At 49.9% G+C, this 72089-nt stretch overlaps 1 long non-coding RNA gene across 2 annotated transcripts; it reads left to right on the forward strand.

Annotated features, from left to right (window-relative positions):
* The first annotated feature begins 17181 nt into the window (after positions 1-17181).
* On the forward strand, positions 17182-36123 carry LOC119966843. Of its 2 annotated transcripts, none has more exons than XR_005460855.1 (3): positions 17182-17344; positions 34919-34995; positions 35942-36123. It is a non-coding gene; the product is annotated as an uncharacterized LOC119966843 (long non-coding RNA). The 2 variants fall into 2 exon arrangements; XR_005460856.1 differs by having other exon boundaries at positions 35945-36123.
* Positions 36124-72089: the final 35966 nt, after the last annotated feature.

The raw sequence follows: 72089 nt of genomic DNA on the forward strand, positions 1-72089 counted from the left end.
AGTACCTCTAAGGTCAAGAACAACCAAGTCCCTGAAGTGCGCAGGCAATCAGTATGGAATAGACGCCCATATTGAAGACAGATCGTCTTTTCTCATAACTGCGTTGCTACTGTGTAATAATTTAATGCCTACCCTTTTATATATATGCTTTCATGACTATGCAAAAATACTACAGTTATTTGTGTTGAACGTCAATAGTAAAGGAGGATGAATGTTATATATCTGGGTTGGTGTGTTCCTTTATGGTCACTTTAAAAGTCCAGTCACGTTATAGTCCGTGACGTCAAGAGCTTTGGCTCAGTCTAGATCAAGTCTTTGTTCAGTTCACAGCTATAGAATAAAGCTCTTGTTGATTATTGCGTTCAACCCCACGTTATTCAATATTACATTCTTTTATCCTGCAAGTACAATGAACTTGAGTGGCTATGAAGGATACATGGGGGACATGGAGGGGGCATGGGAAATATGATGGGGCATTGGAGGTGGAATAAGAGGGGGAATTCAGGATTTAAGTTGCCATTGAGTGGGGATGGGTATATAAGGGATCATGGAGGGGATATTGGTGATGTAAGTGGTCATACAAACAGAAAATAGAAGCAGGAGTAGGCCATTCAGCCCTTTGAGCCTGTTCCACTATATATTATGATCATGGCTGATCACCCAACTCAGTTAAATGTTCCCGCTTTCCTCCATGTCCTTTGATCCCTTTAGCGCCAAGAGCAATATCTAGCTCCTTCTTGAAAAGGTACAGGGCGCGATTCTCCGCTGCCCACGACGTGTCGGAGAATAGCGGGAGGGCGTCCCCAACATTTTTCACAACCTCCCGCTATTCTCCCCCCCCCCCACGGCTGCCCCACGACACGAATCGCTGTTCGCCGTTTTTTACAGCGAACAGCGATTCTCCCCAGACCGATGGGCTGAGTTCCCAGGCCTTTACGGCCGTTTTTACGGCAGCAAACACACCTGCTTGCTGCCGTCGTAAAAACGGCCGCAACATGCCCGTTCTGGGCATCCAGGGCCCCGATTGACACGGCAGTACCACGGCCGTGCCAAGGGGGGCATGGGCCCGCGATCGGTGGGCACCGATCGCGGGCAGTGCATCCGTAACGGATGCAATCTTTCTCCCTCCGCCGCCCCGCAGGATCAGTCCGCGGGGCGGCCGAGTGAGATGATGGCCCCGCGCATGCGCGGGTTGGTGCTGTCCAACCCGTGCATGCGCGGCTGACATCATCGTGCGCGTCAGCCGGCGTGACGCTTGGCGCGCGGACTTAGCGACGGTCGCTAAGGCCACGATGCCGTGCTTCACGGGGTCCCGCTGTTAGCCCCGCCCGGGGGGGGAGAATCGGGTCCTGGGAGGCGGCGTGGAGGCTGCCGTGAAACACGGCCAGTTTCACGGCAGCCTTTACGATTCGCTGCATTTGCAGAGAATCACGCCCACAATGTTTTGGCCTCAACTTATTTCTGTGTCAGAGAATTCCACAGGCTTTCCACCCTCCGAGTGAAGAAATATTTCCTAATGTTGCTCCTAAATAGTTTACCTTGTATTCTTAAAATATGACCCCTGGTTTGGGAGCCCCCAACATCCTTCTGGAGGGGGCATGAGGGCGCGATTCTCCGCTGCCCACGACGGGTCGGAGAATAGCGGGAGGGCCTTCCCGACAATTTTCACGGCCTCCCGCTATTCTCCCCCCCCTCCGGCCGCCCCCCGACACGAATCGCTGCTCGCCGTTTTGTACGGCGAACAGCGATTCTTCGCAGGTCGATGGGCCGAATACCGCGGAGTTTACGGCCGTTTTCACGGCCGCGATCACACCTGCTTTCAGCGTTCGTGAAAACGGCCGCAAAGTGCCGTCCCGGACAACCATTTATTCCCGAACCTTTATGCCCCAGGTTATTTTGGCTCATGAATTTTAATTTCACCAGGACTAGGCTGAGATGGGAAACCTTAGTTGTGAGTACAAAGTTGGGATACTGGGACTATTTCCATTGGAACAGAAAGGCTAACAGAAGATTAAATTGAGATTTTTAAAGCTATGAAATCTTCCCATACAGTGGATGTGGGATGTATGAATGTGGCGTTGTGGTTTTCGGACGAATAACAAAGATACCAAGCGGCAGGTTTAGCATAGTAGGCTGAACAGCTGGCTTTAATGCAGAACAAGGCCAGCTGCGTGGGTTCAATTCCTGTACCGGCCTCCCCGAACAGGCGCTGGAATGTGGCGACTTGGGGCTTTTCACAGTAACTTCATTGAAGCCTACTTGTGACAATATTATTATATCTTTGGCAAGCCACACTTCCAATGAAAAGGTGTTTGTCAAATCTCAGACCAAAAGGACTCTGCTGACCAAAATCAGGAAGTGACCATTGGAATTTTCTGAGCACATGATAAGAAATAATTATTTTGGAAATCTGATACTGGTGGGGAAGATCGATGGTTGGCAAAGAACGATTTTTCCAAAGAGCCTCAAAAACTGGATGATTGTCCCACCAACAAAGATGATCTGCATCTCTTGAGAAAGATTGAAGTGGAGATCCAGGGTCACCAATGTCCTTTTTGGACATGGCACCTAAAGAGAGAGAGAGAATTTGGAAAGACTATTTTGCGTTGGAGTTGCTGACAAGATGCTATAAATTGAAAAGAATATGTAAAGGGAAGTAAGGGGACATCTTTTTATGCGCTGGGTCATTGGAGTATGGAAGACTTTGTCACATGAAATAGCGGATGTTGCGATCACAGCATCTTTTAAGAAAAAATTGGATCAATATTTTGAGCAGAGGGAAATGGCGGACAATGGGGAGAGAGAGCACTGTAACAAACCTTACTTTCAATGACACTGGCTAGGTGCTGGCACATGTATGATGGTGAATGATCGGTGATATAAATTTTAATGGCTCTATGCTTCTCAGGGGTGTTCCCCGTCTCCTAATGCTTTGAGAGTTTTCATCTTTATCTTGAGTAGTTGGTAAGCTTTTGGTAGCATGCCCAAGGAAGCAAACAATGAGCTCTTTCTGTTAACTTGCGGTTGGCACCAAGTGCTGTCTCAGTGATGCTTACATCCCATGAAAGAATTGAAAAAAAATGTTCTTAATGTCTGGACAATTACATTTCTGAGATCTCAGTTCACTTCTCGAAAGCAGTAGAGCATCACATAGGAGGAGGATTTACTGTGCAAACCTCCATGAAATGGGGGGGTGGCTCGCCACTGGCTGGTGGTGGAATCTTCGACTCCCGCCATTGTCAAAGGGGTTTCCCGTTGAGTGCACCCCTTGCCACCGTGAAACCCATGACAGGGACGTGCCATCAGTGAGACAGGAAGATCCCGTCGGCGGCAACAGCCGGAAAGTTCCGGCCTAAGTCTTTTCAGTTCTGATGAAAGACCATCGACGTGAAATGTTATCACTGTTTTCTCTTCACTGAGGCTAGCTGATGCATCCAGGACCAATCTCAAACTTTCAAGATGGAAATCAACAGAGGAATCCAAAGATGAGACAGCTTTATTACCACGGCTTAAATTCAGTATATCATGTGATTTTTACTTACAAAGAAAAGCAAGTACATAAGTAACAGGTGTAGAATATTGGTATTACTTTATAGTTAACAGCCAAGCACCCAACTTGGGGCAGCACGGTAGCACAGAGGGCAACATGGTAGCACAGTGGTTAGCACAGTTGCTTCCCAGCTCTAGGGTCGCAGGTTCGATTCCCGGCTTGGGTCACTGTCTGAGTGGCGTCTGCACGTTCGCCCCGTGTCTACGTGGGTTTCCTCCGGGTGCTCCGGTTTCCTCCCACAGTCCAAAGAGGTGCAGTTTAGGTGGATTGGCCATGCTAAATTGCCTTTAGTGTCCAAAAAGGTTGGGTGGGGTTACGGAAATAGGGTGGAGGTGTGAGCATGAGTTGGGTGCTCTTTCCAAAGGCCGGCGCAGACTCGATGGGCCGAATGGCCTTCTTCTACACTGTAAATTCTATGATCTATGAACTCCTCAAGTTAACTGAATAAAAGGGCAGCACGGTGGCCTAGTGGTTAGCACAACCGCCTCACGGCGCTGAGGTCCCAGGTTCGATCCCGGCTCTGGGTCACTGTCCGTGTGGAGTTTGCACATTCTCCCCGTGTCTGCGTGGGTTTCACCCCCACAACCCAAAAATGTGCAGAGTAGGTGGATTGGCCACGCTAAATTGCCCCTTAATTGGAAAAAATAATTGGGTACTCTAAATTTATAAAAAAAAAAGTTAACTGAATAAATTAGTGACAGTCAGAAGCGAATTCTTTGCAGGTAGCCTGTCAAACGCGCTTGGTGGGGTTGATGTTTAACTTCACACCCTGAATGCATTATCCATCCTCTATAGAGAATCTTGTTGATTGTCTTTACATCGATTGCAATGTTCTATAATCTGTGCGCAATCTCCCCCATTAGAGTACCATTTGGATGGGGAAAAACATAAATCTGCTCCAGTATTTCTCTTTTCCTTAGGAAGTCTTAAATTAGTCGAACTGACTGTTTGCCTTCCTGAGATTTCAACCTTCCTCCTCTTGGGATTTTCAACTGTCTCCGATATTGGAAAGGGACAGCTTACTTCACTGCTGACAAAAGGAACTGCAGGGGTTTGTCTGGAATTTACATATCTGATCACAAATTCAAAAGGAGCTGATAGCAAAAGTCAAAACTGAATCACAAATACTGTATAAATTTAAATTACACCTCTCTTAAAACCTGTAACCAGTGAAATTTGCAATGGTGTGCCAGTACGTGCTGGGCACTACATTGGCGTTAGTTTGTTGCTAGGCATGCAAGGTGCCGGGATGATGTTGAGAAACCATTGAGCTAAAACCTAGACAAATACAGACATAATTTTTGATGCAGTATGTTTTTTAAAATAAATTTAGAGTACCCAATTATTTTTTTTTCACATTAAGAGGCAATTTAGCGTTGCCAACCCATCTATCCTGCACATCTTTGGGTTGTGGGGGTGAAACCCACACAGACACGGGGAGAATGTACAAACTCCACACGGACAGTGTCCTAGGGCCGTGATTCGAACCCGGGTCCTCAGGGCTGCAGTCCCAGTGCTAACCATGGAGCCGCATGCTGCCCTGATACAGCATATTTTTAATCTTTCCCATCTAAATATCGGCTTTTAGACCGGGTTCAAGATTTCTTCAGGACTTTGCAGACAAGCCAGCAGACATAAAAATAGCTTTTTGAAGTGAGAAGGACAGTCTGCTCACTAGCACGAAAATCTTAGTATCTAGTGACCATTAAAGAGCTGATGGAATTCATCACATAGATTGATCATCTATCTGTTGCTTTAAAACTCTGACAATATTCTATCCATTAGTTATAATTAAGTCAGAGACTCAAAGTGGACATGGTAAAGTCAAGACCTTTACCTTTGTCTTCCAAAGTCCAACTGGCTGTCAAGATGAATAATAATAATCTTTATTATTGGCGCAAGTAGGCTTACATTAACACTGCAATGAAGTTACTGTGAAAAGCCTCTAGTCGCCACACTCCGGCGCCTGAGTAAGCGGAGGGAGAATTCAGAATGTCCAATTCACCCAGGGCAGAGGTATGAGGCAAACACTGGTAAACTGGCATCAAACTGCTGGCTTCTTTAGAGCTGTGACTATTGCTCAACTGCCTGTAGCTTAACTCACAAATGCACCGTGGCGAAGCAGCAAGTGAGAAGGTGGATTGAGGGCTACTGCTTCCAAATATATCCCACAAATAGAGCGAGGAGAGGAGCAGTGAATCCCAGATTGTTGAATGCCAGATCTTTCTATTGCTACTGCAGAAGAAACTACAGGAACCTTATGCTACAACCTTTTATTGACTACAGGAACCTTGGGCGCGATTCTCTGCTCCCCAAGACGGGTGGGAGAATCGTGGGAGGGCCGGGCGACTCACGACACGCCCCCCTGGTGCCCCCCGCGATTCTCCCACCCCCCTGCTCGGAAGCTCGCCGTTTTTCGCGGCGACTGGCGATTCTCCGACCCGCATGGGCGAACGGCCTGCCGTTCGTGACCGGTTCACGACGGCGGCAACCACACCTGGTCGCTGCCGTCGTGTACATGGTGCCAAAAGCTGGTTTGAAACTTGTGGGGGGCGAAGAAGGGAGTGAGCACCACGGCCGTGCTCTGGAGGGGACTGGCCCGCGATCGGTGCCCACTGATCGTCGGGCCGGCGTCTCAAAGGGACGCACTCTTTCCCCTCCGCCGCCCCGCAAGATCAAGCTGGCACGTCTTGCGGGGCAGCGGAGGGGAAGATGGCAAACGCGCATGCACGGGTTTGAGCCGTCAGCCGTCGTGACGTCAGCCGCGCATGCACTTAGGCGCGCCGGCCGCGTCATTCTCGGCACGCCGCTTTGACGCAAGCGTCAAGGCACGGCGGCCGAGAGTTACGGAGGGCCGCTCCTAGCCCCCCGAGTGGGGGTGAATAAGGTGAGAGGAGCGGCCTCCGAGGCCGTCGTGAAACTCGGCTGAGTTCACGATGGCCTTCCCGATTTTTCGCGGGAGCGGAGAATTCCGCCCCTTATGCTACAAAAGCAGCAGATCTCATTATACCCTTGCTGATGGTCCGTATACTAAAACTAGATTTTAGCATTTATCCAGATCACTTATAAGAAATTATACAAATGTAGTTCCTACTGGTCTTTAGATTCCTCAAATCCAATAGTCATGGAAAGGTACCTGCAGATGTCAGGAGATTTGATGGGCTACTAATTTGTTACCCAGGATTAATCGGCACTATATGGGACAAAGTATACTGCCCACATATTCACATATCCATCAATTAGCAGATGTGGTGAATGTAGTTGTTTGGAGAGGTTCTGAAGTAAAAAACATGATTATTGTTATTCTTCCTGGGCCCTAATCAATGCAACAAGGGGCATCAAGCTAATGCTTCACACTATAAGCACCTGCACACTCCAACTGCACCAGCTGAAGAGAATAGCAGGCAAACTAAACAGCACACCGTTAAGCAAATCTACTGGCAATTGCATCATCTCTCTCCCTCAACCAAATTATGGTATATGTTGGGAGGTATACGAGAGCATAATGCTTATGGGAATAGTGCCTGAGCACATTCTAGATAGGAAAAATAATGGTGCCATTTGCTGTTGTTTGCAAATAGAAAATAATTTGGAAACTTCAAACCTACAGGAATTCCCACCAGAAACTTCCTTAGATTCAGTCTGGTTGGCATTCATTGAATAACTCTGCTGATAATAATAATCTTTATTATTGTCACAATAAAGTTACATTAACACTATAATGAAGTTACTGTGAAAATCCCCCAGTCGCCACATTCCGGAGCCTGTTCAGGTACACTGAGGGAGAATTCAGAATGTCCAATTCACCTAACAGCACGTCTTTCGGGACTTGTGGGAAGAAAACGGAGCACCCGGAGGAAACCACACAGATGCAGGGAGAATGAGCAGACTCCGCACAGATAATGACTCAAGCGGGAATCGAACCTGGGACCCTGGTGCTATGAAACAACAGTGCTAACCCTTGTGCTACCATGCCACAATACTATGAGGTCCATAGCAAGCTTTGGGAAGCTGGAGGAGGCTCATTGAGGATGCATATTTTATGGAATGCTCCATAATGCTAGTGAAAATGTCACTTCAGTCTTGTTCATAATCATTGATGTTATCTATGAAAGATTTCTCAATATGATAGTTGGAAGTTAAATTTTTATTAGATTTAATTATAAACTTTATAACAAAGGCAAATACTTATTGCTTCTTTTATTACTTCTATCACTTGGTGATGAGCTGTTTTAAAATTTGACCAACTACAAGAAACGTTGGAACATTTTCGCTGCATGTTGAAAGGGGCACAATTCTCTGGAAAATGTTTTAATTGTAGTAACGACAGGAATTGCCGCAAGCTTCCTGGCGCCCGGCAACGCAATTCACCGTTAATTGGTCCACTTAACAAGGCCTCACGGGCATCTCGCCACAAATGAAGGCTCACCAGCTGATTCGCTGGGACCGCGCGCGCCAGCCCCCCGCTAACAGAACTTCAGCTTCACTTGCTCAGCCAGTTCGCAACAATGGCACCGAGGAGACCGGCCCCAAGATTCGGGGATGCTGACCTAAGGAGGCTCCTGCACGCGGCGGAGGTCAGGAGGGATGTCCTGTTCCCCCGAGGGTCCCAGTGGGTGAGCCACAAGGCTGCCAGTGCTGCCTGGGTTGAGGTGGCAGCAGCTGCCAGCCCAGGGAATGTGACAAGAAGGACTGGCCTTCAGTGCCAGAAAAAGGTCAATGTCCTACACTGGGCAGCATGAGCGAGTAGACACCAACTACTCCCCCCGGCCTCCTTCCCCCAAAAGGTCCATCCACCCCCCAAACCTGGCGGACGCCTCAGAGGTGGGAAGCCACTGGGTTCCACCCACATGACCTGTCAAACGTGAGTACTGATTGCCTTACTCACTGAGCCATATATCCCACTGACCACATGTCCAGTCTCTCGCAGGTCCTCTAGCCGACAGCACCGGCTCATCCCTTGCGGCACCCTCTCCTGACTCTGAGGAAAACACCTCGGAGGAGAGCTCCGAGAATGCAAACATGGTCGCGGCACAGCTGTCGTCCCCACCCTCTACCTGCGCAGATACACGCACCTTGGTAGGAAATACTAGTGGTTAGGCATCTGGAGAACAATCTGATGAGGACCACAGTAATGGGGCGCATCACCAGGAGTGGGGTATCGTACAGCACATTAAACTCCTTTTTGCACAACTGTTATGATGCCCCTGTCACTTTCGTCTGCAATGTGGACTGACCCCCTGGACTCTGCCCATCACTCCAGACACCGTCCCTCCCCCTGGCACTCACCCTCTGACCGTGGGCATGTCCCAGGAGCTGTGTCCCATACTCTGGGTGTTCAGATGTTGGCTGCTGCGTGTGTGGTGTTGCCTCCCGCAATGTTCAAGCACAGTGTCCAGGCATACAGTGTAATTGGGATGCTAGGCAATGACTCCCACATGCTACATGGCCCGCCCATCCACGGGAATCCACTTGGCATCTGTGAAGTGCTCACCTGACCACGATTGCCAATTCCCTATCAGCAATAGCCTTCAGCCGCGCAGCCAGATGCCTTGGCAGTCGGTGGGGTTATGGCTAGTCGGCAAGGCAGAGGGAGAGGGAGAGGTGTTGCTTCAGAAATGGGTAAACACAATTCAGGGTTGGCATGGTGGAGCCGTGAGCGGTTGCCCCCCCCCCCCCCCCCGGCCCGGATGCCCCCCTTGCGCCTCCCCCACACCCCCTACATGGCGGCCCATTCCTGCGGAGGGTACCCCATCCCCAGCTGAGGGTCCTCCACCCCCTGCCGAGCTCTGGGGTGGTAAACCCACAGCCCCCAGGCTCTTTGCCTGTGAGCAAAGGTGACTACTCACCTCCTCAGCTCCCCACAGAAGCCCTTCCGTCAGGTTCACGTTTTTCAAAAGGAAAACTAATCGGCGGCAGCATGAGTACTTGCTGGGGAGGCCACTGAATGATGGGAGGCTGTTGGATAAGGGGTTGTCTCGTTAATTGTATGGAAATGGGGCTTGAGTGGTGATTATTGGTTTCTTGCCACGCTACGTCGAGATCCCGATTTCACCTGTGCATGACGCAGATCTCGTTTTTGGCCTCTCCCGCTATTCACCAGCCTCGTTACGCTTGAGTGAGAGCGTAACAAGGCCGGAGAATCAAGCCCATTATTTCACGCAATGAACTTGGAGAGGCTAACAGCTCTGGAGAAGAAGAACTCATGATCCCATTCATCAAGGGGCACAGTGGTGTTGTGGCATTGTCACTGGACAAATAATCCAGAGACCCCAAGATAATGCCCTGGGTTCAAATCTCATCACAGCAGATGATGAATTTTGAATTCAATAAAAATCAGGAATTTAAAAAGGGTCATGGTAGCACAGTGGTTAGCACTGCTGCCTGACAGCTTCTGGGACCCAGGTTCAATTCCAACCTTGGGTCACTGTCTGTGTGGAGTTTGGACTTTCTCCTGTGTCTGCGTGGGTTTCCTCCAGGTGCTCCGGTTTCCTCCCACAGTCCAAAGAAGTGCAGGTTAGGTGGATTTGCCATGCTAAATTGCCCCTTAGTGTCCAGGGATGTGCAGGTTAGATGGGGTTACAGGGATAGGGTGGCAGAGTGGGCCTAGGTATGCTGCTCTTTCAGAGGGTCAGTGAAGACTCGATAGGCTGAATGGCCTCCTTCTGCACTGTGTGGCTTCTATCAATTGAAGAATAGCGATCTCTCCCCCACTCTCCCATAACGGCATTATCTGTTCCAATACAGTTTAAACTCAGCAGCAAACCAATAAAGCATTTCCTCTGTTCACACCTTCCGACACCAACAGCACTAATCCAAGTAGCTCACGTCATATGCCATCCTCTGCAGCACCAGAAAAATTTGCACAGTCTGGTTTCTACAAGAATATATGCTAGCTGCATTGTACATGCTGATAGTGATTAAAACGTGGTTATTTGAGGAACTGAGAGCTGTTGTCGCTCCAGTTCAGCATTATACCTCTGTCCAAAAAAAGGTCTGAAAGTAAAATCAGCAGCAAATCCTTCACTACATTTTCTGCCTGTGGAGATTCTGCCTGTAGCAGTCCGGCCTGGACAGTGTTGCTCCCTGAACCTTTCGCATTTTACATAATAGTTACACAGTAGATTTGACCATAGTAAAGCTCTGCCTTCTGCAGAATCATAGAACAGTACAGGCCCTTCGGCCCTCAATGTTGTGCCGAGCCATGATCACCCTACTCAAACCCACGTATCCACCCTATACCCGTAACCCAACAACCCCCCCCCTTAACCTTACTTTTATTAGGACACTACGGGCAATTTAGCATGGCCAATCCACCTAACTCGCACATCTTTGGACTGTGTGAGGAAACCGGAGCACCCGGAGGAAACCCACGCACACAGGGGGAGGACGTGCAGACTCCACACAGACAGTGACCCAGCCGGGAATCGAACCTGGGACCCTGGAGCTGTGAAGCATTTATGCTAACCACCATGCTACCGCGCTGCCCAAATCCTTGTTCATGTGTTTGCTTACCTGCGCTAAAGCCTTTGCACACAATGATAACCCATTACATTAGCAAATGCTTGCTAATCAATGTTTACTTTCCCCTCTCTCATTAAAGGTACTTTATTCTAAATAAAATGTATTCTATTTTACTAATTCTATTCTGGATGGAAGTGGCCACGCGTGGTCGGTGATTGATGCTGAGGAGGTGGCAGCCATGACGGAGCAGAGACCTTGGCACGTTTTTAACAGGGTTATGCTGTTGAGGTCCCTGGAAGTGGGTTCCTTCCATCAGTCCTGGCCGTGCACATTTAAACCTCTTTTTAAGCACCATTTTGACAGGGGTGAGAAGCCGTGCCTGGAATGGCTGCAGCTGAAGTGCAGCCCGAACGGAAAGGTTAACTTGGCAATGTCTGAACCTCGCGGTCCTGAGCTGCTACTACAGCTTCGCTCGGTTTTGAGATGATCGGCAATTTATTTGTCCTTCTATGTAAATGCATCAACATCTGATTCAGTAAAACCTGGGAGTGAGAGGAGGGATAATGCACAATATCCAGAGTCAAAGGGAATGTCATTTTTTAAATGAGAATATTTTGCATTGATCTGTTTTTAAGTTTTATGTTTGTCTGCCAGTTTTGAGGTGGGTGATACGTGTTTTTTTTTCTTAAATGAGGAATGTGGGGGACTCCCGGTCTCATTGTACAACCTGTTACTGTATACTTTGGACCCGGTGGGCAGCATCAGGGCCGGCTCAAGGCACCGGCAACTCGGGCAGTCGCCCGGGGCGCCATGTGCTAGGGGGCGCCAGAGACTCAGGTCCCGCGCATGCGCAGTTGGGCCGGTGCCAACCAGCGCATGCGCGGTGGCCGCCCTCCCCCGCGGTCTGCCCCCTCGGTCCGCCCCCCCCCTCGGGTCCGCCCCCTCCTCTCGAATCCGCCCCCCCCTCTCGGGTCCGCCCCCCCCCTCGGGTCCGCCCCCCCCGCCCGGGTCCGCCCCCCCCCGCCTCGGGTCCGCCCCTCCCCGCCTCGGGTCCGCCCCCCGCCTCGGATCCGGCTCCCCCCCCGCCCCCCCCCCTCGGCCCCCCCCCCCTCAGGCCCCCCCCTCAGACCCCCCCCTCAGACCCCCCCCCTCAGACCCCCCCCCTCAGACCCCCCCCCACCTGAGGCCCCCCCCCTCAGGCCCCCCCCCCCAGGCCCCCCCCCCCCTCCAGGCCCCCCTGGGCCGTCGAGGCAGGTTGCGAGGTTTAGGGATGGCGGCAGGCAGGGTTGAGCGCTTGGTGATTTGTTTATAGGGGGCAAGTTCATGGGTCTGGAGGACCTGGAGGAAGTGAATGGGTTGCCCAGGGAGAATGGCATTAGGTACCTGCAGGTTCGGACTTTGTAAGGAGAGAGATATCCTTTCCTGGGCTGCTGCCCCTGGGGTTGCCGGGCAAGATGCTGTCGAAGGATGGAATAGGGGAGAGGAAGGTGTCGGAGATCTATAAGAAACTGATGGCGTGGGAGGGGGCCCTGGTGGGGGGCATTAAGCGTAAATGGGAGGAGGAGTCACGAGGGGAGGTGGGGCCGAGATGTAGGCGGCGGCTTTGCGGGGGGTGAACACGTCCTCATCATGTGCGAGGTTAAGCTTCATCCAGTTTAAAGTGGTCCACAGGGCTCATACGACGGTGGCGAGGATGAGTAGGTTCTTTACGGGGCTAGAGGAAAGGTGTGGGCGGTATGGGGGGGGCATGCAAATTACGTCCACATGTTCTCGGGTGTCCGAGATTGAGAGGGCTCTGGCAGGGGTTCACGGACCCGATGTCCGAGGTGCTGGGTGTGGAGGTGGTTCCCAGTCCAGAGGTGGCAATATTTGGCGTGTTGGAAGATTCAGGAGTCCAGGGGGTGAGATAGGCTAATGTTCTGCCCTTTGCCTCCCTGGTAGCCAGGAGATGGATTTTGCTAGGGTGACGGGACTCAGGGCCGCCGAAAGCGGGATTGTGGGTGAGCGACCTGGTGCTGGAGAAGGTCATGTTCGCTCTTCAAGGGTTGACAGTGTTGGTCATTCTGGGTGAGTGTGCTTAACACTCAATTTGGCTCTGTTTCGTTACTTAGCTCTGGAGTCGCCAGGTGTCGTTAAGACACCGCCACAAGCTTCAAGGTGAAGTTCAAAGCAATAAAACCATACACCAATTAGTAAGTCCAAACAACTGAGTTGCTAAATAAACTAATACTTATCTCGAAGGAACTGCTGGGTCAGGGAACAAGGCCTCTTGCTCTGCTCTGGTCTGCAGACTTCAGGTTGGTATAAGTTAAAAGGGGTCAGGAGTGCCTATCTCTGGTAGCAATCGTTGTGAGGCACTTACTTGTTGGCGGCTGCTGTCCGAACCCTCTCCTCTCTCTCGTTCGAGATCTTCTTGGCAAAAGCTGGTCGAGGTGCTGGTCCACGGAGGAGTGTTGGTCAAAGAGAGAGAAGGGCTGGAGGGCTGGATCAGAAGACTGAACCATGTGTGGGACCTGTCTTTTATAGGTCCCAGGGGATCCGCGCCCCTTTGGGCGGACTCCCTTACCTGCTTGGAATCGATTGGGTCTCTTCCCAATCGATATGTTTGAATCCCCCAATAATGGGGCAGTTCCTCGGTCACTGGAGCGGTTCTTGGGACTTATTGTTTTGGGTTTCTCTGGCGCCGAAAGGTCTGGCCTTCCATTCAATGTATCGATCTGTGTTTAACTTGTTTCCATTGTATCTGGGGATCGCCCGGTATCGCCTCATTAGTATGTTAACTGGTTTCGTTTCACAGTGCTGTCTGGTTTCTGCAGCAGTCAAAACTGGTTTCTGCAGCAGTCCAAATATACAATTGCTCTGCAAGCTGCTTGCTTTCCAACATGTCCATTTTCCCTACATTCCTTGCAATCTTCCATTTTGTATTGGGCAGTGGCCACCCCAGGTGGCTACAACAGAGGGGTTCATCCAGAGGTGGAAACCATTTATTGATTTCTTCAAGGAGGATTGAGGGATCAGCAGGAGGGGGTGGGGTCAGGGTGGTAAGGAGGTTAAAATGGGGAAGGTGGGATGTAGCGGGGTGTTGGTGTCGGATGGCAGGGGGTTTGGGGGTGTGTGTTCTGTTCTTCTGATATTTTGTGTATATATGTGAAAATGCCGTGAATAAAAATATTTTAAAAAAAATTATATGAGCAATATCTCTGTCAACATTTTCAGTTTATGTCTTGGATGTTAAAAGAGCAGATCAGTCTAGTTGTTACAACATTGAGCTCAGATGCTATCCCCCCCACGCCCCCATGCCTGTTGCATACCACAATGCTGCATAGCAACTGTACAAACCAATGCTGCCCTCACATTGCTGGGGAACCTATCTAATTGACTCCCATTGAAAGACATGTTCATCGTTTGCGATTTCACCATTTGCGGGGTTCTGGGGGAACGTAACCCCATAACAGCAGGACTTTATTGTATTAATCACTGAACCAGTGTTCTGGAGCATCCCATTGTGAATCAAATGAAATTTGTGCGCAGTCTGCTCTCTTTACTGCTCCCTCCAATTTTACCAATTTTATGCCACATACATATCATTAACAAACATAAATTAGCAACCCCTGCAACTTGTGAATGTATATTTTAGTATTCATTTTGGGGCCAATAGTGATATACAAATTGTGAAAGAAATGATGCCAGATGCAAATAACACTGGTGATACATGCTAACAAATTGTGGAGAGGAAAATAGTCCAGAATCAACACTTTGGGGATCTTCCTCAATTGACATAAAAAAGACCAAGATAACACCAAGTGCCAGAAACACAAACCCATGTGTCACCCTTCAATGGCAGTAACGTTTAACCGTTTGTGCAACCTGACAAGAAAACAGAAGTAGATAAATATTTTTTCAATCAATTTGAAAAACTTGAATGTTTGGTTAGCAACAGAAAATCTGGCAGATATAATAGAATTTGAAACTTAAAAGGAGAAGAATTGTCATCAATTCTTGGGGCAGAATTCTACTTTGCGCCTGGCTGTCCCAGTTCCCAGGAATACACACTGGTGGCATTCCAACCCCTGCTCAGTGGGGCGTTAATTGACCTGAGGTTGACTTCCCACCCCATTGGGAGAGGAAGCCCCGCCTTCAAGTGCAATCGTCTAATTAAATGGCTGGCAACTCTCTGCTCCCAGCAGCGCCATGGAGAGTGGTGGCCACTGCTGGAATTGTATCCAGTCTCCAATGGCGATCCTCACTGGAGCCAGATGGGTAGGAAAGTTGGAGGGTGATGGGGTGGGGATTTCAGTGGGCCAGGTCCAATAGGTCTTGCCGAGGGAAGGTTGGTGGTGTGGGGCGAGAGGTGGTTGGAGCTGAGGTGGACAGATCGGGATGGAGGGGAAACTCGGGAATGGGTGGTGGGAGAGAGAAGATTTTTAAAAATAAATTGAGGGTATCCAATTAATTTTTTTCCAATTAAGGACAATTTAGCATGGCCAATCCACCTATCCTGCACATCTTTTGGGTTGTGGGGGCGAAACCCACGCAAACACGGGGAGAATGTGCAAACTCCACACGGATAGTGACCCAGAGCCGCGATCGAACCTGGGGCCTCGGTGCCGTGAGGCTGCAGTGCTACCCACTGTGCCACCGTGCTGGCCCTAGAGAGAAGATCTAGGGAGAGTGGGCACTCTGATGCACCCAAGTGACCCAGAAAGGGAGAACCAGTCCCTCACCTTCCCACCACCTTGCACATCTCCAGCCCAGGCAGTGAGAGCTGCTGAACTTTCCACTTAGCGCCACTGCAGCCAATTATGCACCCACTTTGTCCCCACCTGAGGGGAGTGTATAATTCTACCTTTCATTTCCAAGTCAATTTCTCCTATTTTGTAAAGAGTGCACTCAATGTTTAATATCCAACGTGCTCAGTTGTCATAATCCCTACATTAATGTTCATCAATTGTTCACATGTAGGAAATTCATGGAAATATTCCTATTTCAAAATCAGCCATTAAAATGAAATAAACTGACTTTTCCCTCAGTTATTCAGGAAGCAGTCTGAATTGTTCTGCGGCAAATGAATAATTTACTCACTTGATTTGGCATGGTGAAATATCATTTTCTAGGACTGAATATTTATGAAGCAATTTTAATATTTCTAGTATGTAAGTGGGTGTTATGGAGAGAGGAGTCCAATACTTTGCCTGAAAAGTTTGACAATGATTTATTGTTATGGAGGAACAGAATTAAAATGAATTTCATCAACAGGAGACTCGGAGAACCTTCGGACACCCAAACGATTGACGTCACATGCAAGCAATGTACAACTGGAATCTGCATGGTGATTTGGGGAGGGAGGGACAGTGAGAGGGAGGGAGAGGGAGAGTGAGATGGAGGGAGAGTGAGAGGGAGGGAGGGGGACAGAGATCTGGAGAGGGAGAGGCAGTGATCCGGAGAGGGAGAGAGAGTGAGAGGGAGAGTAAGGGATTGTGGTCCAGAGAGGGAGAGTGATTGGGAGAGGGAGGACAGGGAGAAGTAAAGGGAGGGACAGTGATTCAGAGAGGGAGGGTGAGTGAGAGGGAGGGTGAGTGAGAGGGAAGGGACATAATCGGAAGGGGGAGGGACTGTGAGAGGGCGAGGGAGGACCAGTGATTGGGAGAGGAGGGAGAATGAGAGGGAGGGACGGTGATCGGAGGATAGAGAGAGACCGGAAGAGGGGGTGAGAGGGAGATAGAGGGAGAGTAACCGGGAGAGGGAGGGAGAGGGTGGAACAATGATGAGAGAAGGAGGGAAAGTGATTGGGAGAGACAAGCGGAATGATTGGGAGCGGGTGGAGGTGATTTTGAGAGGAAGCAACAGTGAGAAGGAGGAGCAATGAGGTACTGTGAGACAACAGTGAGAAGGAGGAGCAATGAGGTACTGTGAGACAACAGTGAGAAGGAGGAGCAATGAGGTACTGTGAGACAACAGTGAGAAGGAGGAGCAATGAGGTACTGTGAGACAACAGTGAGAAGGAGGAGCAATGAGGTACTGTGAGACAACAGTGAGAAGGAGGAGCAATGAGGTACTGTGAGACAACAGTGAGAAGGAGGAGCAATGAGGTACTGTGAGACAACAGTGAGAAGCGAGGTACTGGAAGTTTGCATCGCAGTGGAGTTGCAGGCTGTATTCCTAATCAGCAGAAGAATTTTTTCTAATTCCTGCCTTTTAAATTGCAGTTTCCAGTAGTCTCTGTAAGGACACCAGGTTAGGCCTCATGATGGCATTTTCTTCATGAATGCAGCCAACCCAATGCCGCTGCATTTGGAGTGAACCAGGTTTAAAAAAAATATCTCATGGGATGTGAGTATCGCTGGCAGGGGCATAATTTGCTGAAGTGAAGAACCTTTTTCAGGCTAGGGCTCTCAGCACCTCTTTTGCGCTTTGCCCAATATGGTGGGCAGTGCACTTCCAGAATGTACCTAGGATATATTGATCTGTGCCGAGAAAATAGGCATGGCGCATTCAAATACGTGGACCAACGTTTTCGCATTTTCTGCTCCACATGATTGCTCTGGCTATCTGTCACATGGGCTCAGGGTTTTGTGCAGTATCTTGCATCATTGTGGTCAGAGTGATGCACCCACAAATGGTAAATGAAATACCAGGTGCCACATCAATACTGGCCTCAACGCAACCATAGTCCCACATCACAAACCAGGACTTCATACAACTGTTAAATAGGTTGTCATAACAAAGACCAATGATCTCCCCCCACCCCACCACCCTCCCCAGCCACACTTCCCTAAAGGTATTGTGTTGGAATGAAATTCTCCGGGCAGCTGGAGAAACCACTGTCACCATCAAAACTGGTTGGACATGTTAAAGCTTTCATCAGAATTAAGCTGCCTCTTTATCCCTTCATGTCAAACTGCTGTTCGACTTGTAGTTGTGAAGCAAGCACCTTAGGTTCAATTTCTTTTTATTTTGAACCTATTGACCCTCTTTAAACTTGATCTGATAACAAATTAGACTGAATTTTACTTCAGCTTCAGCTTTGCATTATTTTGGTTGCAGCTCAGTTTCCTACGCCTACCAGCACAGAAATGAAACGCATTTTCATTGGACTCTTGACAGGTTCCCCTGAAGGCAGGACTACACTTCATTCCAGCAACGAGAGGCTGTTCAGCAAGGAATGAACAATAGACCCAAGGGCAATCACCTGTAGCAGGCAACACTGTGCCAATAAAAATGGCACGCCAACTTCACACACTAATAATCTTTCCAAAAAAAAAAATCTCTCCTGGTACAACTTTTCAATATCAAAACAGTATCAAGTAAACCGATCTATTCTTTCACTTCGATTACTATGTTAATGTATGACCGTTTGTCACAGGCTATCTTCACAGGAATCGTTGAGAATGTTCCCAATGCACCTTAATTAGGTACTTAACGTTAATTGGTCTTGTTAACAGGTGAGCTGCTGATATTAAAGACAAGCATTCATGAGCAGGGCCTCTGGAACAAAACATGTGCGGTATTAAAATTATTTAATGATAATTTGATAACCCCTTTTTTGTCAGCTTTCAAAGTTACAGTACAGAAACACACCATTTAGCTGCTCAAATGTATGACAGTTTGATTCTCCACTTGAGCTAACTAATTCATTTTATAACATTTGTTTTCAAACTATTATCTAATTCCTCCTTTATGGGCCCCAATAATGACAGTCAGGTGTGACGGCTGTGGATGGAAGTTTGAGGTGACCAAAAACATTTCAGGTACAGTATCCCCAGAGCTCTCGCCAAATTTAATAGCATGGCTTGATTTGTTTTTAAACATGAGTATTTTGAGTAATTTGTCCGCAATCGGCCTGCTGAAAGGCTGACTGGGCTGTTGGGCTGTTAGGCCTGTGGCTCCGGATCGCAGATGGGTCAGGTCATGGGCAAGGGTTAGACTGACTGGGAACAGATCGCAAGAGGTAAGATCATGGGCGATAAGATTGTGGTGGATGTCAGATCATGAGAAGGTGCAGATTGCAATGAGGGTCAAATCACAGAGGGTGCAGATTATGGGCAGCCAGATCGCAGGCGGGTATTTATCATATTGCAGGGTAACCCCCAATGACAGATGATGAGGTTGTTTAAAGGTTAGCTTATTAGGCCAGAGGAAACCCCCCAGCTTCTCTAACCACAAGCAGTGCGAGAAAAACACTTTTTAAAAAAATGTTCATTGTCACAAGTATGCTTACATTAACACTGCAATGAAGTTACTGTGAAAAGCCCCAAGTCGTCACATTCCGGCCCCTGTTCGGGTACAGAGAGGGAGAATTCAGAATGTCCAAATTACCTAACAGCACGTTTTTCGGGACATGTGGGAGGAAACCTGAGCACCCGGAGGAAACCCACACAGACACAGGGAGAACATGCAGACTCCATACAGACAATGACCAAGCCAGGAATTGAACCTGGGACCCTGGCGCTGTGAAGCTACAGTGCTAACCACTGTGCCACCATACTTCTTTTGTCCAGTACTCCCCTCAGCTGCTGGACTTCTGAGGCCATGTAACATGGTCTGCAGGTATTAAAAGTAAAAGAGACTTTAAAATGGAGGCACACAATCTCCTTAAATCATTTTAACTCCCACCATCCCTCAGAGGGGCTAAGTTACACTAAGGGTGGCCATGAGCTGAGCGGTCGCACGAAAAGTGGCTCTCGCATGAAATCTTCAACTACGACATTTTAACTCCAGAAAACAGGCACCAAAAGTACCTACAATGCCCCAGCCTAACACCCAGCAACCGCACTGACAAGAGGAATGGGAAAGAGTCAGGCACCCAGCAAAGGTGAGAGGAGGGACACCTCAGCCTTGGAGCCGATAGCCACAAGCGGGAGCATTAATGGACAGGCTTCTGTGGCACAATCTGGTGAGCACCACACTGCTGCTGATGTACATCAGGTGGAGGCAGTAACCCCCAGGAAGGACAGGTCTGCTGGATCCCAGGACCCAGCTGTGTCCCAGTCTGATGCCGAGCCTCTAGAACAGGTTTACCCGGAGCTGATGGAGATGTTAGGTTATGGCCTAGATATTCAGAGGGAGATGTCAGCGACACTCCAGCAGGTCCATAGCCAATTGGAGGTGACCCAGAGGCTATGGACACAGGAGATGTCACTGGCAATGCGTGGTACCGAGGCCAACACTGCTAGGGTGGTGACCGCAGTGGAAAGCCTGGTGCACGACATCAGCAGCATTAGTGGTGATGTCCAAGGCGTGGCTCAGTCAGTGACGGCCATGGCTGAGGGCCTCGGTAGACTGTTCGATTCGCTGGTGGACGTGACCCAGTACCAGGCTGGCATTGATGAGGCACTACGGGTCATGTCCCAGTCTCAGGTGGAAATGGCCAAGGCGCTGTGGAACTTGTCCCAGTTGCAGGTGGGCAATGCCGAGGCGGTGCAGAGCATGAACCAGTTACTGAGGGCATCGGCACCATAATGCAGACATTGGGGACCTACCGGAGCTGGCAGGATCTAATGATGTGGCTCAATCCAGTTGCCCCTCCGTTCTGCGGTAAACCCCAGGGCTGTATGGACACCAACCAGGAACAGGGGGCGCTGAGTGGCAACCTGGACCCATCCTGTGGTCTGGCGATGGTGCATACCAGCTCCTCCCGGAATCCACCCCTCTGACGAAGCCGCGTCCCGCAGTCAACACTGGGAATAGGGTACCAAGTTCTCCACGGCCCTCTGGCCTCAGAGCCCCCTTGCACCCGCCAAGGGCATCAAAGGCCAAGGGACATGGTAAGCAGCTGGTTGCCTCAACCACTGATGTGCATCCTGGGAACACACCTAGCCATAGCTGTAGAGCATGGAAGGCCAAGCATGTCGAGGATCACTGAGAGGGCACTGGAAAAAGGGGGGCAAGTAGGGGGTGATGTGACCATCAATTCACACGACACGTAGTTTGGAAGTGAACAGTGGTTTTAGTGATCTTACAACGGAACCTGCCTGTGCCGAGAGGAACTGGCAGGCAGGCTCAGACTGCCAGGCTTTATACTTCCGGTTAGTGGGAGGAGCCATGGGCGGAGCCATGGGCGGAGCCAATGGTGGAGTCCAGTACAATCTCCTCATCTCCCCCTATGGGCAGAGCCGCGCAACTGCTCGTATACCGAGCTTACACAGACACAGTACATCATATATAATAACAGTGTGAATTACACGGACTGTGATTCACCACATTCACCCCCTGTAAAAATTGAGTCCAGCGGGGGTGATGTGTCTACCAATTCCCAATTGCGAGTTACAATTTACAGGTTATAAATTACAGGTTAAGTCGATCTGGCGACCGAGTCGTCCTCTGGGATCGACGAAGCACCGGGGTTGCAGCCTCTTCTGGTGGCTGGGCGGTGGCAGTCAGTGAGGGACCCATGGCGGACTCCAGGGGTGATTCGGCCAGAGCTTCGTATCCCACTGGTTCGACTGGTGACGGGGAGCGCCGGAAACCCAATGGCGCGGGGGCGTGGGGCACAGGCAGCGGAACTGCAGGTGGGGGGTGCCGGGCGCGGGGGGTTGGGAGGGGTATAATGTGAGGGGTATCTCAGCGGCGGTGGTGTCGGAGTTGGATCCTGCAGGTGCCAGGTCCCGGAGGGAAACAGTGCCCTGACGTCCGTCAGGGTACTCTATAAATGCATAGTGTGGGTTTGAATGGAGCAGGAGCATTCTCTCTACGAGTGGGTCAGTTTTGTGAGTCCGGACGTGCTTCCGGAGGAGAACCGGGCCCGGTGTCTTTAAACATGCTGGGAGCGAAACCCCCATGGTAGTGCCCCTGGAAAAAACAAATACCCGCTCGTGAGGAGTCTGGTTGGTGGCCGTACATAGGAGGGACCTAATAGCATGGATCGCGTCAGGGAGGACCTCCTGCCAATGGGAGGTCGGGAGATTCCTGGACCGTAGGGTTAGTAGGACGGTCTTCCAGACCGTCGCGTTCTCCCTCTCCACCTACCCGTTCCCCCTGGGGTTGTAGCTGGTAGTCCTGCTCAAGGCAATGCCCTTTTTGAGCAGGTACTGACGCAGCTCGTCGCTCATAAAGGACGAACCCCTGTCGCTGTGTACATAGCTGGGGAAACCAAACAGGGTGAAGATACTATGCAGAGCCCTAATGATTGTGTGGGAGGTCATATCGGGGCACGGGATAGCAAAGGGAAAATGAGAGAACTCGTTGATGATGTTCAGAAAGTACACATTCCTTTTGGTCGAGGGGAGTGGCCCTTTGAAATCGATAGCGAGGCATTCAAAGGCCTAGAAGCCTTGACCAGGTGGGCCCTGTCTGGTCTATAGAAGTGCGGTTTGCACTCCGCACAGATCGGGCAGTCCCTGGTGATGGCTTTTACCTCCTCTGTGGTGAATCATATAAGAACATGCTTGTCTTTGTCTTGTTCAATTGCAAAACTGATTGAAGTCCATTTTCAAAGTCTCAGCTGCATATTGCCTCTATTTGCCTCTATTCATCCATTTTGGTGCTCTCAGCAACTTTGATACATTTGTGTATTACTATAACTAGAAATAGAAAGTGCTGAAAATATTCAGATGGTCTGAGTAGAGCTATGTTTTGAGTCAAAAATCACTGCTCTTCAGAACTCTGTTCACATTTAACTCAAGACATTGGGCGGAATCTCACCTGAATTTGACGAAGTGTCAGGCCAGATTGAAAACAGGTGTGTAACTGTCCAGTTGCACAGATCAGGGGCGGAATTCACCGACCTCCCGCAGGGTCGGGGAATCACCCGGGGCCTTCGTAAATCCCGCCCCCGCCGTGGCCGGAATTCTCTGCCACCCGGCATTGGTGGGGACGGGAATCGTACTCTGCCAGTCGGCGGACCCCCTGCGGCGATTCTCAGGCCCGCGATGGGCAGAAGTCCCGCCGCTGTCAGGCCTCTCCCGCTGATGTGGTTTAAACCACCTCTGGTGCCGGCGGGAGCAGGCGGCGCGAGCGGGCCCCGCGGTCCTGGGGGGGGGGTCGCAGGGCGATCGGTACCCCGGGGGGTGCCCCCACGGTGGCCTGGCCTGCAATCGGGGCCCACCGATCGGCAGGCGGCCCTGTGCCGTGGGGGCACCCTTTTTCTTCCGCCGCTGCCATGGCCTCCACCATGGTGGAGGCGGAAGAAACCTCCACCGTGCATGCGCCGGCGGGGCACCAAAGGCCGTTGCCGCCAGTCGGTGGAGTGGGAGCCACTCCGGCGCGGACCTAGCCCCTAAAGGTGAGGAGAATTCCACACCTTTGGGGAGGGCCACGCCGGAGTGGTTGGCGCCACTCCGCTATGCCGGGACTCCCCACCCCGCCGGGTAGGGGAGAATCCCGCCCCAGTTTTCTCTCCAGATATTGAGCCTCTTTAAAGAGAAAAAGAGTGGGCATGGTTTACGCTGTCAATCTGGCAGGACGGGGCCTGATAGAAACGGCAACAGGCTCCGTTTCAAAGATCAGGGCGCCATCTTTAAAGGGCCCCCAGCCTTCAGCCCTCCCCCGGAGGTATCGGGGGCTCTCCCCAGCTCCCCTCCCCCCACCCTCCCCCTCAACAATCATCGGCTGGAAGCAGTGGTGTTGCTGTATTGTCACTGGTCTGGTTATCCAGACACCCAGGGTAATATTCTGCGGTTCGAATCCGACCACACCAGATGGTGGAAATTGAATCCAATAAATACCTGGAATTAAAAAGTCTAATGCTGACCATGAAACCATTGTTGATTGTCGAAAAAACCCATCTGGTTCACTTATGTCCTTTAGGGAAGGTAATCCTACAGTCCTCCTTACTAACATCTGGGGGCTGGTGCCAAAGTTGGGAGAGCTGTCTCACAGACTAGTCAAGCAACAGGCTGTCATAGTCATACTCACAGAATCATACCATACAGATAACATCCCAGACACCACTATCACCATCTCACCGGCAAGACAGACCCAGCAGAGGTGGTGACACAGTGGCATACAGACAGGAGGGACTTTCCCTGGTAGTCCTCAATATCAAATTTGGTCGCCATGAAGTTTCATGGCTTCAGGACAGGGTGTGGAAACCTTCTGCTGATTACCACATACCAGCCACCATCAGCTGATGAATCAGTACTCCTCCATGTTAAACAGCACTTGGAGGAAGCATTGAGGGTGGCAAGGACCATAGAATGCACTCTGGGTGGGGGGTTTAAATGTCCATCACCAGGAGTGGCTCAATAGCATCAAGATCGACCGAACTGGCCGAGTCCTGAAGGCCATAGCTGCTAGACTGCATCTGTGACACGTGGTGAGGGGACCAACAAGAGGGAAAAACATACTTGACATTATCCTCATCAACCTGCCAGCCCATGACAGTATCGGTAGGAGTGACAACTGCACAGTCCTTGTGGAGACAAAGTCCCGTCGTCACATTGAGGATACCCTCCTTTCTGTGTGTGGCACTACCCTCGGGCTAAATGGGCTAGATTCAGAACAGATCAGCAGCTCAAGACTGGGCATCCGTGAGGCACTGTGGGCCATCAGCAGCAGCAGAATTGTTTTCAACCTAAGTCTGCAACATCATGGCCCGGCATTTCCCCACTCTACCATTACCACCAAACCAGCGGATCAACCCTGATTCAATGAAGAGTGCAGGAGAGCATGCCAGAAGCAACACCAGGCATACCGGAAAATGAAGTGTCAACCTGGTGAAGCTACAGCATAAGCAGCAAGTAATAAACATAGCTAAGCGATTCCACAACTCACGTATCAGATCAAAGCTCTGCAGTCCTGCCACATCCAATCATGAATGATGGTAGACACAATGGTTAGCACTGCTGTCTCACAGCACCAGGGACCCGGGTTCAATTTCAGCCTTTGGTGGCTGTAAGTGACTGTTCTCCCCATGTCTGCTTGGGTTTCCTCCATGTGCTCCGTTTTCCTCCCACAGTCCAAAGTTGTGCAGGTTAGATGGGGTTACAGGGATGGGGCGGGGATTGGGCCTAGGTCGGGTGCTCTTTCAGAGGGCAGTGCAGACTCGATGGGCCGAATGGCCTTTTTCTGCACCGTAGGGATTCTATGGAACTCACAGGAGGAGGAGGCTCCACAATATCCCCGTTCTCAATGATGGAGGAGTCCAACACATCAATACAAAAGACACAGCTAAAGCATTTGCACTCATTTTCATCCAGAACTGCCGAGTGGATGATCCATCTCAGTCTCCTCTGGAGGTCCCAGCATCACACATGTCAGTCTTCAGCCAATTCGATTCACCCCACGCAAAGTCAAGAAATGGTCGAAAGCAAAACAATGGGCCCTGGCAATATTCTGGCAATACTACTGAAGATTTGTGACCCAGAACTTGCTGCACCTCTAGCCAAGCCGTTCCAGTACAGCTACAACACTGCATTTAGCAACAAATGTGGAAAATTGTCCAGGTATGCCCATTGGTTGATGTCATACCTATCACAAAAGGAAGATGGTTGTGGATGTTGGAGGTCAGTCACCTTACTGCAGGAGTTCCTCGTGGTAGTCTCCGAGGATCAACCATCTTTAGCTGCTTCATTAATGACTTTCCTTCCAACATGAGGTCAGATATGGAGATGTTTACTGCTGAATGCACAATGTTCAGCACCATTCGAGACTCCTCAGACACTGAAGCAATCGATGTGCAAACGCAGCAAAACCTTGACAATATCCAGTTGCAACTTCTCAAGCTGAGAAGTTGCAAGTTACATTTTTCAGCCCACACAAGTGCCAGGCAATGACCCCTGACATTCAATGGCATTACCATTACTGAATCCCCCACTATCAACATCCTGGGGGTTACCATTGACCAGAAACTGAACTGGACCAGCCATATAAATACTGTGGCTACCAGAGCAGGTCAGACACGAGGAATCCTGCTGCGAGTAACTCACCTCATGACTCCCCAAAGCCTGTCCACCACCTTCAAGGTAAAAGTTCAGAATGTATTGGAATACTCTCCACGTGCCTGGATGAGTGCAGCTCCAACAACATTCAAGAAGCTCAACATCATCCAGGACAAAGCAGTTGGCTTGATTGGCACCTCTTCAACAAAACTTTACCGATGCACAGTAGCAGCAGTGTGCACCATATGCAAGGTGAACTGCAGGGGCTCATCAAGGCTCCTTAGGCAGCACCTTCCAAACCCACAACCACTACTATCTAGAAGGCAAAGAGCAGCTGATACCTGGAAAACCACCACCTGGAACTTCCCCTCCGAATAACCATCATCCTGACCTGTAAATATATCGCTGTTCCTTCACTGTCGCTGGGTCAAAATCCTGGAACTCCCTTCCTGACAGCACTGTGGGTGTACCTACATGGACTGCAGCGTTTCAAGAAGACAGTTCCACACCACTTTTTGGGCAATTAGGGATAAGTAACAAATGTTGGCCTCGCCAGCGAAGCCCATATCCCATGAAAATGAATTAAAAAAGAAATTCCCACACCCCAACAATCATTGTCAGCATTACCCATACACACTCGCCCCACCGACAAGCACCGGCGGCATTCTGCCCCCACCCCCCCGCCAATCATTGCCGGTATCCCCCTCCTTCCGCTGACAGTTATTGGCAGCATTCCCCCCATCACCACTACGGCTGTATCGCTGGATCCCCCAGTGCCGACTCTCCTCGCCCCCCCACTACACATAAATGAACTCCCCCTACATGGTGGCTCCCACGAGGGCCCATCCTTGGCTCTGTCCTGGCTCAGGTTGGGACTACCAGGGCACAATCCTGGCATGTCACTCTCTACTCCAGGGTTATACTTATCTCGGTGCCCTGGAGAGATTCCCATGACTGATTCTCCTTTGGTAAAAGATTTAGTGAAGGGGAATCATGGGCGCGATTCTCCGCCCCCCACGCCGGGTGGGAGAATCGCGGGAGGGCCAGGCGAATCATGCCACGCCGCCCCGGCACCCGCACGCGATTCTCCCAACCCCCCAAAATGGCGTGTCGCTTCAGGCCGCTCGGAGAATCGTTTCTAACGGCGACCGGCGATTCTCCGGCCCGGATGGGCCGAACGGCCTGCCGAACCCGACCGGTTCACGCCGGCGCCAACCACACCTGGTCGCTGCAAGCGTGAACAGCGCACGACTGCTGTGTGTGGGGCCTGTGGGGGGCGGAGGGAGGATCGAGCACCACGGGCGTGCTCAGGAGGTATCAGGGCCTACCGATTGTCGGGCCGGCGTCTTTAAAAGACGCACTCTTTTCCTTCCGCCACTCTGCAAGATCAAGCCGCCATGTCTTGCGGGGCAGCGGAGGGGAAGACGGCAACCGCACATGCGCGGCTGACGTCACTTAGGCGCCGCCGGCCGCGTCATTCCGGGTGTGCCGCTTTGACGCAAGCGTCAAGGCCCAGCGCGTGAAATTCACGTGCCGCCCGCCGCTCCTCTCCGGGGGGGAGAGAATAGGGGCCGAGGTGTGGCCTCCGACGCCCGAGTGAAACACTCGGGGTTTCACTCCGCCGTCGGCTGTTTGTCTCCCTTTGGGAGAATTTCACCCCATGTGGCAATGGGCCCGTATATAATATTTAAATTCATTAAAATCTATTTCAATAAGGTTCCCTGTTATCTCCGGCTGGAGTGTTCTGGACAATTTGACAAATCAGCCAGAAGTGTTTAGGGTGGGAATTTCCAGTCCCGCCTTCTCTCCCCACCGATGCTTCCAGGCCTGCTGAGTGTTTCCAGCATTTTCGGCTATTTCAGATTTCTAGCAGCCGAGTACTTTGCTTTCACTGAGAAAATTCGTTTCCGCATTCCGGTCATTGAATAGGTTAGAAATAAGCCTCCAAATTGAACAAAGAAATCCATCAAAAGGGGAAGTTAAAACCAAAGCAAATCAAACTATATAAGGTCTGATAGTCAAAAGCAGTTTGAGGATTCGGGAAAGTGCTCAAATAGGTCAAAAAAGACATTCTAAAGCTTAAAGAGGAGGGTGGAGATGAGTATAGATAAGGGGGTGAAAAGTCCTTTCAGTGTCAGCACAGCTAAAGAGGAAGTGAGCACTCTCAAAGATTATTGTGGTAGTGAAGGGCCATTGAGATACCAAATGAATGTTTTCTAGAACTTTTCACTGAAGAAGAATAAGATGGAAGTGTGGGTTAGGAGGTAGCGAGGGAGAGATGGGCAATGGCAGAAGCTTGTTTTACCATGTGAACAGGCCATCGAAATGTGACCTTGGCCAAGAAAAACCAAAAGAATTTGTAGCATTTTTAATCCATTTTCAAATATTGAGAGAATGCACGTTTACTTGTTGTAAAGCTGCAGAAAACAAAAATGCATCATTTCATCAATTATCACAATACAGAGAAAGAAAAATGAGATGATGTTTTTCTGGCAGAAACAGTTCGAGAATTGAGATGGGCCAGGACTTCAGCACCCCCCCCCCCCCCCCACCCCCCAAACCAAATGGAGCTGGCCGCAGGGGGTTTACTGGGGTCAGTGTAACTGGAATATTCCTGACGATCCTTTCTATTGCACAGAGCCTGCTGCTGGGGAAGGGGTTGCAGCAAATAGGGAAGGGCAGGATTTGGCAGCAGCCTGTGGCAGGTGAAAGCACTGACCTTTTGTAAATGTATCTTTTTATTCTTTCACAGGATGCGGGCCTCACTGACAAGACCAAAATGTATTGCCCATTCCCAATTGTCCTTGGGAAAATGGTGCGGTCCATCTGGTGCAGGTGTACCCACAGTGCTGTTGGGGAGGGAGTTACGGGATTCCGACCTGGCAGTACAGGAACGGCGATATAGCTCCAAGTCAGGATATTGTGTGACTTGGTGGGGAACTTGCAGGCGGTGATGTTCCCCTGCATCCACTGTCCTTGTCCTCTGAACTGAAAGTTTTGAAAGCTCTGTCTGATTGCGCTCACTGAGGATTTCAAGCCCTTTTGACCAGTGCCCAATGTGAGTAATATACTGGAGATGAACTCCCCATCTCAGCAGCACTGCTCTCCCTACTTCAGTAACCACCAACCGGTACAGCACAGCACTGCGTGCAATAGAAAGCGGCTGCCAGTTCTTACAAGTGTAGAAATGGAAAGATGCAGGCCGACATGGAGCAACTGACTAACTCAGGTTTATAATGGTTAAGCCTGAGGATGTAACAGATCTGCTCACTACGGGTAGCAATCAACCAAGGCACTCTGGAACCCTGTCCCCAGGGGATAGCAGTGAAAATCCCTTCTCATCATGCTCCTGATGGAGTGGTCACTCTCCCAGTCACCAAAGTCAACTTGCTGTCCACAATGAAAGGTCAAATAGCAGAATCAGGAAAGGAAAGAGAGCAGCATAGAGGGTATGAGACACCATGAAAGGAGAAAGAAAGAAAGGAGTGAAGATGAGAGAACATTTAAATGTGCATTTTGGGAGTGAACCCTCCGAGGCCTAGCAATCAGTATTAGATTTCCACTCTGTTGCAATGTTTTACATTAAGGTGGAGCTCCACATTCCTGACCTGGACTTCTGAACTGGGCCTCTTCAGAAATGTGCGGCGTCCCTGAGACTAAGCGCTGATGGCGGGACAGGATTCGTGGGCTGATTCAGTGACTGTTAAGGGTCTACCACTGGCACCATGTGGAACACAATCGATTTCAATGAGAAACGGTGCTGGATTCGCGATTGACATTCAGGGGGTTGACAAGCTGCAGCCGCATATACATACTTCACTCCCCACACACACCATCCCAGCCAACAAGATGCCACTGGTTTCACTGGAGCATGCCCATCTCGCTGTTAGTTGGCTGGGGCCAGAGGGCACCTGGGTGCCCTAGGGGAACACCAATACGTCCCGTGGCTCGAAGTTCACAATGGGCAGTCAGAGGCATGAGCAGCTGCATGGCTGCCTTGCCAGCTGCGGCAATGGTGTTCCGTGCCCGTCCACCCCAACCCCATCGCGCACCTCCTGGTCACCCGCCGCTACTCCTCCCAGTCAGTGGCGTGACTGTCAGCAAACTATGGCGATGCTGGACACTTTCCGTACTCCCCGCTCTCTCCCTCAGGAGCCACCGCACCTGTTTTACGATTTTTAAATGCACAAGTGAACCTTATCGACAGGAATTCGACCCCGTGGTGGCAGAGAATCGCGGAGGCCCCGGATCTTACCAGGTCAGGCCCGCTAATGATATTGGGCCAATATTTGAGGAAGTACAGAACCACTCACGCACGTGGCATTTACCTGGGAAATTGAAATTTTGAGTAGAATTCAGTGGAATTACACTTCCCAGGTCTCTCTGAGAATTAGTATCGGAGACTTGAGCTTGAGCTTGAAGCACTGCATCTAGATGTTGGACAGTAATTGAGAGCAGAAGGTGTATTGCGAAAGCATAAAAGTACACTTTCCTGCATCCCTTAACTGCTCACCACTGCCCACAACCCTGACACTGCTCACCATCCCCCCCACACCCGTGACACTGTTCAACCCTGACACTTCTCACCATCCCCCCCACACCCGTGACACTGTTCAACCCTGACACTGCTCACCATCCCTACACACCCGTGACACTGTTCAACCCTGACACTTCTCACCATCCCCCCCCACACCCGTGACACTGTTCAACCCTGACACTTCTCACCATCCCCCCCACACCCGGGACAATGTTCAACCCTGAAACTGCTCACCATCCCCCCTACACCCGTGACACTGTTCAACCCTGAAACTGCTCACCATCCCCCCCACACCCGTGACATTGTTCAACCCTGAAACTGCTCACCATCCCCCCCACACCCGTGACACTGTTCAACCCTGAAACTGCTCACCATCCCCCCCACACCCGTGACACTGTTCAACCCTGAAACTGCTCACCATCCCCCCCACACCCGTGACAATGTTCAACCCTGAAACTGCTCACCATCCCTACACACCCGTGACACTGTTCAACCCTGAAACTGCTCACCATCCCCCCCACACCCGTGACAATGTTCACCCTGACACTGCTCACCATCCCCCCCACACCCGGGACACTGTTCAACCCTGAAACTGCTCACCATCCCCCCCACACCCGTGACAATGTTCAACCCTGAAACTGCTCACCATCCCTACACACCCGTGACACTGTTCAACCCTGAAACTGCTCACCATCCCTACACACCCGTGACAATGTTCAACCCTGACACTGCTCACCATCCCCCCTACACCCGTGACACTGTTCAACCCTGACACTGCTCACCATCCCCCCCACACACGTGACAATGTTCACCCTGACACTGCTCACCATCCCCCCCACACCCGTGACAATGTTCACCCTGACACTGCTCACCATCCCCCCCACGCCCGTGACACTGTTCAACCCTGAAACTGCTCACCATCCCCCCCACACCCGTGACACTGTTCAACCCTGACACTGCTCACCATCCCCCCTACACCCGTGACACTGTTCAACCCTGAAACTGCTCACCATCCCCCCCACACCCGTGACACTGTTCAACCCTGACACTGCTCACCATCCCCCCCACACCCGTGACAATGTTCAACCCTGACACTGCTCACCATCCCCCCCACACCCGTGACAATGTTCACCCTGACACTGCTCACCATCCCCCCCACACCCGTGACACTGTTCAACCCTGAAACTGCTCACCATCCCCCCCCCACACCCGTGACACTGTTCAACCCTGACACTTCTCACCATCCCCCCTCACACCTGTGACAATGTTCAACCCTGACACTGCTCACCATCCCCACCTCGCACCATGACAATGTTCAACCCTGACACTGCTCACCATCCCCCCCACACCCGTGACAATGTTCACCCTGACACTGCTCACCATCCCCCCCACACCCGTGACAATGTTCACCCTGACACTGCTCACCATCCCCCCCACACCCGTGACAATGTTCAACCCTGAAACTGCTCACTATCCCCCCTCACACTCGTGACAATGTTCAACCCTGACACTGCTCACCATCCCCCCCCACACCCGTGACAATATTCAACCCTGACACTGCTCACCATCCCCCCCACACCCGTGACAATATTCAACCCTGACACTGCTCACCATCCCCCCCCCCACACCCGGGACAATGTTCAACCTTGACACTGTTCACCATCCCCCCCACACCCGTGACAATATTCAACCCTGACACTGCTCACCATCCCCCCCCCCCACACCCGGGACAATGTTCAACCTTGACACTGTTCACCATCCCCCCCACACCCGTGACAATGTTCAACCTTGACACTGCTCACCATTCCCCCCTCGCCACCAGTGACAATGTTTACCCCTCCCCCTCCCATCACCAACAACGCTCGGCCCTCCTCTCGCCCAGGAATGATGTCCACACATTATCTGTTCATTTTTATCTCCGCCTCTCCTCCTTTTCTGAAGACACTAACTCCTTTCTGAAGTAAGTTCCCCATCCACTGGCATGGACGCCATTCATCTGTGACAGCATTATGATGGAGCATAGTCTGGTCCTCACCTGACATCCAGATGTGTACTTCCAGCTGGATTGTTCTAAAAACCCAACTGGTTGACTAAATACGTGGGAAGGGAACCTGTCATCACTGCTGGATCTGGCCTACTTATGATTGCAGTCCCATACAATGGTTGACTTTTAATGTTGTTGAATGCAGCTAAGGGTGGCCAGCAAATACAGCTATTCCAGTGATACTGATATCCGATGAACAACTTTGAAAAAAATGTGAAGTGACTGAAACCTCATCGGCGGGTGTTGAAATTCGCTAGAAGCAAAGAAGGTAAAGATTTAATATTTAATGTTACTGTTTGCATCATTAGTTTTGACAGGCCATCAATGGAGACAATACATCCTTAAAGAAGTTATCCCTTTGCCAACATCCTTTCACCATCTTGTCTCAGCATGTCATTGAAGAAATAGAACTGCTACGCTTCCTCCATAGGCCTTGCTGCCAACAATATTTTGTATTTTGCACGCACCTAATACATGCTTCAAACAGGTTTATCAGCATACGCTTGTAATTAGAATTGAGGGAACTGGAGAGGAGTCTAGCACCAGATGGTAACTTAGTTGTTTATGTCCCTCATGAATCCATTATAAGGTGCAAAATCAACTGTGTACAAGCAAAGATGAGAACATCTCTGCCACAAAAAAAATTACAAAATATTAATGCTTTCATATAAGGGAAGGAAAAATGAAAGTTATTTTATACCACACTTTATCACACATTTCAGAGATGCCACCAAATATATTTTTGAGAGATATGATAATGTGATATGATAATAGGAAATAGCTTCTTTTAAAAGGACCTCTCTTATTACGGAAGAGCTTCTTGGCACTTTTCTGTAATGCTTTCAGGGTTTGCAGACTTTGCTTGTGTCTTGGTGGCCATAGCTGAGTGTAGCAGTCGAGGTCTAGCTTGACCACAGCACAATAATACATCAGGACGACAGGCCATACTCCATTTAACTTCGCATACTCTGCTTTCTCACTTTACAACTCACTTTACAATCTCCTCCACATTTGGGGAGAACCCAAATTGTTGATTGGATGTTGGCTTTGCAGAATACCTCCATTTAGTTATCAAGTGTGACCCTGAGGCTCCGGTCACTTGTCATTTTAATTCTCTGCTCCATTCTCACTCTCACCTTCCTGTCCTTGGTCTCTCACACGGTTCCAATGAAAATCAATGGCAACTCGAGGGCCAATACCTCATCCTTCAATTAGGCACTTTCTCTACAGCCTTCTGGCTTCAACATTTGAAATCAATAACTTCAAATCATAAGCACTGCTCCTATTTTAGGGGGAGGGGTGGGGGGGGGGCGAGCAGGTGCCATAAAGGCTAGACTGTTGCCATTTATATCATCTCTGGACCCATCTTTTCTTTCTTTACTTGTCCCATTATCATCTACTTTTGCCTTTCGCCATTCTTCCTTTTGTCATTTAATCTCTACTGCCTTCCACCCTATCACAGGCCTCCCACTTTGTCTTTATTTCCAGCATTACCCCAATGTCTTTCACTGAAAATGTGTTCAGTGTGTTCAACTGCATCTGGGAGAGGCGGATAATCAATTATAATATGTGAAGGGTGTGTGAAGAGCTGTTTTGAACTTTAACTAAGTGGGCGGGTGGTTTCTGGGCTTTGTGGAACTTGCGAGTGATATCGAGGCAAGAGGACAGTAGGATTTGAGGGGGCTGAACAAACGACAGGCAGACATATTCTTTAAGAAAGGAGACCTCACACCCGCTTCCTTGCCTTAGTGAAAAAATTTTGCTCACAGGATTTAATCAGAGAGTGTGCTCTCATCATTTCTTTTTTGTTATTTTATAAATTTAGAATACCCAATTCATTTTTCCAATTAAGGGGCAATTTAGCGTGGCCAATCCACCTAGCCTGCACGTCATTGGGTTGTGGGGGCGAAACCCACGCAAAAACGGGGAGAATGCGCAAACTCCACACAGACAGTGACCCAGAGCCGGGATCGAACCTGGGACCTCGGCACCGTGAGGCAGCAGTGCTAACCACTATGCCACCGTGCTGCCCGCTTTCATCATTTCTGGAGAAGGTTTCAAATCCTTTGGATTTCATTCTGACTACCTCGGAGTTTTGTACGTCTGATTTACGCATTCAGATGAGGAACAGGATGAGCAGCAGGAATAACACCAGCAGTAGCAGCAGCAGAGGCAGCAGCAACAGACAGACTACACCTCACTGACCTACCATGCCACAGGAGGAAAGGGATCGCACAGAGCTTCATCTTGCAGATGATGATAACCCCAACACAGGATTTTCAGGCAGAGCAACAGGTTTATGCCTGAGCCCCTAAGCCTCAGGAGATTTATGGTATCTCTCCTGATGGGTGCTACCAAGTGGATCAGGTGGACATGGATTACAAGTATCTGTAAAAGTCACTGCGCACACTATTTCTTTTCCTCCGGTTACTTCCAGGGATTTACAGAATCTTGCCAGATGCTGTTCACAAGTGCATCTTATAGCTGATCAATGTCTTGTTTTCCAGGGCCAGGAGTTATGTGTAGGAGTTCTGATTGAAGAGAAGTGGGGCGTGACAACATGACAAGATTTAGAACTGTGAAGGTAAGATGATATCACATTGTTAGTGTGCACATGGTCAGATTTCACTGACTACTGAGACCAAGCCAACATGAATGAGTGCTGTATGCCATGTGGCTGTGTGATATTTAATTCTGTCACTGGGCGTCTGGGAGACCCCATTTCTCCATCTCAAATGGCCAGGCATGCTGACACTCGGCTGATCCCCAGCGCCTCCTCCTCTGCAGTTGTCAGTATGGAGATGGCTGGAGGTCCACCTCTGGTTCTCAAACTCTCCTTGGTAATCTGAATGAATGGGCCCACTGTGGCCATTAAATCCTGCCCCGTGGAGCAGCCTTCGTGGAGCTGAGTTATCAATATTGTGTCAATCAAAGATTCAGTTAAAAGATTCTTAAGAGGGTCAATAAGATTTTGGATCTTTTCATTATTACACTGAATGATTTAAATTAAGTATTTTGCTGCTGATTACATTTTCTTCTATGTAACCATATTTCTTGTAAATAAATTTCACTCCACATTTTAGCCTGAACAATATGATTCAATATTTTCCAACTTTTTAAAGAGTGAGCCAGAGAATGAGGTGGGCAGAAGACACCAGGGGATTGACATTGATGCTGCCCGGTAACACAAAACTGACCGACAGCGAATTAGCAGCCGATTTTTCAACATGCCAGATTTTAGAAAATATTACCAGGATTTTTAATTTTGAAGCAAATAAAAGCGACAGTGAGACTCAGAAATGGATCCCCAAAAAGAGTTTGCAGTATCAGTGACTCTTAGTGAAGATCAGCTGCGGATTTGCATCTTGTACTGCACAATTTTACCAGCTAGACCTATTGCAAATCTTTTCAATAAACGGCTTATTGTTATTTCTGGAGTTCGCGATTGTCTTCCCATCATGTGTAAGATTACAGGTTTCAGATTATAAGAGATGTGAGTCTGTTTATGGAAACTGGCTTTTTGTTCTCAGCAGTGATGGAGAGATGGAAGATTCCAACCCTTAATACTTTGCCGATTTCAGGAGCAATTCTGTGAACACGTCAACTGAGGATGCATAGTCACTAGGAATGTGGGTCATAGAAATCAGAGCATCTGATCTGCATTCTTTGTCAGTGTTGTGTGTCATTCAAAGTGTGGGTTGACAGAATTACTGCGTTTGCCCCTAATCTCAATAAACGTTCTTTGTTAAATCCTCTGCATCTCTGGAATTTAATAGTTTTGAATTCTTCAAGAACTTTCATTTTAGGTGTAATCAGAAGTTGCAGGAGTTCAATGCCGCCAGTTCTTCGGGTGAACATTTTTAGGAAATAATTACTGTAATCATAGTACGCAGTGATTTTACGTTATCCTTGAATGAAAATGTGTTTCCTTCCTTAGGAGATCTCAAGTTTTATTTCATAGTCTTTGTTGAAATGTTCGTTTAATGCCTTACTGTTGTGTGTGCCTCCTGCAGCTGTTATCGCAGTCCCCCCTTAAATCTCTCAAACATGGGTTTGAAGTTCCTAAGGGTTTTCCTTATCTTTGACTCAACAGCCTTTGTGGAGTTTGTTTTACTTACCTATCAAGAGAGAAACAAATCTATAAAAATCTGTCTCCTTTAATTAATGTTGCATTGTGTTCCCCTCTTCCACGAGACTGTGAAGAACAAGAGTTAAGATCTGCGCTGTCATAAAGGGAAGAAGCTAATGGGGCCTTGTGGTATGGTGCAAAGTTGGCAGTCAAAGTGACTGACCTATAACCTGCCCTATTTCCTCCTAATGAGAGGTGGAAAGGCTGTATAATGGATGACCAATCTGCTGAAGTTCAATTTTATCCCAGTGTGTCCCTTACTCCTGAAGCTGCCATTTTATGGAGTTTCCCACCACCTATTCAGATTAGGGGTGGGGCATAGCAACTAAAACGTGTAAACACGGTATCATCCTCCTTTGGCTTGAGATGACGGGTGCAATTCAATGGGACAGAAACAGAGTCCCGTTTTGGGCTCATTGAGCAGGGTGTTTCTTGGCACCTGCAGGGGCAAGAATGACCCCGTTATGCAACGATGTGGAGATGCCGGCGTTGGACTGGGTTGAGCACAGTAAGAAGTCTTCCAACACCAGGTTAAAGTCCAACACGAGCTTTCAGAGCACTGCTCCTTCCTCAGGTAAATGGAGAGGTATGTTCCAGAAACATTTATATAGACAAAGCCAGAAATGCCAGAATCCAAGATCCCGGTTCTCCAAGTCGGTCTTCAGGACAAGCGACAACGCAGAATTGCCGAGCAAAAACTTATAGCTAAGTTCCGCACGCATGAGTGCGGCCTCAACCGGGATCTTGGATTCATGTCGCATTACATCCACCCCCCACCATCTGGCCTGGACTTGCAAAATCCTACCAATTGTCCTGGCTTGAGACAATTCACACCTCTTTACCCTGGGGTTACCCCTCTGGCTCTGTAATGAATTGATTACCCGCAAATGCTCGCATTCCAACCATTGTCTGGCATCTTTGAATTTGTCTATGTATATGTTTCTGGAACATACTTCTCCATTCACCTGAGGAAGGAGCAGTGCTCCGAAAGCTCGTGTTTGAAACAAACCTGTTGGACTTTAACCTGGTGTTGGAAGACTTTTTACAGTCCCATTATGCAACGGTACTTTGCTGGTTTTTTTTGGCCTTGGTGGAGAAGTCTCCGGCGGGGCCACACTTACATAATTTCCAGCACTGATGAGCTCAGCTCACCTCACCAATGCAGGAAGGCGACTCGTAGATCGGGGTGTCATTTTTAAAGGCAGCCCTGATCTTAATACCTCCCACAGCGACCCCAATACGTCCTTCATGAACCCCCACTGCACGCAAGTTACCCTTCCAGGGTCCTCAAGCTTTCCCTCACCCCACCTCTGATGGGCAAGGCACCCCGGAAACAACCCCTGGCAGCCGGGCACCTTGGCACTGCCAGCCTGGCACTCTGGCAGTGGTCCTGCCAGCACCACCTGAGTGCCCTGGGCACTTTTACACTACCAGGACACTCAGGTGGCACTGACAGGACCCAATGACAGAGTGCCAGGCTGGCAATGCCAAAGTGACCCTGCCAGAAAGCCCAGGTGAGAGTGCCAAAGTGCTGCCCTGGCAGTACCAAGGTGCCTGTGTGCCAGTGGGAGTGCCAGGGTGCCACCCTGACCAATGCTCGACTACCCAGGGGCCTCCACAGTCCTGGGTGACCCTCCAGCTGCCACTCCGCCTGGTGGGTAAGGTGCAGATCATGAAGTTTCCATTGATGGTGTTCCAATTGTGGGATTCCATGGGAATCCCTCATATTCCAGTAAATGCATAAATTTGCATGGCATGGAACACTGAATTGCATCCCGCTCTACAACCACAAGGGGATGGTATAGGTAGCACGACTCAGCACCGGTGAGAAAACATAGGGTGGGATTCACCGTTGGCCAATGGCGAAATCGCGAAACGCGATTGGGCGGAAAATAGCCTCCGACTCCAAAATCGCGGTAGACGCCAGTATGACACCAAATCAGGATGCTCCGGCACTCCGAAAATAGCGTAAATGCATTCCTCACCATGCGGCATTTAAGCACTGTTGGCATATCATTTGCGGGCCTGACCCTCTATTCTCCGGGGCCTCCGCGATTCACCGCTGCCAATGGGCTGAGTTCCCGTCGCGCAGTTCATTTGTGGTCTCAATGGTCAGGAACCCGGCATGGTGGCTGCAGACTCTGTCGAGCACCGCCACAGTCGGGCGGGAGCCGTGCTGCTGGCCGGGGGGGGGGGGGGGGGGGGGGTGGGGGGGAGGAGGGGGGGCTTTCCTGAGGGCTGGGGGAGACTGGTGGGGGGTGGCGGTGGGGGGACCGGGGGGTGGGGGGGGGGCTTTCCTGAGTGCTGTGGGAGACTGGTGGGGGGTGGCGGTGGGGGGACCGGGGGGTGGGGGGGGGCTTTCCTGAGTGCTGTGGGAGACTGGTGGGGGATGGCGGTGGGGGGACCGGGGGGTGGGGGGGGGCTTTCCTGAGTGCTGGGGGAGACTGGTGGGGGGTGGCGGTGGGGGGACCGGGGGGGGGGGGGGGGTGCAGTATTTGGCAGGTTGGGTCTGCACATGGCAGCCATGTGTTACGGCACGACCGCTGGAGGTCGTCAGCGTGCGCATGCGTGGCCATGAACCCGGCATTCTCCAGCCGTTTTTGTTGTGGGAACTGGGAGTTTCACCCTCACTGGTCGCAGGATCGGTGAAGGATCAGCACCGAGTTTTGCATCATAAAATGCCACAGTTCCCATGCACTTAGTCTCCAAATTTGTGAATCCAGCCCCTAAGCTCCGTCCCCACTTCTTTTAGATGTTGGGAATTAATTAGGAGAAGAAAAATGTGAGGTGCATCATGGTGATACAAAGTTTTGTACAGTGAGTAGCTAGTTTGCGACATGGTCAAAGGCTCTACCCCACAGGGTATTTTGTGAGTTTACCGATGGACAATAAAAATTGAGTGGGCGGCACCATGGCTACATTGGGACTATCAGTATGTTTGTGGAGGGGCACGAGGACCGGGCTGAATGTGTGGACAGGTTAGGACATTTTTCTTGGTGAATGGAATTTCAGATAAGGCTAAACAGCACTCAGTTCTCCGAGTGTGTGGGACAAAGACTTACAAGTTAATGAAGAGTTCAGCAATTCCACAACACAGTGGGATTTTTCAGTTGCACATTTAGTTTCACTCCTCCAAAATCACCACCCTCTGCAATTGTCCAATATTTTAAATTCCATAGTCATTTTCAGAAGGCAAGACAGTTGGTAGTTACCTTTGTTGCTGAATCACATCAATTCTCTGAGCATTGAGTTTGCAGCAGTCTTAGAGGATATGCTCTAGAATGGATTAGTCTGTGGCATTAATGAAGGCAGCATACAACATCGCTTGTTGAGAGAAGCCACACTGAATTTCAAGAAGGCTCTAGAGGTTTCTCAGGACATAACTGCCAACAATGCAAAAGATATTCAAAAGGCCACTGGTGGGGCACTGGTAACAGTGGAGATCGATAGAAAGAAGCTTGAGGTGGAGGTAGACACAGGAACCTCTGAATCTATCAGTTAGACAACCTGCAGGAGGATTTGGGGCTCTAAGCAGGTGCCAGCGCTTATTCAGACAGGGAACAACATTTGGATGCACACTGGCGAGACTATGGGCGCGATCTAACCGAAGGCAAGAGTCCTGTGTCAAGTACGCTTAGCCAGGTGTTTCCCAGTGCTTACAGTATGGAGAAAGACCACGCTATCGAACAGGACGATGTTGCAATCGAGGGACTCAACGGGGAATGCCCCGCCAAGGTCGCACTTAAGACCCGCTCACCAGAACCCCCTAGTGCAGGAGGAGATCAGGATGCCATTTTAAATACTGCCCCGATCTCTTGACCTTCCAAAGCCTTAACTAACCTATAAGGAGGTGCTCAGCCTCCCCCCCTCTCCCCCCCGCCCCCCACACCGCAGGGCACCCCCATGCCAGCCTGGCACCCTGGCAGTGTCAGCTGGGCATCTTGGAATGCCAGGCTGGCAGCCAAGTGACATTGCCAGGGTGCTAGGCTCGCAGTGTCAAGGTGCCACCCTGTCAGGAGGCCAATCACTCAGGGACCGATCTCCTGAAAGACCCCCCCCCCTCCCCAAGTGCCCTTCTGCCTGGTCCCCATTTCTGGACGCTAGTACTGAATGGCGCTCGCCTAAGGTCTCCGAGGCGAAGGGTTAGACCCCAATGCATCGGGTAGATGAGGCGAGCTGCATATTAGCTATTCACTCTGATATGCAGATTTGCCAAATACTGATCCTGTCCACAATGGGCGGGATCCAGATCGCGATGTCTTGTGAGATCCTGCTAGACCTCACAAGGCCTGGCGACCCAGGTAAATCCCGGAAGCGGCCTCTTCCAGCATCTACTGGCCGCACTGTGAAACCGTTCGGCTGGAACGTGGACGGTGGATCGCGCCCTATACCATTACTTGGAACGTTAGAGGTGGACATTGCATGCAACAGCCAAAATGCAAGAGCATGGCTCCACGTAGAAAAGTGCATGGGCCTAATGTGCTTGGGCGTGACTGGCTTAGGTAAATTCAGTTGAACTGGGTGAGATAAAGCACACAATAGTGACAGAGATTGTCAAATATCCTGAGGTTTTCAAAGACAAAATGCATACATTACGTGGCACTACAGTTAAATAGTTTGTGGATCCTCAGCCTACTCTTCGAATTTTCAAGCCCAGAACAGTGCTCTACACCATGAAGGAAATATTGGGAGAGGAGTTGGAGCGGCTGAAAGGCTAGGTATCATTGAGCCCATTCAGTTTTCATGTTCGGCAGCTCCAATTGTATCGGTTATTAAAAGTAATGGTACTGTGTGCAGATGTGGGGATTACAAACTTACCATTAATGAAGTTTCCAAGCTGGATGCTTACCTGTTGCTGAGGGTAGATGACCGGTTTTCAACCCTTGTGGGAGGCAAGATGTGGACATGAGTCAAACCTCCAGCAGCTCTTGTTAGTGGAGTACTCAAACAGTATGTCCCAATCAACACACACAAGGGTTTGTTCAAATACACCCATCTGGTTTTTGATGTGTTTTCCAGTCTGGCAATTTTTCAGTGGACAATGGACAATTTGTTGCAGGGGATTCCCCATGTGACAATTTAGTTGGACAATGTCCTGATCACTGGGAAAATTGAGGAGGAGCACTCCTGGATCAAGTGTTCAGAGATTTTCAGAGGCAGGGCGGCGTCTGAAGCATAGCAAATGCATCTTCCAGGCACAGAATGCAGAATATCTGGGTCACAGAATCTTAGAGCAGGGTCTGTCCCCTGTGGAGGAAAAAGTTCAAGCGATCAAGAAAGCTCCAGCTCCCAAGAATGTTCCGGAACTCAGATCATTTCTGGGTGCAGTGAACTACTACCGTCAGTTTCCACCAGTTTTAACGGTGTTGGCTGTATCTGCTGCTTCAATGGAAGTGGGGCCCAGCACAAACAAAAGCTTTCAAGGATATGAGGCTTTGCTACAATCAATGAATCTGCTGGTTCACTCTGATCAGCACAGAGCTAATTATGTCATGTGACACCTTGCCTTATGGCATCGGGGCAGTGCTCTCTCATCTGATGGAGGTGGGTCAGAAAAAACCATTGGTTTTGCATTGCTCACACTAACAACAGCTGAGAAGGGACTTTCGCAGCTGGACAAGGAAGATCTAGCCATCGTTTTCACTATAAAATGGTTTCATCAGTACCATTATGGGTGTTCATTACAGACCACAAGTCATTGATGAGCCTTTTTAGTGAGTGCAGATGCATTCCTCCCATGGCCTTGGTGAGATTACAGTGCTGGGCTCTCACACTGTCAACCTGACAGTACAACATCATGTTCAGGGCAGGGAAGGACAATGCAAACACAGATGCACTGAATCGTCTTCCTTTACTGGACATGCCAACCAAGACAGCATTTCCTCCAGAGACAATTTCCTTGCAGGGGCAGCAGGGTAGCATGGTGGTTAGCATAAATGCTTCACAGCTCCAGGGTCCCAGGTTCGATTCCCAGCTGGGTCACTGTCTGTGTGGAGTCTGCACGTCCTCCCCCTGTGTGCGTGGGTTTCCTCCGGGTGCTCCGGTTTCCTCCCACAGTCCAAAGATGTGCGGGTTAGGTGGATTGGCCATGCTAAATTGCCCGTAGTGTCCTAATAAAAAAGTAAGGTTAAGGTGGGGGGGGGGTTGTTGGGTTACGGGTATAGGGTGGATATGTGGGTTTGAGTAGGGTGATCATGGCTCGGCACAACATTGAGGGCCGAAGGGCCTGTTCTGTGCTGTACTGTTCTATGTTCTATGAAAGGCTTCCAGATTCTCCTGTGAATGGCAACAGATTAAACAGTGGACGGACAGGGGTCCCGTTTTGTTCCGGGAGAGAAGGTTCCTTATGCAGGGTTGGCCTCTTATTATAGGGGATGAGGAACTGAGACCAGATGTGAAACGCAAAGATGAGCTGAGTGCGCAGGATGCTTGCATTCTTTGGGGGTCTAGAGTGGTCATTCCATCCCCTGGTTGCTTGCAAGTCGTAGATGAAGGTCACGAGGCTCATCCGGGGCCTCTCGAATAAAACGTTCAGTAAGGTCACTTGCTTGGTGGCCTAATACAGACCAGGACTTGGAGAACAAGGTGAAATCCTGTTCTGCGAGTCAGATAAACCAAAAACTGAGGGCATCAGCACCAGTCCATCTGACCATCCCTGGTCTCGATGTTATGTGGATTTTGCAGTAGCTTTTATGGGTCATTTGTTTCTAGTCATCATAGATGCACATTCTAAGTGGTTGGAGGTATGCATCATGAGCAATGTTGTAGCTTCCATTACAATAGAGAAACTATGCCAATTTTTGCAACTCGTGGCTTACCAGATTCTCTGGTTTCTGATAACAGGACAACATTTACAAGTGATTTGTTCCAAGCGTTTATGCAAAGAAATTGGATATGCCATGTGTGCACCTGCTCCTTTTCATCCAGTGTGAAATAGTTTAGCAGGACGGGCTATTCAGCCACCGAAAGAAGGACTGAAGAGAATGGCAGGCGGTACTTTGGGAAATAAGCTCTTACCGTTCTTGTTTCAGTGCCCGTGTCCCACCACAAACGTCACACCTGGATCTGCTACATCCAGATGTTAAAGTGAGAGTGGGAGGGAGACAGGAAATGCAGAAGGAAAGGTATTTCAATCCGGATGATTGGCTCTATGTCAGGAATTTTTGCATTAATCAACAATGCTACCTGGAGTTATTCTGAACCAAAGTGCTCCAATATCTTTGGTGGTGAAACTAATTAATGGCAGGGCCATCCACAGACACCAAGGTCATATTAGTCTATGCCACGACTCTGAAACAGCTAGTTATCTGGATCCACGACAGAAGGAAATGCTGTGTTGGAATTTGGAATTGCTCAGGGATATTCAGTGGACGCTACTCTGGAGAAGGTTGAGGTACATTCTTTCACGAACACCCAATCTACTTCACAAATCAAGCTTAACTGAGCCAAGACTCACCAGTGTCTACTGAGCTGCCAGTGGCTCGATGCAGCTCACAAGGTAGTCGCAAAGCTCCTGAAAGACTTACGTATAATTGAGACATGTGTGTTATTGGCCGGATTTCTCCGAGCCTCCACACCACAATCGCGCTCGGAGCGGGGGCGGAGAATGGGGCGTCAGACCTGTGGTCAGGTCCGACGCCGCTCCCGCGATTCTCCGGGGACAATCGCGCCTGCGTGGTCGAGGCAGCGCCGGCTGGGGGCCATTGAAAGAAGCCCCCACAGCGATTCTTCGCCGACAACTGGCCGAATTCCCGCCAGCGTGATTCACTCATGGTTCCACCCAGCAGGAGCTCGGAGTGGCGGCTGCGGGCTCAGTCCACGGCCGCCCTGGTGGGGGGAGCCTCTAGGACGGCCAGGCTCGCAATCGGGGGCCACTGATAGGTGGGCGCGCGCGATCTGGTCGGGGCCTATATTGACGGGGCTGGCCCGCTCTGTGGGTCCGTCATGCTGCGCAGGCAAGTGCAGGGCCCCGTATCGCCATCTGGAGCTGTGAGGAGCACTCCGGGGTCCTGCAAGCCCCCTGCAAAACGGAGAATCACTCTGGACTTTCTCCAGTTAAGTCCAGAGTGATTTGCGCCCATTTCCTCGCGGGCGTGGGGACATAGCACCATTATCAGAGAATTCCACCCATTATGTTTCTTTCCTGACGGGGGATTGAAATTTAACTTGGGGGGGGGGGGGGGGGGGGGGGGGGGGGAGTTGTTTTGGAGTGTTATAGTAAGCATTTTCCGACTTGATTACATGCATTTAGATCTGGAACAAGTGCGAGTATAAAGTCATCAGTTCAGAATTACCATGAGGAGCTTGTGCATAGTTGTATGTAACTGCTGCTTCTTTCTGAACCTAAGCTGGATAGTTACCTCGACATTTTTATAAGTAAAGGAGATTGCATGTTTATAATGTGTTTCCACTACCTTTCAGGGTCAAGTCACCACAGATTGGGATACGGAGCAAAGATTCCCATTGTTTATAAATGAGATTGTTTCTCCTGTCCTCTCTTTAAGTGCCACTGGGATCCGATGGGTGAGCCAATGTCCTGCTCAATCCTATGTGACAACCTAGGTTACTATAAAAAGTTGAACAGAAACAAAGTGACCCTTTGGGCTGGATTTTACGAAGCGCTGCATTCCCTGCCCCACACCCTCCGATTATAACACCTGATGGGGGTGTGGAGAACCTGCCCACAGTCTCGACAGCAAATTAATGTTCAGAGTCGCGTTAATTGCTTGAAGGTGAGACTTCCCCCCTCCCCCCCCCCGAGAGAAGTGCTGGGAAATTGGACGACAGGAAGTCCCAGCTGAGAGTGGTGCTGACTATTGGAACTATAGGCAGTCCCACCACACCGAGGGGCCCAGGTTGGCATGCAAACCATTCAGTAGCACACGTTAACTATAAACATGTGCCTCGCTCGGCCATATTGGGGAATGTAAAATATGTATGCCGGCTAAAGGGGGGCGGCCACAGTTATTATTACGAAGATGCTTACCTGTAAATATATATGTTAAATTTTGCGTGTTCTTTTTTTTTTCTCTCTCTCTAACAATTTGTAATTTGTTCAATGTAAAACATGAAAACTGAATAAAAAACATTTATTAAAAAAAAAACATATCATTAACAGGTCTGACCTTGTAGTCTCCAGCCTCTCACAATGCTCCCCCTCTGCCAGGTGGGAGTACGCCAGTGTGGTTCATTTGCAGTATTTAATCCCTGAACCTTTACGCTTCGGGGTCCTTCCAGCTGCCGATTGGGGACCTCTCTGGGATTTCATAGATGTCTATCCACATGTGCATCTGCTCCATCTCAGATGCCCTGTCTGCCAGTGCAGCACAATATATCAACTTCAATGTGGAATGAGGCCATCGCAGGCATGCCCCAGGTCCAGGGGGTGATCGATGGGACACATGTCCCTCCAAGCATGAGTGTGTGTCATTCATCAACCCCTTTGGGCTTCCATTCAATGAACGTGCAGTTGGTGTGTGACCATTGGCTGCACATCGTCACGGCTGCAGCCGGTATCCAGGCAGCATGCACGATGCTTTCGTCCTGGCACACGCGTCAGTGTCCGACACCTTTGAGGCGCTCCCTGGTGAAAGGGGTTGGCTCCTGGGCAACAGGGGTTATCCACTGTGGGCATGGCTAATGATGCCTGTCTGAAGGCCCCAGACCTATGCAGAGAACTGCTATAATGTCGCCCATGTGGACGGCTCTGGTGGGGCCCTCAGTATAGCCCTAGGAGGGTCACCCATATTGTGGTGGCCTGCTGCGCCCTCCACGACATCGCGCAGCAGAGGGGCAACATATTGGAGAAGGATGAACGCCAGGCCTCATCCAACAAGGAGGATGCGGAGGAGCACCAGGATGGACAGGGCACGGGGCCCGGGCAGGCACAGGAGGCCGCAAGGTGTGTGCACCTGGACTGCTGCACAGGAGACAACCCAATTGCCTCCAGATTTGCCAACGAGGGGGTCTAGCCACCGCCTAGTCGACAGCCTCTTGTGCCTGTCCGGGACCCATGCCCTAACTAGTCCTACCCCCTAACCTGATCACCCCCCCCAACCAGGGCCACCCACCTCCTCCCATGTACCCCCTACCTGCGCTCTATCGCTCCCACCCCAGCACCTCTGCCCCCTCCGAACCTCCCGCTAGCTTCTCCAGAGAGTGTTGGCCCTGGGTTGACAACATCTGCGAGTCTGGTCCATGGTATGGTGGATAAAGATGGCCCACAGTGCGATGAGGTCTGGTGCTCCATATCTTTCGACAGAGTCAGACTCCTGTCCCAATGTCATGTTGAACTATCCGGCCGGGTGCTCTCTGCATACGTGCTGGCCAGTCCATCACACAGCCCACAGACCTTCAGGAGAGGTAGCTGTGGGGATGGGGGCCCGGTGTGGGGATTGGCCTGGGGGTTGTGAGCAGTGATGGGTCACCACTGGGGAGGCCATTCCACGTGGTGCCCCCACAGGTGCTGGAATATGGCGACTAGGGGCTTTTCACAGTAACTTCATTTGAAGCCTACTTGTGACAATAAGCGATTTTCATTCTTCATTTTTTTTTCATCTCTGGCCCAGTCCCCTGCTGCCTCTGAGGGGGACGCTGCGAGTGTCTCCTGGACTGTCCTGGGGGCCTTGGCCTATGCTGTCCTCCCACACCCACACCCAACATCATTCGTCTCCCACATGCCCTCACCCCACTGGCACACCCTCTGCACCTAGCCCAGTCCATCCCTCACATCCTTCAGATAGACGACTGAGGCTGTTTGGAATGTGGGTGAACAGATGTTTATTTGTGACAGTGCTATGTACAATAAATGTGCCCTAGACTCGAACACAATCTTATGTGCTGAAGCCATGCCAATTAACTGATGTCTACCGTTGTAACATGTCCTCATGTTCTGTCTCAGACGTGGAGTTGCCCTACTGCCTATCCCACCCTGTGACCTGGGTCCCCACTGGCGGCCGTCCTCTGGATGGGCCCACCGGTCTTCCGTGTATCACCGGTGGAGGGGTGCCACCGTATACTGCCCGCTGCCCGTCGATGCGCCAGGTACAGGTTGGGGGGGTGGGGGAAATTCAGGTGCACTGCGTTGTTCCAGCACCTCCCCAGTGGGAGAGGCACGGGCCCCATCACCTCCTCCTCCCTCGGGATGCCCGTTTGCCCCCGGGCTACTATCTGGGACAGGGGCATGGCCGAAGGGAGCTCCAGGGGCTCCACTGTCACCTGGCACTGCCAGTCCTGGAGTCCTGTTCGCGTCTCAACCAGGGTCTTCATGCTCACGGCCATGGCGCCAAGGGGCTGTCTTACTTCATTCTGGGACTGTGCCATGTCCATCAGTGCCAGACCGATGCTCTTGATGCCCACAGCTATGGCATGTTGTGACTGTGCCACGCTCTAGAGTGCTGCAGCAATGCCCATGTGGCCCTGGTATATGGCTGCCTGTGCCATGGCTTCCTGTCCTGTGCCTCATCCACTGCCCATGCAATGTGCCCCAGACCTTGGACATCCTGACCCACGGCCGTGACCTTCGCACCCAATGCTTCCATCGCGGACGTCATCGGTTGGATGTTGGCCTGGGTGGCACACATTGTCGGCACTACCCCTGCAGGCGGTTGGACACCTCCAACTCCACCTGTAGACGCTGGATGGCTGCTGCCAACCCTTCCTGTAGTCCCTGGCTCTGCGCCTGCCTATCAAACATTGATAGGACTGCCATTTCCAGACACCCGAGACCCATCTGGATGGCAGCTAGTCCCTGGGGTCAGGCTGCTCTAGGACTCCTTGAGGTTCCACCCTCCACCTGATGTACTGGAACAGCTGTGTGGTGCGCACCAGAGAGTGTCCCAGGAGCCTCTTCACTAAAGTGGCCAACCGAGGTGAGTGTCTCTGGGATGGTGGAGGGTGTTGGTAAATTTAGAGTACCCAATTATATTTTCCAATTAAGGGGCAATCTAGCTAATCCACTGAACATGCACATCTTTGGGTTGTGGGGGTGAGACCTGCACAGACACGGGGAGAATGTGCAAATTCCACACGGACAGTGACCCGAGGCCGGGATCGAACCCGGGCCTCGGCGCCGTAGGCAGCAGTGCTAACCACTGTACCACCGTGCCGCCCTTCATTCCAGCTAACAAGATGGCTCCAAGTAGACCTGCCCCGAGGTTCCTGCAGAGTGAGCTGGACAGCATGCTGGACGCAGTGGAGGAGAGGAGGAACACACTCTTCACCAGAGTGGGCAGGAGACTAAAGCCCACCTTCGTAAACAGGGCCGGGAGGAGGTGGCAGAGGCGGTGAGTGCTGTCAGCCTCGCCAGTAGGACTGGGTCCCAGTGCAGGAAGGAGATGAATGACCTCCTTAGGGCAGCTTGAGTGAGTCACCATCTCTGTGCCCTGGCATGACTCCTGTCCCTTACATCACATGCACACATGCCACCAGCTACAAACCCCTCCGTGCATCTCATTATACAAAGAACAAAGAACAAAGAAAAATACAGCACAGGAACAGGCCCTTCGGCCCTCCCAGCCTGCGCCGATCCAGATCCTTTATCTAAACCTGTCTCCTATTTTCCAAGGTCTACTTCCCTCTGTTCCCGCCCGTTCATATACCTGTCTAGATGCTTCTTAAATGATGCTATCATGCCCGCCGCTACCACCTCCGCTGGTAAAGCATTCCAGGCACCCACCACCCTCTGCGTAAAAAACTTTCCACACACATCTCCCTTAAACTTTCCCCCTCTCACTTTGAAATCGTGACCCCTTGTAACTGACACCCCCACTCTTGGGAAAAGCTTGTTGCTATCCACCCTGTCCATACCTCGCATAATTTTGTAGACCTCAATCAGGTCCCCCCTCAACCTCCGTCTTTCCAACGAAAAATTATGTCCTTTATCTGTCCCCCAGGACAAGACGGTCCATAACTGCTGGGACATGATCTCCCTGGTGAAGTGTTTGGTAGCACACACGGCCCAGCAGCTCCTCGAAGGACAGACACTGACTGTACACATTCCCTTATGCGTCGACTCCTTCACACCTCCTCCTCGGCCTATTGAATGGCTGGCTCTCTAGCCTCACCGCCTGGCTCCTGCTCTTCTGGAGTAGGCTCCTCTTGTGCAGGGTCCTCCCAGAGCAGGCCCTATGCCTCCAGCCTCCGTGCATCCGCAATGGCAGCTGCAGGCAGATGGATAGCAAGCATTGTTGTCTGTTCATCAAAATTCATCCTCCACAGGGTGAGAAAAGAGAAGACATTATAAGGATTAGGGCAGCACGGTAGCATTGTGGATAGCACAAATGCTTCACAGCTCCAGGGTTCCAGGTTCGATTCCGGCTTGGGTCACTGTCTGTGTGGAGCCTGCACATCCTCCCCGTGTGTGCGTGGGTTTCCTCCAGGTGCTCTGATTTCCTCCTACAGTCCAAAGACATTGAAGTTAGGTGGATTGGCCATGCTAAATTGCCCTTAGTGTCCAAAATTACCCTTAGTGTTGGGTGGGGTTACTGGGTTATGGGGATAGGGTGGAGGTGTTGACCTTGGGTAGGGTGCTCTTTCCATGAGCCGGTGCAGACTCGATGGGCCGAATGGCCTCCTTCTGCACTGTTAAATCTATGATGATTCCCTTGCCAATCCAAATCCAACATGCCACATGGTGACCAAGTTGCACTTTAGCTCCACCCTCCACATGTCCACCTAACCCCACCTCCACCCCCCAGCCGCTTCCCCTGATATGTTGGCCCCCCATTGCACCTGTCCCCATCAGTGAGTGGCACCGGGCCTATGATTATGGGAATCCTCTATCCCTACTACGCATCCATGTCAACAGGAGGTAGGTGGCTGCTACAACGTGTGGCAGCGATAGGTTTTGTGGCTCCTGTCCTGTCTCCCCAGTGGGGTTTCCTCACTAGGTGGGCCGTGTGTTACCCTCTAGGAGGGAGGCACCTGGCTGTGCAGTTGAGAAGGTGATCGTGTGCTACCAATCACCTTCATGTTGAGTCTTGTATATGGGCAGCTCCCACAGATGGGGTGAGTGATGGAAGTGTGTGTCTGCTAGGAGCTTAGCTGTCGTGTTGTGTGACACACAAGTTGTGACAACCTGACCAGGGGCAGGATGGAGGGGAGTAGGAGTACGGTAGGAGCCGACAGGCAGGGTAGTCCTGAGGGGTGGGCTAGCTGATGGTGTCACTGGTGAGGCCTCTGCCCTGAGTGTGGCACTGTGCCAGGTAAGGTACTAAAGGTCACGGTGAGCCCTGCTTACCCTGCAGTGGGGCTGTGCTTCTGATGAGCGCACTGAGGAGTGGCAGCACCTGGTGGGCCACTGATTGAGTTGGCCACGCCCATCCCACTGATGGGCCAGCTGGAGTCTGAGGGTTTCTAGAGTCTGGGTGGCTCCCAAAGGACCACAAGCTCTCGTAACATTTACAGGACACGGCGAGCAGTCAGCAGAGTGAACAGCCAGGACCTGTAAGTGATGAGACCATCAATTCACAAGACACGTGATTGGAAGTGAACAGTGGTTTTAATAGTCTTACAACTGAGCCTGCCTGCGACGAGATGAACTGGCAGCAGGCTCACGACCGCAGATCTTTATACTTCTGGTTAGTGGGAGGAGCCATGGGAAGAGCCATGGGCGGAGCCAAGGGTGGAGCCCAGTACAAACTCCTCATCTCCCCCTATGGGCAGAGCCGCGCAACGGCTCATATACAGAGCCCAAAAGGACACAATACATATGATACAATACAGTGTGAATTACTAGGTTTATAATTGACCACATTTACCCCCTGTAAAAAAAATCAAGACCGCCGGGGGTGATGGGTCTACAAATTGAGTCGGTCCAGCGGCCGAGTCGTCCTTTGGGATTGGCGAAGCACCGGGGTTGCAGCCTCTTCTGGTGGCTGGGTGGTGGCGGTCGGTGAGGGTACAATGGTGGACTCTGGGGGTGATTTGGTCCGAGCTTCGTACCCGACTGGTTCGACTGGCAACGGGGAGCGCTGGAAACCCATAGGTGTGGGGGCGCGGAGCACGGGCAGTTAAACTGTAGGTGCGGGGGCGCAGGGCACGGAGGAATTTGTGGGGCGTAGTGTGAGGGGTATCTCGGTGGTAGTGGTGGTGGAGTTGGATCCTGCAGGCGCCAGGTCCCAGAGGGAAACAGTGTCCTGACGGCCGTCCGCGCACGTGCCGCGGGACAGGGCATCTGGGGGCTCGTTGAGCTTCCCCGGTCGATACATAATATCGTACTTGTAGGTGGAGAGTTTGATCCTCCACCACAGGATTTTATCATTTAAAATTTTGCCCCTTTGTGAGTTGTCAAACATGAAGGTAACCGATCTTTGGTCGGTGATGAGGGTGAACCTCCTACCTGCGCCGTACTGCCTCCAGTGTCGTATAGCTTCCACGAAGGCTTGTGCTTCCTTTTCTACCGAGGAGTGTCGAAGTTCCGAAGCGGAGAGGGTTCGGGAGAAGCATTTCTCAGGGTAGTGTCATAAGCCCAACCATCCTCTCCTGCTTCATCAATGACACTCCTTCCTTCATAAGGTCAGACGTGGGGATGTTCGATGCTGATTGCACAATGTTCAGCACCATTGCTGCACCTTGCATGCTAGCTTTTATGGCTCATGAGCAAGGACGCATAGGACACTTTGGGCACCTTCACTTCCCAACCTCTCACCATTTACAAATATTAAGCTTTTCTGTTTTTTCTACTAAAGTAAATAACTTTACACTTATTCACATTATATTCCATCTTCCATTCACGTAGCCTGTCCAAGTTCTCTTGCATCCTCCTCACAATTATATTCACATTTATATTCCCACCCAGCTTGGTGTCATCAGCAAATTTAGAAATATTGCAATTGTTCCCCACATCCAAATCATTGATATAAATTGTGAACAGCTTTGGACTGAGCACTGATCCTTGGGACACCTCACTAGTAACACTCTTCCATCCTGAGAATGATCGCTTTATTCCTCATTTCTGCCTGATAACCAATTCTCAATCCACTCTACAATACTTTCCCCAATCCCATGTACTCTAATTTACCAAGTGAATCAAAAGTCTTCTGGAAATCCAAGTATACCACATCTTCTGATTCTCCTTTATCAATGCTGCAAGTATCATCCTCAACAAACTCCAACAAGTTTGGCAAATATGATTTCCCTTTCATAAATCCGTGTTGACTATGCCCAATTTCACCATTCTTTTCTAAGTTATGGCATCCTTTATAATAGATTCTGCTGGCTCCCCGTAGCCTGTCCATGATCTACAAGCACAAGTCAGGAGTGTGATGGAATACTTTCCACTTACCTGGATGGGTGCAGCCAGGATAAAGCAGCCCGCTTGATTGGCACCCTATTCACCACTTTAAACATTCACTCCCTCCACCTCCAATGCACAGTAGTAGCAGTGTGTACCATCTCCAAGATGCATAGCAGCATCTCATCAAGGCTCCTTCGACAGCACCTTTCAAACCCACGACCATTACCATCAGGAAGGACAATAGAGCAGATGCATGGGAACAACACCACCTACAAGTTCCCCTCCAATTCACCCACCACTCTGACTTGGAACTAAACTACTGTTCTGTCACAATCACTTGGTCAAAATGCTGCAATTCCCTCCCAATCAGTAGATGTTCCTGTCTTGTTATGCTCTTGGCGTAGCATAAGCTGCTTCCTTGATGTTCACTCTGACAAAGGAAGGTTCAGTCGTGGAGATAACTTCAACACGTTTATTAAACTATTTACAATTCTACTCGGATTTGCCTCTAGTGTTAATCCTTCTGTAGCTACTCAGACTGACGAACCACTCTGCTACAATCCATGTGGTGGGTGTGATGTTGAATCAACCCTGTGTCTGTACTCACTGACTGTCTCCACTGGAAAGAGGAGGATCATGTGCGCTGTGTCCTTTATATATGGGATGGTGTAATGCCCCCCTGTGGTAGTGTCACCTCTGTGTGTATTGTGAATGCCCATTGGTCGTGTCTATCTTACTGACCTATTGGTTGAGTGTATGTGTGTCATTTCTCTGGTGCTCCCTCCAGTGTCTAGCTAGTCTACGTCTACTTACATTAACCCCTTGAGTATCTACAGTGATGCATATCTCCACAGTTCCTACACCACATGGTCTGCAGCGGTTCAAGAAGGCAGCTGACCATCACCTTCTCAATGGCAGTTAGGGATGGACACTAACTACTGGCTGTGTTAGTGATGCCCACATCTCAAGGTCAAGTAAAGAAAACCTGTTCATGGATACAAAGTCATACTCAGACACACATATACACACAGACACAAACATACACTTGCCACAGAGACATAGACAAATACATGCACATAAACACAGATACACAAGGATACAGATGTGCATATAGACACAGACATGCTTGGTAATAGATATACACAGACACACAATAGATACACATGGATACAGATATACACACACTGGGCTGGATTTTCCACACACTCCGCCACGTATTGCGACAGCGAAGGTGGCCCGCCGTTGTCCAGCAGCTGGATCTTCTGGTGCCGTTGGAGTCAGCAGGGTTTCCCATTGAATGCACCTCCCAAAAACTGGGAAAGCACCATCTGTGGGATTGGAAGTTCCTGCCAGCTTGAACGGCCGGGAAATTCCAGCCAATAACATGCGTGTGTGCACGCACACACATCATTTCCACTGATCACAGGGGTAAAGAAGATGAAAAGTTGTTATGACATTATCACTACTTTCCTTGATGATGCCCTGGAATGACTAGGAAGAGCAGAATGTTTTCATCTACAACAGGAATGGGTAAAGGGCAGCTATGAAAATGAGGCACAAAGTCATTCTCTGGGTTCTTTGCTATAAATGTTTGCCAGGGTTGCTGACCGGGTGTCTGTTTTGCAGGACATCAGAAGAAGTCAATGGCTGGTATTGTGCCAGGTTCCCCTTGCATCAGAAGATCTAAGGAGAGAGTTGGGAACAGGTGGAAAGGAAGGATGACCTGAAAAGATCAAGATCCTTTTTTGAAAGTTACTCTTGTGGATTTTCCTGACTCCTGATTTTGGATAGTAATCCAAAGGCCTTGAACATGACAGTTGTTCCCCTTCTGTTTTTCTAAGCGCAAAGCATTCCAAATTGGTGATCCTATGCCAGAGCCACTTCAGGAACTCTTCACCTGGCTGGGTCCAGGTGCCGCCGGGAATACGGGCACTGAGAAGCTGGCCCCAAACACAAGTGGGCGGCACGGTAGCAGCACCAGCACCAGTGTCCCAGGTTCAATTCCTGGCTTGGGTCACTGGCTGTGCGGAGTCTGCTCGTTCACACTGTGTCTGTTGTGGGTTTCCTCCGGGTGCTCCGGTTTCCTCCCACAAGTCCCGAAAGACGTGCTGTTGGGTGAATTGAAAATTCTGAATTCTCCCTCTGTGCACCCGAACAGGCGCCGGAGTGTAGCGGCAAGGGGATTTTCGCAGTAACTTCATTGCAGTGTTAATGTAAGCCTACTTGTGAGAATAAAGATCATAAAAAAGATCCAGAATTAACTGCTTAATTTCTTGTCTTTATGACACTGTTACTCTCTTTAGCTGAAAATTTACGCAGAGCTGGGAGGCAAGAAGGAGGATGGGTTAGAGAGGCACTGTGTTCATTGCCTCCCACCTCCATAGGGAATTTACATTAGAGGGGGAGATGGGAGGTGGTCCAGACTCCCTTAGACCAAATTAAGCTCTTACGTGACCCATTTCCAGCCATCTCTGGTATTTTATGGGTGCCCCCGCTTCGTGGTGAAACTATCCGCCACATTTTGGTGGCCTCCCTGTGGATTCTGGATGGGGTCCTTCTGATGGGCAACTCTGTGCCTCTGGAGAGACCCCAGTGGCAAGGACCCCCTATGCTCATTGGAAAATGCCACCCTGCCCTCACAATCTGTGTTCCCCTGCAAGGGCTTACCTGGCTAGCCTCAGCAAGTCTGACCCACTCACCTGAACTCGAACATCTAGCGCTGGTCCTGGTGTGGGTCCCGTTGCAGTACTAGTAATGGCCACCACTACCGGGGCATTTCTGGGACTGAGAAGCTGCCGGTTGTCTGATTGATGGGCAGCTTTTAGGGGAAGAGTATCCTGCCTTAGAAATTTGGAAGCGAGCATGTGCCAGGCCCACATGAAATACAGTCATGGCCTCCTATGTCTTCCCAAATCCTTCAGGCTGGTGGGCGAGCACTGCTTCCAGGTTAAATCCCGGCCCTCTACAGAGAGCTGAGACAACAAATATTCATGCACCTTTTCACATCGTAGAAAGTTTTTCCAAGGAGGAGAATTAAAACACCACTGGTCCTGCGTGCTCTATTCTCGCTCCAGACAGTTTTGAAGGAACCATTGGCCCAATGGAGAGGCTTGGACTCTCATGACAGCCTGTAAGTTCCACTCCGCACAGAGTGGAGGTCCACTCCATGGGTCACTCTGAAGAAAGGCACGCCGGTGCCTCTGTTACAAGTCACAAGACTTCTCTTCCTCCTTCATTTCCCAGAAGGCACGTTGAATTGCCAAAGCAATTGCCGTGCAATCCACAGAGTCCTGTCACCTATACTCTCCAGTGGTAAGAGGATCGAGGTTAGGCTCCAACGTTCTCTGGAGCTGCTCCTGCTCCACCAGTATTACCTCACTGGAAATGTGCTTCAACCCTTAGCTGCACACACAGGGCTGGATTTTTGCTTTGGAGGAGCACAGAAAACAGGAGGGGCCATTGTTTTCAGATCCTGAAACCGAAATGCACCAGGGGGTGTAGGGGTGAAGATTACGTGAAATTCAAGAGTCTTCCATCTCCAGAGGATCAGCTGGCTGGAGTAAAGGGTATGTAACAGGAGGTGTGTGCTTTAACACGCAAGTACCTTCTCACCAACATTTTTTTAAAAATTCAACGGGAAATATAGAAAAAGCAGCCAGATCACCATGTGTGTGGTGATGACATGACCCAAAATTTTCAGAAGGTTCAATATAATAATACAATAACCTTTTATTGTCACAAGTATGAAGTTAATGTTAAAAGCCCCGAGTCACCACATTCTGGCGCCTGTTTGGGTAAGCCGATACAGGAAGTGAACCCGCGCTGCTGGCCTTGTTCTGCATCACAAACCTGCTGTCTAGCCCCCTGAGCTAAACCAGCCCACTATAATAATAATCTTTTATTGTCACAACTATGAAGTTACGGTGAAAAGCCCCTAGTCGCCACATTCCAGCACCTGTTCGGGTAAGCTGGTACAGGAATTGAACCCACACTGCTGGCCTTGCTTCTGCATCACAAAACAGCCGTCCAGCCCACTGAGCTAAACCAGCCCACAGGCAATTCTGAAGTTTTTAACCCCTGTGGCCATAACAGAAGAGAGCTTTTGAAGAAAGTCCGTCACAGTTTTTTCCATCAAGAAAGTTGCGGAGATTAAACAGACAAAACAGAGGCAGGGTGTAAATAAATAAACAAAAACTCAGGTGTGTTATTAGGCCATTGGATTCAAATACACCTGACAGATCAGCAACAAAACTGAATCCCGAAAACATATGAAATGAAAAAATGAAAATCGCTTATTGTCACGAGTAGGCTTCAATGAAGTTACTGTGAAAAGCCCCTAGTCGCCACATTCCGGGGCCTGTTCGGGGAGGCTGGATGCAGCTCTGCCTCCACAATTACAAGGTTACCAACAACAGGGCCATAAATGAGTGGATGCAACACACAGGTCGAGAGGATTGACACCTAATAATAGTCAGTGGAAGAAGCTCACGGTGTAGCCATCTAAGATGGACACTGGGCTACAAAATGGAGAACTGCTAGGGCTGCAGGGAAAAACAGTCTTAGTGAGGACAAGCAGCTTGCAGAAAACTGTTTTGCATTCTGCACGTACAGAAACCAGTTTCTGGCCAGGTGCAGAGTTTCAGCCAAAGGTGCAAATGGAAACAGATCTGCATAGTAATGAGGTGATCCAGATCCAGACCCCGCACAATAGAAACATTTAAGTATCAATGGATACTTTTCCGTAGACGCCCAGACAGAATGGCGCCACAGCAACCAACACAAAGAACCTTAGGGACCGCCCCACCCATCGAGGAACGACCCTCAGATTGGGGAGTTTGGAAGATATCGATTGGGAGAGACCCAATCGATACCTGGCAAGTGAAAGAACCGCCCCAAGGGGGCACGGACTTCTAGGACCTATAAGAGTAGGTCCCACACATGGTTCGGTCTGTTGTTTTGCTCCGGCCCAGACCTGTTACATCGCATCCTGACTCCAGTTTCATCACCGGCCGTTGAGCCTCGGCCATCAAACTGTAAGTGCCAAAACAACGATCACTACGTGATCCAGACCTTGCTAGATCTTGACAACTTTACGAATCGGAAAGTTACAGACCAAGAACGGGACGAAGGCCTTGTTCCCTGACCTTGCCTGTTCCTGTCTAGATAAGTATTTAGTTGTTTAGTATTAGAAGTAAGTTAGTCTCTTTAGTGTATGCATGTGTATTTATTATATTTGTTATAATAAACACCAATCGTTTGGACTTACTAATCGGTGTACGGATTTATTACTTTGAACCTGACCTTGATATACTTGTGACGGTGTCTCAATACGGCACCTGGCGACTCCGAGCATAATTACACATACAGAGCCGTAGTAGTGTTAAGCACACGGCCTTTAAACGGAGGTGTGTTAATCACACTCCAGTAAAACAAGCAACAATGGCACCAGCACACTGGTGATGGGCATGTTGGTGATGGGGTGGTGATGGGGCTGGTGGTGTCACGGCAGTGTCCACACTCCTCCCTCCTTTCTTTCAGCCAACTCTCTCGGCAGCTTTACAGTGACAGCTCTTCTGCTCACATGTTTACCACAAGACTCACTAAATTGATGAGCAATTTAAAAGCAAAAAACACCGATACATCACACACCACCCTCCTTTAGACAATAAATAAAGGGAAACACAAACTTATTTATTGGTAACCTTCCATCTCTCCGCTCCTAACTTCTTGACACGCATCTGCTTTAATATTGGGTACGATTTACCTGCCGTGTCATGCCGGAATCGGGATGGGACGCAGCTGGTAGATACCGCGAGAGGTCTCTTCCGGGATTCCCGATGGTTGTTACGCCTTGTGAGATCTAATGAGATCTCGCGAGGCGTCGCAATCTGGATCCCGCCCATAAAGAGCTAAAAAGCGCCAGGAATGTCCCGACTAACTCCGCTCAGAACGGATTTGGTTTGTTTTTGGTTAGATCACGCCCATTGACTCTTGAAGGAATAAAGTCCAACACATTAATCTCTGATTCTTATGCTTCAAACTGTATAAAAATGCTAGTGGATTATGCTCAGTATAAAGCACATGGGATGCGCAGTGTTGTAAGGTAAGGTGGTGATGGGCATGGCGGTGATGGGTTGGTGGGTATGGGCATTTTGGTGATGGGTTGGTGGGTATGGGCAAAGTGGTGATGGAGCTGGTGATGGGCATGTTAGTGATGGGGTGGTGACGGGGATGGTGGTGTTGCGGTGGTGATGATAGGAGTGGTGGTAATGGGAGTGGTGGTGATGAGCATGCTGGTGATAGGGCTGGTGAAGGGCATGATGGTGTTGGGGTACATTGGTGATGGCATGTTGGTAATGGGTTGGTGGTGATGGACATGTTAGTGTTGGGGTGGTGATGATGGGAATGGTGGTAATGGGACTTGTGGTGATGAGCATGTTGGTGATGGGCTGGTGATGATTGGAATGGTGGTAATGGGGCTGGTGATGATGGGCATGTTGGTGATGGGGCTGGTGATGCGCATGTTGGTGATGGGGTGGTGGTAATGGGAGTGGCGGTGATGAGTATCCTGGTGATAGGATGGTGAAGGGCATGATGGTGATGGGGCTGGTGGTGATGGTGCAGGTGATGGGCATGTTGATGATCGGGCTGGTGATGGGCATGTTGGTAATGAGCATTTTGGTGACTGGGTGGTGATGATGGGAGTGGTGGTAATGGGAGTGGTGATGATGAGCATGTTGGTGATGGGGCTGGTGATGGGCATGTTGGTAATGAGCATGTTGGTGATTGGGTGGTGATGATGGGAGTGGTGGTAATGGGAGTGTTGGTGATGGGCATGTCAGTGATGGGGCTGGTGATGGGCATGTTGGTGATGGGCATGTTGGTGATGGGAGTGGTGGTAATGGGAGTGGCGGTGATGGGTATGTTGGTGATGGGGCTGGTGATGGGCATGTTGGTAATGAGCATGTTGGTAATGGGAGTGGTGATGATGGGCATGTCGGTGATGGGGCTGGTAATGGGCATGTTGGTAATGAGCATGTTGGTGATAGGGCTGGTGATGATGGGAATGGTAGTAATGGGAGTGGTGGTGATGGGCATGTTGGTGATGAGCATGTTGGTGATGGGGTACATTGGTGATGGCATGTTGGTGATGGGGTGGTGGCGATGAGCATGCTGGTGATAGGCCTGGTGAAGGGCATGATGGTGTTTGGCTGGAGGTGATGGGCACAGTGGTGATGCTGTTGATGATGGGCATGGTGGTGTTGGGGTGGTGATGATGGGAGTGGTGGTAATGGGAGTGGTGGCGATGAGCATGCTGGTGATGGGGCTGGTGATGGGCATGTTGGTGATGGGGTGGTGAGCATGTTGGTGATGGGCATGTCGGTGATGGGCATGTTGGTGATGGGGTGGTGATGATGGGAATGGTGGTAATGGGAGTGGCGGTGATGAACATATTGGTAATGGGGCTGGTGATGGGCATGTTGGTGATGGGGCTGGTGATGGGGTGGTGATGATGGGAGTGGTGGTAATGGGAGTGGCGGTGATGGGGCTGGTGATGGGCATGATGGTGTTGGGGTACGTTGGTGATGGGCATGTTGGTGATGGGGTGGTGGCGATGAGCATGCTGGTGATAGGCCTGGTGAAGGGCATGATGGTGTTTGGCTGGAGGTGATGGGCACAGTGGTGATGCTGTTGATGATGGGCATGGTGGTGTTGGGGTGGTGATGATGGGAGTGGTGGTAATGGGAGTGGTGGCGATGAGCATGCTGGTGATGGGGCTGGTGATGGGCATGTTGGTGATGGGGTGGTGAGCATGTTGGTGATGGGCATGTCGGTGATGGGCATGTTGGTGATGGGGTGGTGATGATGGGAATGGTGGTAATGGGAGTGGCGGTGATGAACATATTGGTAATGGGGCTGGTGATGGGCATGTTGGTGATGGGGCTGGTGATGGGGTGGTGATGATGGGAGTGGTGGTAATGGGAGTGGCGGTGATGGGGCTGGTGATGGGGCTGGTGATGGGGTGGTGATGATGGGAGTGGTGGTAATGGGAGTGGCGGTGATGGGGCTGGTGATGGGCATGATGGTGTTGGGGTACGTTGGTGATGGGCATGTTGGTAATGGGTTGGTGGTGATGGACATGTTGGTGATGGGGTGGTGATCATGGGAATGGTGGTAATGGGAGTGGTGATGATGAGCATGTTGGTGATGGGGCTGGTGATGAGCATGTTGGTGATGGGGCTGGTGATGAGCATGTTGGTGATGGGCATGTCGGTGATGGGCATGTTGGTGATGGGCATGTCAGTGATGGGCATGTTGGTGATGGGGTGGTGATGATGGGAATGGTGGTAATGGGAGTGGCGGTGATGAACATATTGGTAATGGGGCTGGTGATGGGCATGTTGGTGATGGGGCTGGTGATGGGCATGTTGGTGATGGGCATGTTGGTGATGGGAGTGGTGGTAATGGGAGTGGCGGTGATGGGTATGTTGGTGATGGGGCTGGTGATGGGCATGTTGGTGATGAGCATGTTGGTGATGGGTATGTTGGTGATGGTTTGGTGATGGGCATGTTGGTGATGGGGCTGGTGATGGGCATGTTGGTGATGGGCATGTTGGTGATGAGCATGTTGGTGATGGGTATGTTGGTGATGAGCATGTTGGTGATGGGCATGTTGGTGATGGGTATGTTGGTGATGGGTATGTTGGTGATGGTTTGGTGATGGGAGTGGTGGTGATGGGAATGTTGGTGTGGGTATGTTGGTGATGGTTTGGTGAAGGGAGTGGTGGTGATGGGCATGTTGGTGATGGGCATGTTGGTGATGAGCATGTTGGTGATGGGTATGTTGGTGATGGGGCTGGTGATGGGAGTGGTGGTAATCGGAGTGGTGGTAATGGGAGTGGCGGTGATGGGCATGTTGGTGATGAGCATGTTGGTGATGGGCATGTTGGTGATGGGGCTGGTGATGGGAGTGGTGGTAATCGGAGTGGTGCACTTCTGTCCAAATAGACAGACTGATCTTCAGTCCACTGGAGTGCCCCAACATATCATGTGGCTGGGCACCAGCATTCAGACAGTTAACCTCCTGGTCAAGTTATGAAACTAGAGGCTGACTGAAAAGTGCGTTCAGACCTGCCTAACTGTCATGAGCAAGACTCTTATGAATCAGAATGACTGCCTGCAACTTAGGGTTGTGTTGTATTTGCTGTGCCTGAAACTGTCTCCCCCAAAATAGGCGGTGGCGGGAATGATGTCATAAAACCAATACAGCCACCAGTGAAGTTACTTTGTGGCCCCATCCGTTTGGCGGGGATTGAAAACCCTGTTGAAGGTGTTTGCACACTTCCGGCGAAGTGATGCAGTCAAGTGGGAACAGTATCAATCAGGATTCCAATTAGGAATTTCCTTGTTTCAGTTTAGGCTTGCCAACTCTGCTGAGGGAATTCTTGTAGGGTTCATCGCACAACATCCCATTTCGACCTGATCGGCCCTCCCAGGCCAATTAAAAAGGGAACAGTTTATTCCCCAATTGGATGAGTCTTCCGTGTAAGTGAAAAATCCATTTCTTTCCATCTCCATTATATATATAGCAAATAAGTGAAAATATTAAAAAACAATGGAAAGAAACACAAGTTTGTTTAATGCATCTACAATGTGTCTCCTGGGCTTGCACACAGCCGAGTTATGGAGACTAACACTCATTCCTTGGAGTCTCCGGGTCAATCATGTGGTGTTAGCAACTGTAACTCAGATTCGAATATCAAAAAAGACAAGTCCCACAGTCCAAAGATGTGCGGGTTAGGTGGATTGGCCATGCTAAATTCCCCTTAGTGTCCTAAAAAGTAAGGTTAAGGGGGGGGTTGTTGGGTTACGGGTATAGGGTGGAAACGTGGGTTTGAGTAGGGTGATCATTGCTCGGCACAACATCGAGGGCCGAAGGGCCTGTTCTGTGCTGTACTGTTCTATGTTCTATGTTCTATGTTCTATGTTAAGTATATAAAGATCCAGAAAGGTGGCGCGGCAGCAGAGTCGTTAGCACTGTTGCTTCACAGCTCCAGGGTCCCAGGTTCGATTCCCGTTTGGGTCACTGTCTGTGCGGAGCCTGGATGTTCTCCCTGTGTCTGTGTGGCTTTCCTCCGGGTGCTGTTGTTTCCTCCCACAAGCCCTGAAAGACCTGCTGTTAGGTAATTTGGACATTCTGAATTCTCCCTCTGTGTGCCCGAACAGGGGCCGGAATGTGGCGATTTTCACAGTAACTTCATTGCAGTGTTAATGTAAGTATACTTGTGACAATAAAGATTATTTTTTTTTTAAAAATCACAACCAAGAAAAATGTAATTCCGAGAGGAAAACAATCACTCCACATGCAGCTCTGCTGATTATTTCCATATACATTTAATTGTATGGCTTTAAAACTTCCTGCAGTATCTGCAGAAGGGTGCTTTGCTCAAATTTCTGACAGCACACAGTGCTTGCCTTACCCCAAGGGTAAGTCACCAGAGTTCCCAGGTCGGCAAGGACACAATCCTAACATATCCTCAAATGAATGTTCTAATGAGGAATGTGCTGGTGACATTGGTGCATATTAGTTATGGAAGCAGGCAAACCTGTGTAAACCAGGTGAAACAGCTCTCCCCCTGTTTCCTGTCTCCTTTGCACCAGAGCTGTTCGAGCCACCTCCCTGCAGTAAACAATGATGGAGTGAAAGTGTCCTTTAAGTGTGACCCAATTGACGAATTATAACATGTCAAGCTAAATGTACCTTACAACCAGAATGATGAAAAATAAGTGGACTTTAAAGTTTCTTTTTAATGTACCATCAATCAAACATTCCTGCTACATTTGTGATTTTTAAAATCTGCACATGGTTGTTCATAACCCAGCCTTTGTACAGAAAAGAGCAATATTGTTCACATTAGTACATAAACCCTGTTTACCAGAGCAGATTGCATTAGGGCACAATTTGCATCGTATATCTTGATTAATCATTCTGGTGTTATTTATGTTGTTTGGGTTATTTACAGAAGTGTATGATTGTTCCCTTTGTTCTTGTGGCATCTTCAAACCCTGCTTTGATCATTTTTACCTAATAAATTGTACACTTTTGAAGGAAAAGTAACCAGGACAACAAACAATCAACATGACATTCATTTTATTGCATCAATAAAGTGGATGAGTTCATTTTTATATATAATTTTTATATTTTTATATAACATTCCTTTCTTGTTGCTGTTTTATTCATTGCCAATTGTTTACCAAATAAAGACTATATTATAGAACATACAGTGCAGAAGGAGGCCAGTCGGCCCATCGAGTCTGCACCAACCCACTGAAGCCCTCACTTCCACCCTATCCCCGTAACCCAATAACCCCCGCTAACCTTTTTTGGATACTATGGACAATTTAGCATGTCCAATCCACCTAACCTGCATGTCTTTGGACTGTGGGAGGAAACCGGAGCACCCGGAGGAAAACCATGCAGACACGGGGAGAACATGCAGACTCCGCACAGACAGTGACCCAGTGGGTATCAAACCTGGGACCCTGGCGCTGTGAAGCCAGAGTGCTAGCCACTTGTGCTACCATGCTGCCCTTTATGTTCCACTCTAGCATGTTATGGACGTACAAAATTGGGAGACAGAGAGGACCATTAGGTCCACTCCACTCTGATGTTGGCTGGAGAGTCATGACTAGAATCCAGCTCCGCTGTTATCCCCATGCAACCCCCTCAGAGAAGCAAAGACACAGAAACAACCCATGAGTATGAAAGGTAAAAAATATTCCAAAAGGTTTTTCTCTTGACTCCCTCAGGCAATCGAAACAAATCCTGGAGGTCATATGAATCAACAGGAAAGAGTTACATTTTATAAGCTACAATCAGAGCCAAACTCAGGAGCAACTCTCTCTGGAAGAGAGCCTGTTCCCATCTCAGCAACCAGCAATATGACTAACTACACGCGGGGGGAATTAAATGCAAAATAATCCTTCTATCATCAGTGTTTGTATATCTCACAGTGTGTGAAGACTCATTCCATTCTCTACTATGGGAATATTGAAGCACGTAAGGGGATTATTAACGCAGCATATGATGAGACAATTAAGGTACAATCGATTGTGATGATGCATTTGGGTCACCATTTTGTGCTCTGGCAGGACAGGACTCTTCATGCAAGGAATGAACTGCATATTCCAGGTGCAAGGGCTGTCAAACAATGATTCATGCAACAGCCTTTCATGTTGCAAATTGTATTTGGTTATATCTTGTCTCTCCTCCTTGTCTGTCTTCATGTTTTCTCCTCTCTGGATGATGAGTAGTGTGCAACATACAGGTGGCATTGAAGGCCTTGTCAGGGCTAACTACCCAAACAACACAATCCTTGCTTGAGCTAGCCCACTGTCAGCATGATTGTGTCTGAATTCTGTATTGATCGTGAACTCTCAGAGGATCAGCATTTGAGACTGCAGCACACCTTTGTGGTCCTCCAATAGTAACCAGCGGACTCTGCCTGCTCTTTCGTTGGAAAGGTGTTGCACGTTTTACTTGAGTGTATTACGCGTTTATTGGAGTGTATTAACACGCCTCCGTTTAAAGGCCGTGTGCTTAACACTGCTACAGCTCTGTGTGTGTATTTTCAGCTCGGAGTCGCCAGGTGCCGTATATAGACACCTCACAAGTATTTCAAGGTCAGGTTCAAAGTAATAAAACTATACACCGATTAGTAAGTTCAAACGATCAATATTTATTATACAAATATAATAAATACGCATGCATACGCTAAAGACTAATACCTATTCCTACTATTAAACGACTAAATACTTATCTAAGTAGGAACCAGCAAGGTCAGGGGACAAGGCCTTTGTTCCTTTCTGGGCTGCACCTTCTGTTCGCTAATAGTCGATTAATGTATAGGCAATGCCGGGTTCACGTAGCGAGCGTCGTTTTGGCACTTACTGAACGATGGCTGGTGCTCAACGGCTGGTGATGGAAGACAGGATCTGGAGGCTGGAGTCGGAGTCGAAACAGCAAGCCGGAGCAACAACAGACAGCGAGGCCGGAGCAAAACAGACAGAACCATGTGCGGGGTCTATCTTTATAGGGCCCCCAATGTCCGTGCCTTTTCGGGGCGGGCCTTTACCTGCCATGTATCGATTGGATCATTTCCCAATCGATATCTTACAAATCCCCCAATCTGAGGGTCTCTTCTCGATGGGTGGGGTGGTCTCTAGGGTCTTTTGTGATGGATACTTCTGGTGCCGTTTCGTCTGGGCGTCCACTCAAAGTATCCATTCAAACCCAAATGTTGCTATTGTGTGTGCCCAGATCTGGATTGCCTCATTACTATGCAAAGCGTTTTGCTATTTACACCTTTGGTTGAGATCTTCCACCTGGCCATAAACTAGTTTTGTTACGTGCAGAATGCTAATTAGCCTTTGCAGACTGCTTGTCCTGGCTAAAACTGTTTTCTCCCTACAGTCTTAGCAGTTCTCCATTTTGTTAGCCCAGTGTCCATCTTAGGTGGCTACATTCCCTCCTTGTGATCCTCACAAAAAAAAATTGTGAAGGATCACCTATGCACGTTGCTTCGAGTGCTTCTGGGTGCCTTCTTTGTGTTCCCTGACCTCGGCAAGTTCCTGGGCATCTATTCTGTCCTTGACTATGGGAAGAAAATTTTTTACCTCACATCTCTACTTGGCGCTATGTCAAAGGGGACATGCATTACCAAAACCGGGAACCTCTACCTATCACAACTATCCTTATCTTACCTTAAACATTTTATTACACTCTAAAAACCTTATTCATTCATATCACATTACATAACATTTCCTGACTCGGCAGTCGAGTCCAGGACAATATAATCCATGGGTATCTTTTATTCACATAGTGCTTTATTCATTGAGGGGCTGGGGGGATTGGTGGAAACCGAAAATAGGGGATTGAACTCCATAGATGGTTGAGGGGCAGGAACGGGAGGCTCTCCTTTTCCACTTCCTCAACCTGAGGGTCTGTATGATTATGCAGAGGATTGCAATCACTAGCAGTGATTCAATCACGTATGACATGGAGTACCATGTCATAAATTTTGTGCACCAGGTCTGAACTTCACTGATCAGAGCTGAGCACGGGGGAGTTGGTGTGAGGGAAATATTGACGGCGGGGGTTGTGGGGGAAACGTGCCTTGCTTCCACACATACAAATATAACATTTAACAGTAATAGGTAGGCTTCCATCATGGTCTTCTCTTCGTTCTCTTTCTCTTCCTCCTGTATGGCCGATCCTTGCTGTGAACCCTCTTTCGTCCTTTGAAAGCTATGGGATCAAGCACAGTATCTGTCAATGCACAGTTTAATATCCGTACTTGTTAGTGTATCTGTCCTCTAATTCCAATTGACCCATTAAAATGACTGGCCAAGTCACACCCTGTGACTCCCCTCATTTTTTTTTTCAAAAGCGAATTTAATGAACAGAATACACCTAACAACTTTCCTCCTGCGAGCCATCTCGCAGGCTTTGCTGATTTACCATCCGAATGTTCCTGGATGTAAATAGCATGTGGGATGGCGGCCTAAGGGCTGCCTAACGAAAAATGAAAACAAATTTGAAAGAAAAGGTCGAATGGGTTGCGTATGGGCCGCTACGGGTACGATTTGAATGGGATCCCCGGGTAAGGCGTGCTGTGCCATACCCGAGCTTGGCTGACCAAGTGGGTTCTCAGACAGGGCGGGTCCTCAGTGCCATTTGTCCACTGCCTGAGTAACCTGGATTAAACGGGCAAGAATGTGTTTACCGTGGATTTGCAGCCTCTATTCGCCGAATAGAGGGGCACCTAAAAACAAGGGAGGAGCCAAGATGCTCCTTTTGAAAATTGAGCTGGGCTTCAGACATTTCAGGCGATAAGGTGAGCTGGTCACCATAGAAAGTTCTCAGAGGTATCTGCGGACAAGCTAAAGTGCGTGCGAGGTGGTCACAATCTTTTCAGCTGAAAATAAGGTGTCCAGCCTCCAACTGAACCAATAACATTAAATACAAACAACATAAACTGACAAACAAAACATATGTGCAGGTTCCATCAGAAAGGACATCGCTTCCCTCAAGCGGTTCCTATTTTACATCATCTGGACACCTCACTTTTCCTCTGTCTCTGTGAACAGGGTCACAAAGGGGTTGCCGTATCGGGATTCAGACACCGTGTCGTCCTGCTCTCCCGGATCCCACACCCTTGTGTGGATCAGGCATGACATTTTTGAATTATGTGACCGGGGGTCACTTTCGTCGTTGCGGACAAGTCTGTACGAATTGTCCCTGTGCCAGAGTGTTGGGTCTAAAAGTGAATGGGTATTGTCGGGGTAGTCGGGGTCGGGTGGTGGGTCTGGGTTTTTAATATAAGTGACTTCCATGGGGTCACTGGAGTCGGGGTCATAGTCGCTGCCGTGTGGGCTGTAGTGTGGCGTGCTGTGGCTGTCCTCAGAGTCAGTGTCTGTATCGCTGTCTCTGCTGCGGCAGCTTGTGGGCGTTTCGGGGCGTGGTCTGTCGTGGTCAGTGGGCGGAGTCGTGGGCGAGTCCGATGAAGAACTGGTCTGTGAGGGGGATGGTGGAAACGTGTCTCTAGTGGGTGGGGTGAGGTGTTCTGCTGCGTCTAGCAGGACATGGTGTGCATGGTTAGACTGTGTTCGTTATGCCTTTAGCTGGTTAATATGGAACCACGCTGTCTTTCCATTGGGATATTTTATCTTATAAACTGAGGGGCTAATTTTATCCGAAATTGAATATGGGCCGGAATATTTTGGTGCCAAAAAACTGCTGGGGTTGTATACAGATAGCATTACCTGTTGCCCAACCTGGAATTCTGTGGGGTGTACGGTCTTATTAAAGCATGCTGTGCTTTGTCTACGCCGTTTCCCTAGTTGAACTGCGGCTGCGATCTGTGCAGACCTCACAGTCTCAACCAGGTCTTTAACTGCCTTTTCATGTGTGAGGGCCGTCACTTCGGGGCTAGTCATGTGCAGTCCTAAAAGGAATTCTGTACCTTTCATAGGGCGTCCGGTCATGAGTGTGTGTGGTGTGTATCCTGTGGAAGTTGAAACTGTATTTCTGATGAACATGAGTGCAAATGGGAGCATTGAATCCCATGTTGAGTTGTTTTCTTGAACCATTTTTCTAAGTGTGGATTTTAGGGTCCGATTCATGCGCTCTACAATCCCGCTGGACTGTGGGTGATACGCAATATGAAAGTTTTGTTTGATGCCGAATATAGTCAGGACGTTCTTCATGACACGTCCTGTGAAGTGAGATCCCTGGTCCGAATCTATACTTCTGGGTAAACCCCATCTCGTGAAGATGTGGTGGGTCAGGATCTTTGCAGCTGTCTTAGCTGTATTCGTTCTTGAGGGGAATGCCTCTACCCATTTGGTAAAGGTATCGATTACCACCAGAACGTATTTATAGCCATTCCTGCAAGGGGGCAATGGTCCTATAAAGTCGATCTGGAGGTTTGTCCAGGGGCCATTAACTGGTCGAGTATGCCGAAGCTGTGCCTTTTTAGAATACCTCTCCGGGTTATTCTGGGCGCAAATAAGGCAATTCTCGATGTAGTGAGTTACATCTGTCCTTAGGTTAGGCCACCAACAGAGCTGCCTGAGGTGCCTCGTGGTCGTGTCGATTCCTTGATGTCCATGCCCGTCATGGAACAAAGCAATCATTTGATTCCTGTCCTGCTGCGGGACCACATAAAGCTGGTCCTTGATGATCACACCCTCATGTGTGGTCAGTGCGTGTCTAAATTTGTCAAACTGGGGCACAAAGTTGCCTTTAAAAATCTCCCTGAGATCCTCATCCTGCTTCTGTGCTTCAGCTAAATCCCTGATATCGGTCTGTGAGACTTGAACTGCGCTCACAGGGGCGCTAGCTGGTGCGCTAGCTGGGGGTGTCCACAAGTGTCCTCGCCTGGAACCTGCCTTAGCCAGTGCGTCGGCTTTTACATTCCCAGGGGGGGATGACCTATGGTGGCTTCTAACTTTTATAATGCCGAAGGTTCTGTCCTTCGCTTTATCTAAAATGTGGCGGAGTAAAGGGGCTGATGGAAGGGGTTTCCCGTCTGCGGAGACAAAACCTCGGGTCCTCCACAGGGGTAGAAAATCTGTCAAACTGTTGCAGACATATAGACTGTCCGAATATATGTCCGCCGGGCTGGGGAAAGAATCGGGGTGGTCCACTATGTACGCTATGGCCGCGAGCTCTGCTGCCTGAGCGCCTAAGTGACCTGGCAATTTTAACGCTATTTCTTCGAGAGCGCGACCCTGCGCGTCCTCGACATAGATGCCGCATCCCGTGATACGCTCACCTTCTAAAACCGTGGATGAACCGTCCACGTACTTTTGGGGCCTCACGGTAGCATGGTGGTTAGCATCAATGCTTCACAGCTCCAGGGTCCCAGGTTCGATTCCCGGCTGGGTCACTGTCTGTGTGGAGTCTGCACGTCCTCCCCGTGTGTGCGTGGGTTTCCTCCGGGTGCTCCGGTTTCCTCCCACAGTCCAAAGATGTGCGGGATAGGTGAATTGGCCATGCTAAATTGCCCGTAGTGTAAGGTAATGGAGGGATTGTTGGGTTACGGGTATTCGGGTTACGTGGGTTTAAGTAGGGTGATCATTGCTCGGCACAACATCGAGGGCCGAAGGGCCTGTTCTGTGCTGTACTGTTCTATGTTCTATGTTCTATATCCGTAGTGGTCCACACGTGTCTGTGTGTTGGGGGCTTTGTCTTGGGTTCCCTATCTTCCTGGGGGGTGTCTTCGCTATGAAGGGTCCTGGGTTGTGTAGGGGTGCTACAATTTCACATTCATGGGGCTGTCCTGGATATTGGAGGTTGTCGGCTAAAAATGTGTGTGTGCGGGTCCGTTTAACCGTAATGTCATGTCCTTGTAAGAGTAGTGTCCACCTAGCTTCCCTAATCTGGCTAACTGAACCGTCCTTCAGTCGACCGTCTAGGATTAACTGTGTGGGGGTGTGCTCGGTCAAAATAGTGATGGGGTTGAGTCCGGTAATGTACGAGAAGTACTGAACTGCCCAGAAAACTGCTAGGAGGTGCCTCTCGCAGGCTGAAAATCCTTGTTCCACTGGGTCTAAAAGTCGGGAGGCATAAGCCACTGGTCTTAGCTGCTCGTGCCGTTCCTGAAGTAACACGGCCGAGAGGGTCAGATCTGTGCTCGCTACCTCTATTGCATAGGGGGAAAGTTGGTCTGGGACTTGCAGCGCGGGTGCTGCGCTAAGGGCTCTCTTTAACTCCTCCACAGCCTCTGTATGCTGCGGAAGCCATTCCCAGGGGGCTCCTTTCTTAAGGAGGTCTGAGAGTGGGGCTGCCTTTGTCGCGAATCCGTCGATGTGGTTCCGACAATAACCAACCAGTCCTAAGAACGACCGGAGGGCTGAAACATTCTGGGGAAGGGGCAATTTGACAATCGAATCAATTCTTTTGAATTCGATCTCGCGTTTGCCGTGTGTGATGACTGTACCCAAATACATCACTTTGTTTTCCAAAATCTGGGCCTTTCTTGGGTTAACTTTACAGCCAATTGAGGTTAAAAGTTCCAGGAGCTCGGCCAGAAGCGTAATGTGCTCTGCCTTTGTGTCTGTCTGCAGTAGTAGGTCGTCTACATACTGTACCAGACATTCGGGGCGGGAAAATTTTTCTAGACCATTCGCCAGCTGTCGGTGGAAAATGGAGGGGGAATTGTGGAATCCTTGTGGAAGGCATGTCCACGTATACTGTTGTGCTTTGAAAGTGAAGGCAAATTTGTACTGGCACGCCTTTGCCAATGGGATTGACCAGAAGCCGTTGCTAATGTCCAATACAGTGAAAAATTTGGAGTTGAGTCCCTGTTTGAGCATGGTCTCGGGACTTGTTGCTACCGTGGGGGCTACTGCTGGGGTTACTTTGTTGAGTTCCCGATAATCAATGGTCAGACGCCATGATCCGTCGGGCTTTCTCACTGGCCAAATAGGGGCATTATTGGTCGAGGCTACTGTTCTAAGCACACCTTGCTCCAATAAGCTACCTATTACCTTCTCTATTTCTCCCTCTGCTTCTAGGGGAAATCTGTATTGTTTCTGTGGTCGGGGGTCAGGTCCGGTAACGTGAATTTGTCCAGTCATTCTGCCGCAGTCGTGCCGGTGACTGGCAAATGCTGTCCTATATTTGTGTAATACTGCCTTTACTTGTCTGTCCGTGTTTAGTGTAGTCAGGTCAAATGAATAGTCTCCTACTGCGCTAATCCGATTAGCGTAGTCTCCTACTGTGAGGGTAGCGGGTGCTCTGTCC

Source organism: Scyliorhinus canicula, chromosome 6 (assembly GCF_902713615.1).
Source record: "Scyliorhinus canicula chromosome 6, sScyCan1.1, whole genome shotgun sequence".
NCBI classification, from domain to species: domain Eukaryota; kingdom Metazoa; phylum Chordata; class Chondrichthyes; order Carcharhiniformes; family Scyliorhinidae; genus Scyliorhinus; species Scyliorhinus canicula.